The sequence below is a fragment of the Papaver somniferum genome, chromosome 5, assembly GCF_003573695.1.
Source record: "Papaver somniferum cultivar HN1 chromosome 5, ASM357369v1, whole genome shotgun sequence".
In the NCBI taxonomy this organism is placed as follows: Eukaryota; Viridiplantae; Streptophyta; class Magnoliopsida; order Ranunculales; family Papaveraceae; genus Papaver; species Papaver somniferum.
Window position 1 is genome coordinate 106,012,351 of NC_039362.1, and position 72,089 is coordinate 106,084,439.

The 72,089-nt window shown below is 38.2% G+C and overlaps 1 protein-coding gene across 1 annotated transcript; it reads left to right on the forward strand.

Moving 5' to 3' along the window:
- Positions 1-19,127: 19,127 nt before the first annotated feature.
- Positions 19,128-34,168, forward strand: LOC113279421. Its single transcript, XM_026528116.1, has 5 exons — positions 19,128-19,292; positions 19,391-20,487; positions 20,653-20,851; positions 21,124-21,228; positions 33,845-34,168. The coding sequence occupies exons 1-5, from the start codon at positions 19,128-19,130 to the stop codon at positions 34,166-34,168; spliced, it is 1,890 nt and encodes a 629-aa protein (XP_026383901.1).
- The last annotated feature ends 37,921 nt before the right edge of the window (positions 34,169-72,089 follow it).

Below are 72,089 nucleotides of genomic sequence, written 5' to 3' on the forward strand. Positions count from 1 at the left end.
ACAGCATTTCGTCATGCTGTTTGCCGGAGATCTAGATGGGTTAATAAAGATCAACAGTTCCGTTCAGAACCAGCCAAGAGAAGAAATGAGAATCGAAACAGGAATCCAGAGCAGTTCAGGCAAGCTAGGAATGGGAGGATTCGAAGTAGTTTCTGCTGACAAGAACAAAGAAGGGTGTAGCTCAAATTGCAGGCTGAATTGATGGAAGTTCTGAGCTCAATTTCAGCTGAAATATGATGCTGCTTTGATTGAATATGTGTGGTTGTTTACAGGGTTCAAGAGGAGTTGAAACTGGAGTTCTTGTAAATCTGTGATGAAATAGGAGATGGGTACAATTCAGTGGTCGAATCTGGAGTTCAAAGAGAAATCTACAGACGTGTATTTTGCCGTCTGATTTTGGTGGATTGTTTGGAAGGGTAGATGGCTGGAGTTTACAGGGGGTTTAGGCACACATTGGTGGTGGTATTGAACAGATTTGAGATGCCGAAAAAGAGGAAGAAAACCAAATCTTTATAGCCTGAATTCATGAGCAGGAGCAATGAGTTTTTGAGAGCACTTCGACTGCAATAAGAACAAGGGGATGTGGCTGTGTTTCGCTGGTTTTGCAGCTCGAGTTTGGGGATGAATTGTGGTTCGAATTAGCTGCAATTTGCAATGGAAGTGTGTCTGAATGCTTGAACATTTTAATGGGTCTGTTCTAGAATTGCAATTGCTGCAGGGAAGAAGTATATGGAGGTTTACAAATTCAGTTGCAAGTGTACCCTGTCATCACCAGCAAAACACATACCAGGTGCTTGTATAAAGGCCTGAGTTAGTTCTACTGCCATGTTCTGCCGTGGCTAATCCATGGGTCTGTGAGGTCAAGTTCAGTTGAGAAGAAACAAGGATTAAGAAGCAGCTGGAACCATTAATTTGCATCACATATCAGGATTCGAACTACAGGGGTTATGGGTTCTGTTATGTGCTGATAAGTCAGTGAAGGAAAGTATGTTGCTGCTTACATGGGAATTGTGGTCTGTCTTACAGGGCTTGGAGCTGGTTTTGAAGACAAGGAAGAGCTAGGTACAGAGATGGCTTGATGTTGGTGGTTTTGGCTTGAACCTGGAGGTGATATGGCGAGTTGTTGAGCTGAATTACAGCCGAAATATGATGCTGCTACAACCAGATTGGTGGTTTGTTCTACAGGGGTTCGTATGGACAGCAGGAGTATGCAAGAATATGGAACTGAACTGAATTTGTATGAAGCTAGCGGTACAGAGGTTATGAATGGGGTTTTGGGTTAGAAATCAGTTGCAAGAATGAGTTGCAGCTGGTTATGAACTGGCCTGAAGTTGAGAGTGCAGAATGGATGCTGTGTTGCAGGCAGGGATGGAGATGTGCAAGTTATGCAGAGACGACACTTAGCCTGAGAAGAAATGTTGCAGTTGGCTTAGCTGTTGATGGTACTGAATTGTGCATGGGAGGTCTGAATGAATGAATGTATAAATGATTGTGAACTGTGCAGCATGATGGTGTAGATGAATGTTAGGCTTACAGGTGATTGCAGTTCAGATGGAACTGAGAAAGATGGAGCTGGTGGTTGCAATTGGAGACAGCTAGGTCAAGGAGTTATGTGATGTTGATATGGACTGAAAAAGGTGGCAAGCTGCAATGGAACTGATGATGTGTGCGGTGTTGAATGTATGAGCAGTTGGTGTCGATATTAAGCTTGGTGTTGAACTGTTGCTGTTGTGAATGGATTGAGCTGAGTTGGTGGTTCAGCTGACTGCCGCAGGAATTTGCTGTGTGTGAATGAATTGCAGGTGCGGAATGAGAAGAGAAATAGAAAGCTGGTGATGAATGCTTATGAAGGCTACATGCAGAATAGCTTTGGGGTGATGCTGTTGAGTGTTGCAGAAGCTGAGAAAGATATTGAAGTGCAGTGGAGTGTGGCCTGAGTCTGAGAAGTGGAATGGTTGCAACTGATGTTTGCAGTTTGAAGATTCTGCAGCTGCAATTGCAGATGGTGATGAGCTTCAGGTTACAGGGAGGAATACAGAGGCATCATGGCGTGGCATTAAGATTGGCCTGTGCAACTATGGCCTAGGCCAAGGCGATTCAGCTGAGTCAGAGCAACTGACTCAGTAACTTACTCAATCCACTGACTGTTAACTTGACCGTTAGATTTAGCCGGCCAGTTTTTCCGATCAATTCTTGGGACTTTGAGCTGCACTTTTGGGCAGAGCTTCTACATGGGTATTTCTCTTATTTGGGCTTGGTGGACATATTGGGGATGGGATATTGAAGACTTAATCTAAGAAGAGACATAAAAGGGAAGATTTCTACTTCTTTGTTTATCACGTATTCTACTTGGAGCTTTTTGGAGATAGCCGCAACTAGGGTTTGCTTTCATATTTATTTTCCATCTTCTTTTCATTATTATTATTGTGATTATGATGAACTCCATAGTTATGAGTAACTAAAACTATTTTTGATTGAGGGTGATTTCAAAGCCCAAAATATGAACTCATGATTGATATGCAATAGCTCATTTTCTCGCAAGTTTAGTTATGTTTGATTTCTACCATACTAATAATGCTTATGGATTGTTCCTTAATTGTTTAAGTTCGAAATTAAATAGTTATGTCACAATCTTATTGCTAGTTTAGATTTTCTTCGACCCGTAATTGTCTAGAGAATTAAACACAAGTAGCAATATGTGGGTATTGATGATGAGACTTTGTTAAGTACCCATATGTAGAAATTGACACTAGTAGGTGATTCATGCTTTTGAGTTCATCACTAGGAACAATCTTATCTCATAAAACTTAGGGCATTTGTTTAAGTCACACCTAGTAAGCGTACCTCTAGGAAACTTGGCAAGTAGAATCCGGTAGTCGAGCGCTTCCGTATCCGGTGAGCTTAGGAGATAATAACGGGATAGTTGAACGTACTAATTATCCTAGGGTTGTTAGTAACAAGATAATGCGAAGAACGTGCTATATATCAATTTGGTTTTTATGTTTCGTGGTCGAGAATGATTCCTTAATCAATTCCATCTTATATTTGAATACAACTTTGTGATTTTCAGACTTTCTACAACAAAAATAATCTTGCTAAGAGTAATTCTATAACAACCTTTTGCTCAAAGACCTCCCTTGGGACGGATCTGCTTTCGTTATATTACTTGCTAGTGTAAAGAAAAGTAGAAAATATTATTTGCGAGTCTGACACCTCGTCAAAATTGGCGCCGCTGCCGGGGAGGCAGTGGCAAGTTTAGTTGTTATTTTCTTCTTAGTTTTTATTTTTGTTTTCGTTACAATTTCAGTTTACTAAATCAATCTCTTAGAATCTGATTTTCAGGTACTGTTTCTTTGGTGAATGCGTGGAGAGGGAAGACCAAGTCCTATTGGTATACGTCTTCGTTCAGGCACTTTACTAAGAGACTTCATTCGAGCAGTGAATACTCCACTTCCTCCTAGTTCTTCATCTAGTGAATTCTCAGATTCGGACAAAGAGGAAGACAACACAATGGGAGGTCGACCACCTGCTCCAAGAACACTCAAGGAGCTCACTTCTCCAAACATTGACCAGCATCCTTTATGTATTCAGCTGAATGGAACCATTGAGTTGAAGCCGCAATTGATTCACTTGCTGCCCAAATTCAGAGGTTTAGCGGGAGAAGATCCTAGTCGTCACTTACAACAATTCCATCATGTTGTGACTAGTTTGAAGCAAGCAACTGCAGATGCCGATATGGCTATGATGACAGCTTTTCCTTTCTCCCTTATAGATGCTGCGGGAGAGTGGTTCTTTTGCTTACCCTCTGGAAGTATAACCACATGGAATGGAATGAAGAAGTTGTTCCTTGAGAAGTATTTTCCGGCATCAAAAGCAGTTGTGATTCGCAAGGAGATTTGTGGTATTAGACAAGTATCGGGAGAGACTCTCTATGAGTATTGGGAGCGCTACAAGAAGCTTTTAGCTAGTTGTCCACACCACCAAATCAGCGATCAACTTGTGATTCAATATTTTTATGAGGGGTTGCTTTCTAATGATAGAGATTTGATCGATGCCGCAAGTGGTGGTGCCTCACCAACAAAACCATTGCTGAAGCTACAAGCTTGTTAGAAAACATGGCTGCAAACACTCAACAATTCTACACTCGAGGTGAATCAGTGGTAAGGAAAGTGAATGAAGTTGGTGATTCTTCACATATGGAACAACTGATGGGTAACATGGAGAGGATGATGCAACACATAGCAGCTGCCGTCATACCATCATCATACATCGAAGATGTTGAGCAAGCAAGTGCAATGTATCAAAATCAGCAAAGGCAAAGATATGATCCATACTCTAGCACATACAATCCGGGTTGGCGAGATCATCCCAATTTCAGCTACACCAACAAGCAAACGGCAGTTTCAAATCCTACTTTTAATCAACAAGGTGGGTACCAATTCTTTCAAAAGCCACGTCAAGAAACTCAAGGTTCGAGTATAGATGACAAGTTGAATTTCATTCTCAACACAATGACGCAAGATAAGCAAAAGTCAGAGATGGATATGAAGGACATCCGAACACAAATGGGTCAACTAGCTACTACCGTGAGCAAATTGGAAGCACAAGCAGCTGGAAAACTTCCTTCGCAACCATTAAATCATAAGAAGAATGCCAATGCTATTGACCTGCGAAGTGGGAAGCAAGTAGAGAAACCGACATCATCACCGGTGTCCCATGAACCTGATTTGGAGAAAGAAGAGGGTGAAACAGCCCCTAAAAAGGCTGGCCCGGTAACAAATTCTAACTCTAAAACTCGTGTTTCTACTTATGTTACTCCTCCTCCTTTTCCTAGCAGGTTTGCAAAGTCGAACAAGGAGATATTGTACCAAGAGATTTGGGAGATCTTTAAGAAGATTGAAGTGAACATTCCACTCATTGAGGCGATAAGGCAAGTTCCTCTCTATGCAAAGTTATTGAAGGAATTGTGCACTAACAAGCACAAATTAACCGGTAATGAGGTAATGAGTGTGGGGGAGAATGCTTCGGCATATCTTCAAAAGAAGCTCCCACTTAATTTGAAAGATCCCGGTAGTTTCATCATACCATGTACTATTGGTAAAATCAGGTTTGAACGTGCTTTGCTAGATTTAGGAGCATCCATTAATGTCATGCCCGCTTCAGTTTATGAATCCTTGAAACTTGGTCCTCTTAAAAATACCGGTATTGTTATACAACTTGCTGATAGGTCTAATACCTACCCGAAATGGGTGATTGAAGATGTTTTGGTGCAGGTTAATCAACTCATTTTTCCGGCGGATTTCTATGTTCTTGACATGATAGATGAAGATTCACCATCGTCTACTCCCTTGCTGTTGGGTAGACCTTTCATGCGAACCGCAAGAACAAAGATAGATGTTTTCAAAAGGCGCCTTAACTATGGAATTTGATGATGAGATCATAAGTTTCAATATCTTTGAGGCTATGAGATATCCTAGTGATGTGCATTCATGTTTTTCTATTGATATTATTGATTCTCTAGCTCAACAGATTTTTGAATTGAATGGTGATGATGCTTTAGAAAACACCATAGTGGAAGGTTTAGGTTATGGAAAATACAAAGACCTTGAAAGTTGTAGATGGGGAAAAACGATTTGCTGTTTTTTAAGGAATTGAGGAGACGACCGTACGGAGGAGACTCCTCGAACCGAGTGAAATGTTAAAAACCTCACACAGATGCACTGCTGCAAAGGGGGTGCTTTAGATTCGAGAGATCAATCTGTAGTACTCCGGCCTAAATCAAGACAATGACCGTTCCAGAGTAAATTTGGTCACAAGAGAGGATGGGTTGATCTGTAGGAGGGAAGCTGAGAAATGTGTGAGATCAATGGTGATCGAGATTGTGGGTGTGCGAATTCTGAATATGATAAGCTCTGAATGATTGAAATTGCTCAATTGAGAGTAGTTGCTCAATTGATGAGTTGATGATCTCGTGTTGTCGATGAGACGTGAGATTGATGATACTGTTGATGCTGATATCATGATTCAGAAACTTATTTATATTGCTGGAATTTTAGACACCATGATTCCATGAAGTGTGACAGTTGATGGAATCAAGGAGTGGGGAAGTGGAGATCGTGTTTGAAACCAGTTGCTCAACGTGTGGAGACTTGGTCGATTTTCCACCCACTACCTCGTGAATTCCTTCAACTGATTGCACGACTTGCTCACATTCCATCGTGTGTTTGAACACACGTGCCGTAGACCGCCAGACCAAAACCCTAAGTGACATCCCCCAAGTGACACGATTAACGTCTCGTGGTTTGTTAGTCAATTGATGACTTCGTGGTTTGATGGGACGATGAGTCCATGTAGTTGCTGAATTGAACATGATGTTCTGAAACTCATGAATTAAACATGTCATGACACAGAGGTATAGTTCTTACGATGAAGTGAGCAAGTATTGCTCATTCTATGGATCGTTGAATATTGATTGTTGAACCAATATTCCTTGGTTTGAGCAAATATTTATCATCCGAGCAAGTGTTGCCCATGTGATGAATTATTGAATATTTGATCGTCTGAGCATGTGTTGCTCATCTGATGGATTATTGGCAGCGTACCAAAAATTTTAACTAGAATACTGGTCTTTGAACCGAGCATAATTAATAAAATTAATGACCATGAGGCCGTCGTAAAATTATTAAGGTTGGAATCTGGAATGATGATCCTTCGATTCAGAAAACCTAATTTGATCAATTGATGATAAATTCATGGTTCGTCAGAAGTTTAACCATGGGACGAAGGAGGGAGCGACTACATGAGACCGTGGATCAACCATGTAGTGTCCATATGCTCACGTGAGCAAATACGAAGAACTCCTTGTAGAGTTGACGATTTGTTGGTGAAAGAATGATTAAATGCTGGTTTAATCATTTATTCGAAAATGCTCGTCTGAGCCTTAGGTGAGAAAACCTAACTAATTATGACGAGGCGAGGGACCGACCATGGAGTCATGAAACCGGCCCTGGGTTTTCACCTGACCGCCTGACGATCACTTCATGAAAATCCAAAGTGTTTGGAAGAGTTTTGGACCTAATACGAGCAATTGTGCAAATTAGGTCAAAACTGTGAAAATTGATGGGACCGGCTTCCGTGAGCCAAAGAGCCAATCTTGGTCGGTCAAGATAGCGTGCTCGTGTCCCCAAGGTGTCCGCATCTCAGTCCTGAGAATTTTGATATTTTCTGGCGTGCAACTGAGCATCATTCGAGAAAATATGCCAAAATTAGGGTTTCGACGAAACTGAGGAAAACACCATGAGATGATGAAAAATTAATTATAAAATAAGGAATGAGGAGGCGTGGGACGCCGTGGTCAAGGCATGGTCGGCCGGTCGTGACCACGGTCTCGTGGTGCCTTTTCCTTAATTTTATAATATTTTGATGATTTTATGAAAAATTCATGAATTTTGAGAAATTTGATGAATTTAGGGAGTTTCCATGAATTGAAGGAGTTTTCATGAGTTCATGGAAGCAAAATATTAAAATAATAAAAACACGGGCGTGTCGGACCATGGAGGCATGGCCGACCGGCTATGGATTGGTCCCACGAGTTATTCATAATTTTTTAATATTTTTAGGTATTTTTGATGATTTGAGGGAATTTTTCCTAATTTGAGAGAAATACCATAAAATCAAGGAATTTGATGAATTCAAGGAAAATAGGATAAATAATAATAAAATAATAAAGCAAAGGGCGTGCGGGACCGGCTAGGGCATGGCCGGCCGGCTAGTGGCCCGGTCCCACAAGTTTTCATAATTTTATTTTATTATTATATGATGATTTGTGCAAAAAATACCATGAAATCAAGGAGTTTTTTCATGAAATTAGAGAAATAATAATAATAATAAAATAATGAGGAACCGTCAGGTGTGGGGCCGGCTGGGACCAAGGCATGGCCGGTTGGCCAACGGTCACGCCCCACACTTCTTTCCTTAATTTTATATTATTTTTTACGAATTTATGAAAATACCATGAAACCGAGGAGTTTCCTCAAGACGAAGGAGATTTGATAAAATGAGAGAATTTTCATCAAATCATGGAAAATAATAAAAATGCATTAAAAATATAAAAATGGCGTGGGATTGACCACGACACGGTCGGTCGGTCATGTGTCCGTGCTCCCAGCACCCTGGTCAATATTTTTAATTATTTATTATTTTCTTCTCTATTTTGCATAGGTCCATCGTTTCGTTGTATTTTTGAAATACTCGTTCGTGCGGTGACTGTTAGTGTATCGTCGTTAAATACACCTTCACCATTTGAATCGGGGCTTACTTAGAGGTAGCTCAGACGCCCGGTTGTTGATTATTTATTACTAATTGTGGAATTCGGTGGAGAATAATTCACAAAACTGAGCAATAAGATGTTTATTATTAATTCATAAGATCAGCTGAGGATTCGACTACGAATTCAGAATAATAAAGTGAGCATTACCATTCCACGGGATCATAGATTCGACCATAGAATCGGAGTAATTAAGATTTATCTATTACCATTTATGAGACCAGTTGTGGATTCGATCATGAAATCGGAGTAATGAGATAATATAGTTATTGCTATTCTATGAGATCAAGTTGTGGATTCGATCATAGAATCAGAACAATTGTTTATTGCCATTCCATGGGACCAGTCGTGGATTCGACCATGGAATAGGAGCAATTGTTATTGCCATTACATGGGACCAGTAGTGGATTCGACCATGGAATAGGAGCAATTGTTATTGCCATTCCATGGGACCAGTCGTGGATTCGACCATGGAATAGGAGCAATTGTTATTGCCATTCCATGGGACCAGTCGTGGATTCCACCATTGAATAGGAGCAATTGTTATTGCCATTCCATGGGACCAGTCGTGGATTCGACCATGGAGTAAGAGCAATTGTAATTAGGAATAATTAACTTTGTGGCTCTATACTAGCGGAGCAAGCTGTCTAGGAGCATTAATTATCCCGATATGAGCTTGTCGGTAAGTCATATCCTTTATATAGTCAGGGTAAACTCGTTGTTTGTTCCTGAAGACGTTATCGCTCTATACTAGCAGAGCAAACTGTCTAGGAGCCGTCCATCTCATGATACTATATAGAAATAATCACTGAAAGTATTCAGTATTCATGAGATATGCCGTTGTCCAGTCGTGAGACTACATATCTACATGTACTCTGAGAGAAAGTACTCTCCGTTGAGAATTCGATGAGAGACCCATGTCTCAATACTCACGTCTGATTGCTGGATCAGAGCTTCGTATAATTATGAGTTTACGATTTTAGCCCTTGTCGAAGATCCACCATCTACATTAAGTCCCCTGCTTACTGAGGAAAGTTGTGTTCCTCAGTCAGCATTAAATGGTGATTTTCCGGCCATAAATAATAATACCAGCAATTGAACTTAGTCGTAAGTTGAGACGTTACCGGATTTAGAGAGCGTGAGCAAACCACGACTTGATAAAGGCTTCAATGTCATGATTGGAGGGTCGTTTGATGAGCATAAATTGGTGTTGAACCGCTGGTTTGGACGATGAGACCTTAGTCGTTTAGGATTCGCGGGCCGGGCCCAAGAAATGAATCCGTTTTAGCGCAGACGCTCGTTCATTTTTGCAGACGCTGATGTGAGCATCTTTATTCCATGATTCGTTGTTTTGTTGAATCCTGCGCTTTGTATAAATGATGCGTTGAATGTTATGCATCTGTCACAACCACTTTGCAAGAATGACTGACTCCCATGATGACACTTTCAAAGACAATGTTTCCAGGGATGACGTCTCCGCGAGTGTAACTTCAAGAAATGGTTCTTCTGGGACCTCTGAGTGATGGTGAGAAATCCTTCATACTGAGTTGTACTCCTGGTTATTTCATCAAATATACCACATGATGATCATGTAGTGAGGTTTCAGATCAATGTAGACTCCTCGAAAATGGAAGAAAGTCTTCGGGGTGGAGCACCCAGAAGTAAGGACTACAAGATGTTAGCAAATGACGTGCAGTCCCCAGCTGTTTCTTTGGTGAGTTGTTAGCGATCCTTGTGTCATGACTTTTTCCTTCCCGTGTAATTAGGATCACGAGACCAAGGTTTTGTTATTTCCTTTCAGACCTTTTCTCCATCGATCGACGGTCTTCAACTTGTTCCCAGGCGAACAATTCAGGAATCCAGTACTGATGAAGAAGTCGATGTAAATATCTCTTTCGTGCAGGTGATCGCGGCATCTCCTTTAATGAAATAATAATAATTTTTGTTGATGAATCCAGGAAGAAATCATTGTAGATAAGAATCATGTTGATGAAGCGCACTCTTCTTTGGGAGATGGGAATATGGAGAATTCCCGAACCTAATGGAGATAGCGGTGTTGTCAACGGAGATTCTGGCATCGTGGAGCCTTCAAATGATTTAGAGACTCCCTTAGTAAGTATATATCCTGTAATTTCTTCAAAGAAGTATGATATCGCTGATTCGTTAATGAATGAATGAAAATCCATGTGAATTTATGGATAACTTTGCCGAAATACGTCACGGGAAAATTTCAGACTTCAGATTTTACTAGAAACGCTGTAGAATCTTCGTCCGAAGTCGTATTTTCGCGGTTTGCATATGTATCTTCAATCCCAGGAAATTTCCAAGCTTTAGATAAGAAGATATTGAAGTTTGAGCATGTTTAGGGCCTGAAAAAGGCGAAATAGTGAACTTCCAGGAGACCTTCGGAACTTTTTCAGATGGCATGTTGCTCCATGTTTTAGCCACATATCTTCGCTCGTTCATCGGATTGTCATGAAATTTTGAGACGTTGTAGAGGACATACATACGAAGAGAATGGTATATAACCAATCTTCATATTCCTCGTATATTGCTCCCAGTTCTTCTTTTAGTACAGGGAAGAGTACAGTTTCTTCAGACGAGGTTACCATAAAACGTATTTTCATGACTTTCATGCTATTTGCTCGTGCCTTGAGTGTATAATGATTAATCCTGATAATGTTGGATTGCTTTTATGATGTATTTTATGATCTCATTTGGTTTCAAGCTTAAATGACTCTAACCTCATGTAATCTTCGTATTAGGTGCCAAATACCGAAGTTGAGGATATTGAAACCAATGAGGATAACTCAAACTGCCCTGGAGTTATTGATGAAGAGACAAACATCTCTAAACTTCAAGGCCATGAGAAGGTTGTCATGGAAGTCTTGGAAACTCAGATTGTTGATGCTTCAATGATAGAAGAAACCGAAACACCAGTAGAGAATACTGAAGAAACTGTTGCCATGGAGGCTGCTCTAGTAATTGAGAACCATATAGTGGTGCATGAATATCCAAGTGAATGAGTGGCTTTTGATCCTCCGTTCGATGCTTCACTCCCGTATCATGAACTAGTTGGCGGATTCAGCGTTCCCATTGGATATGCAGGCTTGTACGAGAAACCGTGGAAGATGTATGGGCACATCGTCGTTACCAAGGATCCGGAGCATAGTTATTTCTTGACGAGGCAAGTAGAAGCCATATTGCGTGTTATAAATGATATCCGCATCACAACTGGAAATACTGTCACTCGGGATGTACTCTTTGATTGGGAGTACAACTTGAAGAAAGCTTAAGAACTTGGCTTCAATTTGAAGTGGCTTCGTCAAAAGATTGATGCTATAAGGAAAGCGGTGGAAGGTGACACTTCTTTCACCACCAGTGATGCCGTGTTGAAGAAGATGGATGAAGAAAAGCAGAATTCTTATTTTGCTGTATTTCTTTAGTTTTCTTTCCATGATATCTTGAACCTTGGACTTCTGAGAGATGTGAGGTTTTATTCTTGTCTTGATTTCTTGATCGGTTTTGGATTGTGAAATCGATCGTCTTGACAAGTGGACTGTCAGTCCCCAGTATTTTGTTAAGTCTCTCCCTTTCGTTTTCCCTTCTTCTATGAGACCTAGATAGAGGACCCAGGTAGAAAAATTGATGTAAAGACCTAGGTGGTCGAAGTTGGAGGTACCTTGATGAAGGACTTAGCGAAGAGACCTGGTGGACACCGATCTGTGGAAGTCATGAATCCCGTCTAAGAATTGTTGCTTGCATGTTGTACGCTCTAGAAGCTGTAGGGACCTCATACAAGGTCGGAATTCGATGCTTGACCCAAACTTTCGAAGCTAAGAGGCTGAGTTATCACATGAAAAAAGAATCACTCAATTTGGAGTTGTAGAGGTCATCCAACTAAGCGTGCGCATTTGCAATTTGTAATCCCGTACAAATTTTTCAGATTCCGTAGACCTGACGGTAAAGGCCATATCTTTCAGCTCGTATGTACGATTGATGCGCCCTTTTGGTATGTTGTAGAAGAAACATAGAAGAACATCTTTTGTTGAGGAAGTATTGTCCCATTCCTCACCCATTGGTACGTTTCTGTAAACCCATGGCCCGTAGCATGTCGTATCTCATTTGTAGAGGCGATGAGAACATCTTGGAGGAAACTTTGGATTATGCCCACCAATCGTGCCAGCTTTGGGAAGACTTTCATGTGAGCATGTTATCAGGTCTACACATCTTGATATGAATCATTAGTTCTTGGAGAAGTCTGCTTCATGTGTAACACTTAAGAGAATGATTAGTTGATGAAGCCCTGAGGATGTTGCTCCTGAGACCGTTGTTGGTGCTGAGACCATGAATGATTACGCTCCAGAGATCCTTGTCGATGCTGAGATCATGGATAGTATTCCTTTAGAGATTATTTGATGCTGATGCCATGGTTGGAATTGCTCCAAAGACCGAAAAAGGCTAGAACCATGATTATATATATAATCTTTGCTCCTCCATCCAGTGAGCCTTTTACATTCACGAACTAGTTGATGAGTTGAGCGTCCGTAAGATGAAGGTGTACTGAGAGTTCAACCTGAATGCTCTTGAAAGCATAACTTTACCACGAACTGGCTTTGTCAGTGAGTCGACATTGTTGCGGTAAATGGCATCAAAAGTTTTCATACTGGATGTGATTGGTGAAGAGAGAAAGTTCCTCAATCATGCAGGGGCTTGTGATGTAGCGAAAACCCGTTGATGAAGTTTCACGAAATCACCTCAGGTTTCCCAGTGTATATTGAAGGAGTTAGTGTCATCCATGTATGAATGATATTGCATATGCTTCAGAAGTCTTATCATGGGATAATGAAGACTTATCGTTTAGTTACACTTTGATGTGCTGGTGTTGAATCAATGTGTCATCGTCGAGATATTTGTGCTAAAGCTGTACTCTTTGATTGGGAGTACAATTTTTTGGCTTCTTAGATGCTTGAGCGTTGAAGCGTATATTCTTTAAGCATCGAATGTTTGATCATCTCGGCCCTGGAGTATCTTCCATTGATTCATCATCCCTTTTGTTGCGGTAGTGGTATTCGACACTTGTGTAGACATCAGAGCTTTCTGATTTTGTGGAACACACGGACTTGCAGGAGAAACACCCAAAGTGTTATTTGCCATGTTTAGACATCATCTCGGTAATGAATTTTTTAGTGCTTGATTCGGAGGAGCGTCAGATTCAACCACTTGGTAAAATACTAATGTGGTGAAGCTACCATTCATAAATTCTTGCAGAGTTGCTAGCAGAATTGAGTCCCCATGCTAGGATAGCATGTGAGGAAATAAATGACATAGACATGGGATGAGACTTGCCTGAGTGCGAAACCTCTTGATGGATGTATATGCATCTTTTGCAGGTTCTTTCTTCAACCTCGTCAAAGTTTGAAATTCCTCCAAGTACTCTGATGATGGAATGTCCGTCAAATCTTCTGGATCAGAACTTTCTTCGTTGGAGAGACGTGTAACCAAAGGCGCTCTGTGAGTACCCATATTTTCAGCGTGGATCCACGCTCGTCTGAAGGACATGTCATATCCTGGATCTTCCTGATTATGTGAAACTTGGTTTCTGTCCAGTGTTGAACTTATGTTCACTTTGAGAGTGATGTAGCCATAAGTATTCTGAGCGCTCCTTCAAGGTCTCTGATTGAGATGGGAACATGAGTAGCTTCTTGTCGACTGATGCCTGCGGCTCTGAGGTTTTCAGTGGAATGATGTTGATGGCGGTGCCGGCATCGATCAACGTTCTTCCAAATTCGTTTCTTCGACTGTGCTAAGCAGTCCCCAGTCGTACATCTCTTGGTTTGTGGATGGAGGTTCAAGAAGTATTTCCGGAATGGACTTCTTGACACGATATGGTTCAGTGCTGTGAACATGTCTATCTTTTGTGCCTTCGACAGATAGAGCAATTCACGTTCGACCAAGGATTGAACTGCCTCTTTGATAGGTTGTTCAGAGAGTGTAAAGGTTATGATTGGGAGAGAATTCTTGTGTACTCCTCCAGTGCCCATTTGAAGCTATTGTGGATCAACCTTCTCTTTGGTGACGTGCTTCAAAATATTGCAGTTACTTGTCGAATGATTGATAAATCTATGAAGGTGACAGTACCTTGGATTCTTCATGTTGGATCTCTATGATGAGCAACAGTTTGATTGCACCGTCTTGAACCCAGACTTCCAGTAACTCGATCACTCCTTCATGAGAAGTTTGAGTCTGTCCGATCATTTTCCCGTTCGTTGATGCCAGGTCGAGGTTTGTGCAAGATTGGTTATCCTTCCGTGATGCTTTTGTAGGAAGAGGTGTTGGATGTCACATGTTTGAGAAGAAGCTTTCTTTTTTCTTCCTTGAGCAACAACGTTCATGGAAGGTTGGACATCGTACTGTTTTTTGATCAGGCGTCGGCTGCTCCGAGGTTCCTCGACCTTGTAGACTTTGCTCAGCAAAGCAGGTGTAATAGTTGTTGATCGTTTGGCTGCTTCATGAAGTTCTGAGAGAGTCTGGAGTCGCAGAGAAAGGATCTGTAGATTGGGATCATTTCGTTTTGTTCATGCTATCCTAGTGCCTTCAGGGATCGAGAGACGTGTTCTCAAGCACTCCATGTTCCGTTATATAGTGCAAATGTTGGGGAGGTATAACCTTTTGGAAGAGGAATCTTTGCGTAGCAGCAGGGTACGGAGGATGGTGACGATGGACATGTGGGGTTTTGTCTTTTCCACGGTTCTCCAGAAGGCGTTCCAAATCCTCCCGAGTGATGAAGTTTGATGACTCCTTCGCCGATGGATCGTCTGCAGCTTTGCATACTTCATCATCATCTACTGTATGAATCGGAATTACCTCAGGATCAGCGTCTGAGGATTTTTCCTTCTCTTTTCCTTTTCCTTTGGTCTTCCTTGTATCAGTAAGAGATTTCTATTGATTAAATAACTCCTTCTGTGTTGTAGCCATATCGGTTTGATTCTTTGCAAGAGTCTCTTGCATTTTGATGAGATCAGCAATGGTAGGTGGTGGATTTCCCCTCACTTCCTCAGGGTGTCGGCCGAACAAAGGATGACCCTCCGCGTTGACGTGAGGAGGAGTAACGTCACCACCGTTAGTGTTAGAGGCAAGAATCGTTTCCGGGATATCCTCGCTGTCGTTGTTGTTGTTGTTAGTCCTAGCGCCGTTTGCGTTGGAACCTGTGACTAACCCAGACCTAAGACCATCCATCTTGTGGAGTTGTGAGATTGCAACCGAGAGAAATTGAGGAGACGACCTAAGACCATCCATCTTGTGAACCTGTGACTTTGGTCGCCAATATGTAGATGGGGAAAAACGATTTGCTGGTTTTTAAGGAATTGAGGAGACGACCGTACGGAGGAGACTCCTCGAACCGAGCGAAATGTTAAACCTCACACAGATGCACCGCTGCAAAGGGGGTGCTTTAGATTCGAGAGATCAATCTGTAGTACTCCTGCCTAAATCAAGACAATGACCGTTCCAGAGTAAATTTGGTCACAAGAGAGGATGGGTTGATCTGTAGGAGGGAAGCTGAGAAATGTGTGAGACCATGAGGCCGTCGTAAAATTATTAAGGTTGGAATCTGGAATGATGATCCTTGGATTCAGAAAACCTAATTTGATCAATTGATGATCAATTCATGGTTCGTCAGAAGTTTAACCATGGGACGAAGGAGGGAGCGACTACATGGGACCGTGGATCAACCATGTAGTGTCCATATGCTCAGTGAGCAAATATGAAGAACTCCTTGTACAATTGACGATTTGTTGGTGAAAGAATGATTAAATGCTGGTTTAATCATTTATTCAAAAATGCTCTTCTGAGCCTTAGGTGAGAAAAGCTAATTAATTATGACGAGGCGAGGGACCGACCATGGAGTCATGAAACCGGCCCTGGGTTGTCACGTGACCTCCTGACGATCACTTCATGAAAATCCAAAGTGTTTGGAAGAGTTTTGGACCTAATACGAGCAATTGTGCAAATTAGGTCAAAACTGTGAAAATTGATGGGACCGGATTCCGTGAGCCAAAGAGCCAATCTTGGTCGGTAAAGACAGCGTGCTCGTGTCCCCAAGGCGTCCGTGTCTCAGTCCTGAGAATTTTGATATTTTCTGGCGTGCAACTGAGCATCATTCGAGAAAATATGCCAAAATTAGGGTTTCGACGAAACTGAGGAAAACACCATGAGATGATGAAAAATAATTATAAAATAAGGAATGAGGAGACATGGGACCTCCGTGGTCAAGGTATGGTCGGCCGGTCATGACCACGGTCTCGTGGTGCCTTTTCCTAAATTTTATAATATTTTGATGATTTTATGAAAAATTCATGAATTTTGAGAAATTTGATGAATTTAGGGAGTTTCCATGAATTGAAGGAGTTTTCATGAGTTCATGGAAGCAAAATATTAAAATAATAAAAACACGGGCGTGTGGGACCATGGAGGCATGCCGGCCGGCTATGGACCGGTCCCACGAGTTTTTTCATAATTTTTTAATATTTTTAGGTATTTTTGATGATTTGAGGGAATTTTTCCTAATTTGAGAGAAATACCATAAAATCAAGGAATTTGATGAATTCAAGGAAAATAGGATAAATAATAATAAAATAATAAAACAAAGGGCATGTGGGACCGGCTAGGGCATGGCCGGCCGGCTAGTGGCCCGATCCCACAAGTTTTCATAATTTTATTTTATTTTATTATTATATGATGATTTGTGCAAAAAATACCATGAAATCAAGGAGTTTTTTCATGAAATTAGAGAAATAATAATAATAATAAAATAATGAGAAACCGTGAGGTGTGGGGCCGGCTGGGACAAAGGCATGGCCGGTTGGCCAACGGTCACGCCTCACACTTCTTTTCTTAATTTTATATTATTTTTTACGAATTTATGAAAATACCATGAAACCGAGGAGTTTCCTCGAGATGAAGGAGATTTGATAAAATGAGAGAATTTTCATCAAATCATGGAAAATAATAAAAATGCATTAAAAATATAAAACTGGCGTGGGATTGACCATGACACGGTTGGTCGATCGTGTGTCCGTGCTCCCAGCACCCTGGTCAATATTTTTAATTATTTATTATTTTCTTCTCTATTTTGCATAGGTCCATCGTTTCGTTGTATTTTTGAAATACTCGTTCGTGCAGTGACAGTTAGTGTATCGTCGTTGAATACACCTTCACCATTTGAATCGGGGCTTACTGAGAGGTAGCTCAGACGCCCGGTTGTTGATTATTTATTACTAATTGTGGAATTCGGTGGAGAATAATTCACAAAACTGAGAAATAAGATGTTTATTATTAATTCATAAGATCAGCTGAGGATTCGACTACGAATTCAGAATAATAAAATGAGCATTACCATTCCATGGGATCGTAGGTTCGACCATAGAATCGGAGTAATTAAGATTTATCTATTACCATTTATGAGACCAGTTGTGGATTCGATCATGAAATCGGAGTAATGAGATAATATAGTTATTGCTATTCTATGAGATCAAGCTGTGGATTCGATCATAGAATCAGAAAAATTGTTTATTGCCATTCCATGGGACCAGTCGTGGATTCGACCATGGAATAGGAGCAATTGTTATTGCCATTCCATGGGACCAGTCGTGGATTCGACCATGGAATAGGAGCAATTGTTATTGCCATTCCATGGGACCGGTCGTGGATTCGACCATGGAATAGGAGCAATTGTTATTTCCATTCCATGGGACCGGTCGTGGATTCGACCATGGAATAGGAGCAATTGTTATTGCCATTCCATGGGACCAGTCGTGGATTCGACCATGGAATAAGAGCAATTGTAATTAGGAATAATTAACTTTGTGGCTCTATACTAGCAGAGCAAGCTGTCTAGGAGCATTAATTATCCCGATATGAGCTTTTCGGTAAGTCATATCCTTTATATAGTCAGGGTAAACTCGTTGTTTGTTCCTGAAGACGTTATCGCTCTATACTAGCAGAGCAAACTGTCTAGGAGCCGTCCATCTCGTGATACTATATAGAAATAATCACTGAAAGTATTCAGTATTTATGAGATATGCCGTTGTCCAGTCGTGAGACTACATATCTACATGTACTCTGAGAGAAAGTACTCTCCGTTGAGAATTCGATGAGAGACCCATGTCTCAATACTCACGTCTGATTGCTGGATCGGAGCTTCGTATAATTATGAGTTTACGATTTTAGCCCTTGTCGAAAATCCACCTTCTACAAAAGTGAATTGTCTATTTGTGATGAGCTTAAATAGGATGTTTTAGCTCTTAACTCATTACAAGAAGTTCCACAAAAGTATGATGCGTCTTATGTTTCCTTGCCGATTACTAATGAGAAACTTTTACCGTCGATTGTGCAGGCACCTATCCTTGAGTTGAAACCTCTTCCGGATCACCTCAAATACATACATTTAGGTGATAAGGAAGAGTTGCCGGTGATCATTGCCAATCACCTTACCAAGGTGCAAGAGGAGAAACTTGTTCGAATGCTAAGAGAGTACAAGTCTGCCATTGGGTGGACCATTGCCGATATCAAAGGAATCAGCCTTCCACATGTATGCACCGAATACTTCTTGAGGAGGGGGAAAAACCAACAAGAGAAGCTCAACGTCGCTTGAACCCTCCGATGATGGAAGTAGTCAAGAAAGAAATCCTGAAGTTGTTGTATGTCGGGGTTATCTATCCCATATCCGATAGCAAATGGGTGAGCCCGGTTCAAGTCGTTCCAAAGAAGTCCGGTATCACCGTGGTGAAAAACGAAGATAATGACTTGGTTCCAACAAGAATTCAGACCGGTTGGAGAGTTTGCATTGATTACCGGAAGCTTAACTCTACCACCCGAAAGGACCATTTCCCCTTACCTTTCATTGCTCAAATGCTTGAAAGATTGGATGGACACTCTCACTATTGCTTTCTTGACGGTTTTTCAGGTTATAACCAGATTGTAATAGTTCCGGAAGATCAATAAAAGACTACGTTTACTTGTCCCTTTGGCACTTTTGCGTATAGACGTATGCTATTTGGCTAGTGCAATGCTCCAGCCACTTTTCAACGTTGTATGGTAAGTATATTCTCAGAATATGTGGAAAGCATCATAGAAGTGTTTATGGATGATTTTAGCGTGTATGGTGATTCTTTTGACAAGTGCTTAGATAACCTTACACTTATTCTTAAACGATGCGTAGAAACTAATCTTGTGCTTAATTGGGAAAAGTGTCACTTTATGGTAAATCATGGGATTGTACTAGGCCATGTTATATCCTCTAGGGGGTTAGATGTGGACAAGGATAAGATAGATTTGATCCGGAACTTACAATACCCCACAACTGTGAGGGAGGTTCGCTCTTTTCTTGGTCATGCAGGTTTTTATAGGAGATTCATCAAGGATTTATCCAAGATTGCAATGCCCATGTGTATACTTTTGCAGAAAGATGTGGCCTTTGATTGTGACAAAGAATGCAAGGAAGCTTTTGACACCTTGAAAGAGTTGTTAACTACCACACCAATTATCAAACCACCGGACTGGAGAAAGCCATTTGAGTTGATGTGTGATGCAAGTGATTATGCCGTTGGAGCCGTGTTGGGACAACGAGATGGTAAAGTTCCATATGCCATTTATTATGCTTCTAGAACTCTCAACGGCGCACAAATCAATTACTCCACTACTGAAAAGGAGCTCTTGGTCATAGTATTTGCACTAGAGAAGTTTAGATCTTACTTGGTGGGTACAAAGGTGGTGGTTTTCTCCGACCATGCTGCACTTCGATACTTGCTCACAAAGAAGGATGCCAAGCCAAGGCTCATAAGGTGGATTCTTCTCCTTCAAGAGTTCAACTTGCAAATCAAGGACAAGAAGGGCAGTGAGAATACCGTAGCGGATCATATAAGCAGATTGGTTGTGTCCGAAGAAGCGATTCATTTACATGATAGTTTCCCGGATGAGCAACTATTTGCGGTTGTTGGCACAACTCCATGGTACGCTGATATTGTTAACTTCTTGGTGACGGGACAAGTACCTAGTTCCATGTCTACATTTCAGAAACACAAGCTCAATAAGATTGCCAAGAAATATATATGGGATGAACCTTATTTGTGGAAGCATTGCTCTGATCAAATGATCCGCAGGTGCGTACTCGAATCCGAGTTCCAATTAATTCTGAATTTTTGTCACTCATATGCTTGTGGTGTCCATTTCGGAGCCAAGAGGACAGCCCTCAAGGTTCTCTAAAGTGGTTTTTATTGGCCTACATTGTTCAAGGATGCATATTTATTTTGCAAGGCTTGTGATAGGTGTCAAAGGACAGGCAATCTAGGTACTAGAAACCAAATGCCGCAAACACCAATTCTCGCTGTTGAGATTTTTGATGTTTGGGGTATCAATTTTATGGGGACTTTTGTGAATTCCAATGGGAAATTTTATATACTTCTTGATGTAGATTATGTTTCTAAGTGGGTGGAGGCTAAAGCCACCCCGACTAATGATTCTCAAGTTGTTTGTGAGTTTGTGAAGGAACATATCTTTTTTAGATTTGGTACACCTCGAGTGGTGATTAGTGATGGAGGTTCGCACTTCAAGAGATCCTTTCACGCTCTTCTAAAGAAGTATAATATTTCTCATAAAGTTGGCACACCGTATCATCCACAAACGAGCTGTCAAGATGAAATTTTCAACCGGGAGATTAAGTCCATCCTTGAGAAGACGGTGAATGTTACAAGGAAGGATTGGATTTATAGACTCAATGAAGCTTTGTGGGCGTATAGGACAGCTTACTAGACACCATCAATATGTCTCCTTTTAGGCTTGTCTATGGTAAACCTTGCCATCTTCCGGTTGAACTTGAACACAAAGCTTATTGGGCTATCAAGGTATGTAATATGGAATTAGATGCAGCTGGTGAACATAGGAAACTTCAACTCAATGAGTTAGAAGAGATACGTAATGATGCATATGAAAGTTTACGCATTTACAAAGAAAATACCAAAGCTTTCCATGATAAAATGATTTCCCGAAAGAGTTTTGAAGTAGGGAAGAAAGTTCTTTTATTCCATTCTCGTCTTAAATTGTTTCCCGGTAAACTTAGGTCCAGATGGGTTGGACCATTTGTTGTTACTAATGTGTTTGCGCATGGTGCAGTTGAAATTATTAGTCCCAAAACATGGCTGGTTTCCAAGGTCAACGACCAACGTTTGAAACCATACTATGATCAATTTGTGAAGGAGAATCTGGATATGGTCACATTGAGTGATCCACTCCCTCTGGAGGAGTAATTGGAGCTGAAAGTCGGGCTGGCGACTTTAAACCAAGCGCTAAGTGGGAGGCAACCCACCGGTTTTGTATCTTTATCTTTATCTTTTTATTTGTAAGCATTTTATCTTTGTTTTCTTGTTTTGCATATCATTTGAGAAATTTCCCACCTTGAACTTTACTTTGAATGACTAAATTTTACATTGAGGACAATGTAAAGTTTAAGTGTGGGGGAGCATTTATATGTTTTTAAAGTTTGTTGCCTTTAGTTAAAAAAAAAAGAAAAAAAAGAAAAATATATAAAAAAAATTGCTTTATAAACTCCTAAATCTAGAAACTTGTGCCTTTAGGATGACACTACCAATATAAGTGGATGGAACCATCTTGATTGCAGGAGTTGAGGAACCCATTAACTAAAAGGACGGACAAAGCTCATGTGCTAGAAATAATATGATAGTTGTTACCATATCTCGAAATGTCACCATATCACCTTCTGTTTTTATTTTTGAAATATTTTCTTGTTTCTCTAAGTGATTTGGTGGGTCACTAGCATCGAATTTTTATTACTGATAGGATGAAATAGAGTGACTGAGTTACAAAAAAAAAAGACCAGACCAATTAGACCAATCGGAGCGTATATACAAAAAAAAATAAAAAAATCAGATTGACACTTTGATGCAATATGTGTGTGTTCTCCCTGTCTCCGTCGCCTAAGCAAGAGTGGAATGCAGGATCCATGAGAATTACCATGTAATCTGCTGACAAGAAGCATGCGCTTGGATCCAAAAGATCTAATCATGTTGTCAATTAAAAGGAAAAAAAAGAAAAAAGAAAAAAATTTGTTATTATTGTTCAATAAAATCGACTCATGGTTCCCTTGTATATGCCAGTTGAGTTGATTTAGAATTAAGATTGTCGACCGCTGGTTCCCTTGTATATGCCAGCTGTGTTGACACTAGAATTCAGACCAGTATCTCAATCCAATAGGATTCATAGGTTCATCTTGGCGGTGAACTTCAGACAGATTTGGGAAACATCGATCACTTGTTAACATTCGCAAACATCTACCTCTATATCCATCTTCTTAATCTATTCATTTGTGATTGTGGTTAGTTAGATTCCGAGTATTGTGGTTTGTTCAACTTTCTGAGTAGAGCTTTGTTTATATATGAATTGAATTTCCATTAAGGTACCTCCTCCTGTAGTCATTTTGGATTCGTTCATAGACTCTTCACAGGTAGTTGGAATTTGGAGTAAAAAGTTTTGTAGGTACACCTCTTGTAAAACTTCACGAGACTAAAACTCGTTTACCAGGGACACCTAGGGTTCAAAGGTTTGTTATACGTGCTAAGTGTGACCGTAGCCTCGACGACACGGAGTTGTATGTATGTTTTAGAATTATTTTGTTTGGTTTGCTCGAGGACTAGCAAAGTCTAAGTGTGGGGGAATTTGATAGGTGTCTAAAACACCTTAATATTCATCTATTGTTTATGCTTTCTTTGCTAAATTTTCTTGTAAATTATGTATCTTATGTTTGCTTTTGAGTTTTAGGTACTTTGGAGTCATTTGGAACAAAAGAAGAAGAAACGTCGCATAAAAGGGAAAGGCGGATTATTTCTCATTATTTACTTTTATTTCTTCATCTCTGTCTGAAAAGCATGCCGACTTTAGTGATGCAAATTCTTATGTCTGAAGAGCATGGAAACTTTAGTGATTAAGAGACATTGAAGAGAAGAAGTGAATTTGAGAAATAAGAGAATTCAAAGAAGAGCAAAAGCGCCATGCTAATAATCTGGAGTCTTGGCGGCAGGGAACTAGGAGATGAACTCTGAACTCATGGAAATTGAGTCACGAGCTAGTTGGACTGCACATGCTTATTTGAAAGCAGTCATGGGTGTAGGATCAGAATCTCGCAGCAATAATGCCTCAGCGAAATTATCAGCAACACAACACAACAACATCGCAGAACAATATCATAAATGACATAATAAACGACGCCAACTAAATCATGAGAAAAATATGACGGCCCTGCGAAAATTAGAGAGTTTGCGAGATTAACATTTGTAAGGTCGCGAGAATGTCGCAAGCCATATCCGAAAATAAAGGACATATTAGTTGTCATCCACTATGTAATTCCCTATAAATAGCCGCTCAGTTGTAAAGGAAAGGGAGAGATATTTTCTGATTGAGAAGCAAGTAAATAGGAGAGAGAAAATCTAGAGCAGTGGTTATTCTTAATTCCTTTATCTTTTCTTGTAAGATTGTTCAAAGATTCATCAATAAAATTAAGATTGTTAATCTAAAATGAGTTGAATGTTAATGAAATCTTATGAGGGGTGTAGTGTAGGATTTCCTGCAACTACATAATGGCGCTAGAAACAGGGAGGCTGAAGATTGTTGTTGAGATTGTTCAAATCAAGAAAGTGATTAAACAAATCAGTGAACCAGTTAAAAGAAAAATGATTAGAGTCAATAAAGATGACAAAAGATTGGTGTATAATATGATAAAAAAAACAATGGTTAATGAATTCCATGAAAACATCAAAGGAAGGATACATAAACGAGATTTTGAAGGAAGGAAGGTTATGGCGGTAGAAAAGACATCACCGTTGAAAGATTGAGAAAAGCAAAAAATCACATTCATGGCGGCAGAAATACCAAAAGAAAATTTGAACCACACATCTCCATTGGTTATTACAGTGCCTATTACGCGAAAAGAGAAGGGGACAACAACAAAATCCACGGAAGAATGAACATTGAACAAAACTTTAGTCGATACAGGAAGTTCAGTGGATATAATATTTTATCATGCGTTCAGGGGAATGGGATTTAAAGATGAAGAAATGTCCAGTTCAACATATCTTGTTCATGGCTTTGGAAAATCCACAACAAAACCTAAAGGAGAAATAGTGGTACGAATTCCACTAGGAGAGATCGAAACACAAGTGACACTATGCGTGGTGGATATGGAATCGCCATATAATATGTTGCTAGGAAGACCATGGATACATGCGATAAAAGCTGTAGTATCAACGTTGCATCAATGTATTAAATTCCCCACACCAAATGGAATAGGTGAAATCAGATGAGATGTTGACAATGCGAAATTATGTCATCAAATTGAAGTAAAGCATTATGAAGGACGAGCAAAAAAGTAACAATTTCGCAGAAAGTTGGCAAAGGAGGCAAAGAAAGAAGAAGAATTTAGAGTGTACACGATAAGGGAAAAAGAAGGCAGGGGAATACCCAGTGAAATTTCGGAAGAAGGAGAAGGACCTCTGAAAACAATAAAAGAACCAACACCAATGGGAGAACCCAAGTCCAGTTACACTGCCGCAGAACCAACAAAAGAAGTAAACGTTGGGACTATAGAAGAACCGCTAATATTGAGAATTGGAACCAAGATGGATGTAGAAGAAAAAGAAAGAACTGTTAACCTTTTGCGAGAATATAAAGACATTTTCGCAGGGAGCATGAATGATATACCGGGAATAGATACATCAATTACATGTCACAAGCTGGAGATTAACAAGAATGTGAGACCATTTAAACAAAGAATAAGAAAAATCACAACAACCCACCATTCCCAAATAGAAGAAGAACTACAGAAAATGCTTGATGCAGGAATTATAAGAGAAGCTAAATACCCAGAGTGGATAGCGAACATGGTCATTGTTCCAAAGAAAAACAAAGGAATAAGGATTTGCATAGATTTCACTGATTTAAACAAAGCCTGCCCTAAAGATAGCTTTTCGTTACCAGATATTCCTCAAATGGTGGAATCAGCAGCGGGAAATGATAGGGTATCGTCTTTAGATGGGTACAAAGGATATAACCAGATCCCTCTCGCTGAAGAAGATCAAGAGCATACTGCTTTTTTCGCCCCTAGAGGTTTATATTGTTACACGAAAATGCCATTTGGTTTGCGAAATGCGGGAGCAACATACCAAAGAATGGTAGAGAAGGTGTTCGCGAAATGGATACACAAAACATTAGAAGTATACGTGGACGACATGTTAAAGAGTAAAGAAGCCAAAGACCATGTATAGGACCTGAGGGAGATTTTTGAACAAATGCGGCAGTATGACATTAAACTGAATCCTGAGAAGTGTACCATTGGAGTTGCATCAGGAAATTTTTTAGGCTACATTGTATCAAAGGAAGGAATACAGGTTGATCCAGAAAAGTGCAAGCAGTTCGTGACATGCCAACACCAGCAACAATAAAAGATGTACAAAGTTGAATGGACTTTTAGCTTCGCTAGGGAGATTCATTTCGCGATCATCAGACAAATGCAAGTATTTTTTCGATATACTCAAGAAGGGTGCGAAATTCAAATGGACTGATGAATGCGAAAAAGCTTTTCAAGGGATCAAAGAACATCTTATGAATACATCTATTTTACAAAAAGCAGAATCAGGAGAAGAGTTATTAATCTATCTTGCGACGACGTCGCATGCATTAAGTGTCGTGTTATTGCGAATAGACGCAGGAGTGGAGAAACCCATCTATTACATTAGCAAAACTTTTAATACTGCCGAGAAGAATTACTCAAAGATTGAGAAGCTAATCTTAGCATTAGTTTATGCATCATTTAAGCTCCGCATATATTTTCAAGCGCACAAAATAAAGGTATTAACAAAAGTACCAATTGAATCAGTGATGAAGAATTCAAAAAGATCAGGAAGAGTGGAGAGATGGAATGCACAAGTAGGCCACTTTGATATTAAATATGAAATTTTGTCTTCACCAAAATCACAAGTTGTTGCAGATTTCTTGGCAGAATTTCCTTTAGAAGAAGATGAAGCGGTAGAAGAAATGATGGATATAGAAGAAGAACACGGAGATCCAAAAGACTTATTAACAGAACCAAATAGATGGGAGATATTGGTAGATGGATCATCAAATGGAGAAGGCAATGGAGTTGGAATTGTTTTAATTTCGCCAGAAGGAGCGAAGATGGCTTTTTCATTCAGATTGGAATTCGCATCCACTAATAACGAAACGGAATATGAAGCTGTGATACATGCCTTAAAGTTCGCAATAGAAATGAAACTAGAAAATGCCAGGATCACTAGTGATTCGCAGCTAGTTATTCGCCAAATAAAGGGAGAGTACACTACAAATGAACCATCCTTGAAGAAATACAAGAAGCTCGTTGAAGAATTGTCAGCGAAAATCCCAAAAATAAAATGGAGGCACATTTCAAGGAAGGATAACAGACTCGCAGACGCTTTTGCTTTCATCTCAAGCATGATGACAGATCCAACTGCGAGATGCATAAAAATACAGACACTTCTGTCACCATCAATCAATAAAGAAGAAGAAGAAGTGAACGTGATGATAATAGACGGTGGAGAAGAAGAACAAACGAACAATATCGCAGATTGGAGAACAGAACTTCATGCATATTTGGCGAAAGGAGAAACACCAAGAAATAGATTGGAAGCACACAAGTTAAAAATCCGCGCAACAAATTATGAATTAAGAGATGGGTTGCTATACCGAAAATCCTTTAATGGACCATCACTCAGATGTTTGACACGAGAAGAAGGAGAAAAGGTGCTAAAAATGTTACATAGTGGGGATGCTGGCAATCATAGCGGGGGAAGATCTTTGGCACATAGAGCAAAAATGCAAGGCTATTACTGGCCATACATGCACGAAGATGCAAAAAAAATATCAAGACGTTGCGAAGATTGTCAGCGGCATGGAAAGAAAATACATGCACCTGGAGCACCATTGTCATCTTCAACCAGTGTGTGGCCTTTTGGAAAGTGGGGCTTAGATATTGTGGGGCCATTTTTACCAGGATCTGGACAAAGAAGATACTTAATAGTCGCAACAGATTATTTCACAAAATGGACAGAAGTGAAGGCAGTACAACATATTCGCGACAAAGATATCTTTACATTCATATTCGAAAATATCATTTGCAGATTCGGAATTCCTGCGCAGTTGGTATCTGATAATGGGAAACAGTTTGAAGGACAGAACATAGAAATGTTACTTAATGCATTTAAGATAAAATGTGGAAAGTCTACTCCTTTGTATCCACAAGCTAATGGGCAGGCAGAGGCAACAAACAAAACAATTGCAGATATATTAAAGAAGAAATTAGAAGGACATCATAGAGCATGGTGCGAACAAGTACATAATGCAGTATGGGCTTATAATACAACTAGAAGAGAAGCTACTGGAATGTCACCTTTTTGTTTAACATACGGAGTTGAAGCGGTGTTACCAACAGAAGTTGTTATTCCGACAACAAAGAGAGAAGCTTGGGAGAAAAATCTTAGTGCGGGTTTGATCTTAAGCAAACTTGATGAATTAGAAGAAAAAGAGAAAGAGCTTTACAACATATGGAGAATTATCAGCGAAGATTAGCCCGAGAATATAATAAACGTGTCAAAGTACGCGAATTCCAACCAGGAGATTTAGTTCTGCGAGAGACACCAATATATCAGCGAGAAAATGGTGGAAAGTTAGCGAAAAAATGGGATGGACCTTACATCATTAAGGAGATAGTTGGAACAGAGCTTATAAATTAATGGATCCAGAAGGTAGAGATGTTGGTCATAGACTTGACAGACCATGGAACAGATTGTACTTAAAAAGATATTATCCGTAAGAAGCTTTGAGAAGTTATGGATTCTGAAAGAATAGTTGCGAGATTATTCATATCAAAACAAGATCATGATGTGCGAAACTTTCGCAGAGATAATCATAGAACAATGACATAAAAGAAAGGGGCGAACCTTTATGGCGTACACCCTAGTTCGCGAATAAAATTTCGCAAGAGGCAAATGTAAGACCTAAAGTACGTCATATAAGGGGGTACCTGTTGCATGGCTCAGGGAAAGGCTACACCGCCACCGGAACCTGAGTCATGGAGATTTGGGGTCAATAAAGCCCATCCGGGAGAGGCACCTTGGATTCTCAGCTTAAGCATATGACTTAGGTTGGGCGACTAAGGTAATAAGGACTCTCCCAAGGAGTGCAGAATCTGATCAAGGCGCCGAGGTACACGGTTGAGTCAAGAGTGCCAGGGGCGTCTGGAGCGTACCTTGCCATTCTTGACAAGTCTTGGCTTATACTGCACTCGGCCCGAAGAAAACCCCACTTAGGGTGCAGTCTCGTAACCATAAACCCTATAGGTAAAAGGGATAAGAGGCTGCGAAAACAACTGGTTGTTGTTAAGACTGGATGGGAGGAGCTAACCTTGTATGGTAGAAGTACGCCTCCTTGAAGGGGAACCAGGGGGAGATAAGGGCGGCACCCTCCATTAGGGAGTGATAAGTGTCTTAAGACGCAAATGTCATGAGGCTTTTTACTCGCAAGGGTATTAAGGCTTGTCATATTTGTGCAACAATCCTGAAGAGGCAATAATACAAGAAAAAGATAAGACGAGATCAATGGGTTTTCGCATGAAAGTGCGAAGACGTCCTGCGATTTCGTCGCAAGACGACAATGTAATGGGGCTTTATTTTCGCAAGAATATTTAGGCCTATCATATTGTCGCAACATTCCTGAAGAGGCAATAATACAAAAGAAAAAGTTAAGGCAAGATCAATGGGTTTTTGCATGAAAGTGCAAGGACGTCCTGCGATTTTGTCGCAATGACAAGAGGTGGCATAATAAGACCTTTAATTAGGAAGGAAAAATAAGACCACATGACAAAACAAAATATTTATAAGTATTCATAACAGATCATTTCTCGCAAGAAAGATAATGAGAGGCAAGTATGGGAATCAGTAAACAAGAGGCATTATCTTTCTCGCCAGCAAAATACTAAAAGAGAAAATTAATTCCAAAGTTGGTTGAAGAATATTATTCGCAAGAAATAATAAAGATGAAACAATTCAAGAAGATAGAACTAGATAAGAAGCTCATGCTTCAGTATTAATTCCAGTAGAAGGAGATAATGGACGCTCTTCGCCAATGTTCTCATTATCGCCAACCTCTCTTCATTTCGATTCTGATCTTCACCAAATAATTCCTTTGAGAGGGACTTCTTTTTCGCGCCACCTTGATTATCGCCAGCAATTACTTCTTTAGAAGAGATTTCTTTTGTTTTCATCTTGATTAGCACCAGCAGTTGCTTCCTTAGAAGGGATCTCTTCTCCATCTTCCAAAAGACTATTCTCTCCACCACTTTCATAATCATAATCACTGTCAGCAGGACGAGGAATTTCATCATCATCTACTTCCAAAGGTTCGATTGATGTAGGAGGAAGAGATTTGGACAATAAAATATCATTTACAAGGACTTCAGCCCGGAGATGAACTTGACGAAGAAGTGCTCTCTGATGATTCCTATCTTGAATATCCTTAAAGTAAGCAAGATAATCAAGTCTTCTTTCTGCTCGGTCGCGAGAACCAGTAAGGACAGAGACGAGTAGTGCATTTTCTTTGCGAATTTTGGCATATTTAGCCTCCAAAACAGAAATGGAGGAATGAAGATTTTTCTCAGACTCTGCGAAAAGTAGAATACAAAATTTCAGTAAGATGAAGAACTCAAAAAGATATGACAAAGAAAAGATAGTTAAGGCAGTCAAACTATTATGACTACCTTCCTTTTGCGAAATAAGGTGTTGAATCAAGGTCAGACAACTATTCTCCCAACGGTCCATCGCATCATCAAATTTATCTCCAACTAAACCTTTAAGTCGAGACTGAAGATTTTTCTCTTTAGAAATAAGAAAGGCATTTTTCTTCGCAAGAGAAGAATAAGATTCTTCTAATTTGGAATATTGTTCTTTAAGTTGATTCGCCTTTACACTTAAAGCTATTCTACCTTGAATGAGTGTATCTCTTTCAGCGATAGATGACTCTGTTACTTCTTTAAGTTCATTTCTCAAAGAGCGAAGAGATTGTTCTTGGTCATCACATACTTTCTGAAGGATGCTAAGTTGTTGCGAAGATATCGCCATCTTATTTAAACAAATTCGCTTCTCTTGAGATAGAGTTTTATTCTCATCTGATAAAGATTCCATCCCTAGATTAGCTTTAGTTAAAGAATAAGAGAGGCGAGATATTTCATTACTTAATAAATCTTGCCTCCGAACTAATTGGGTATTTTCATTGGTAAGATTATTTATATGATCAACAGAGTATGAATAGAGGTTATCTAATTGGTTATATTGATCCATCAAAATCTCTTTATCAACACGGGCTTCTTCAACAGATTCAAATTGATATCTCTCCATTATTCGTTTCTGGTTTAAGGCTTAACATGCGAAAGAGGGATTTCAAGGATAATTAAATATGGAAAGGATAAAATCATTAGAAAGGCAAATTGAAGACACAGATAAGGAAATCATACCTCTCAGTTCATCATTCTTCTTGCGAAGATTGTCGCGATCCAGCGAAACATTCTGGAGCTTTTGATTTTCGAGACGAAGAGCATACACTCTTTTTCCAAAGCTGTTTGCGAAGCAGCTCTGTCAGAGCCAAAATACTTACTCAGAATTTCGCAAATACCAGACTTGACAGGATCAATGGGAGACTTCTTGCCATCATCCAGGACCTCAGACAAAACTTTGAAAGCAATATCTATTCCTTCCACGGTTTCTTTCGAAAAAGGAAGAGGCTCAGGTAGAGAACTGGCAATGATAGAAGGTTGAGAAACATTATCAATAGGAGGAGAAGAAGTTTCATTCACAGAAGGATTAATAAGGGGGTTTCAATCATTGAAAGGTCAGTTGAAGAAATGAAATCTGAGGCAGCCTTTTCGCGAATTGGAGATAATGGTTTAACTTGCGAAGATGTCGCAGGAGATTTAGAAGAGATAAGTAAGTGGAATGGAACAGAGGTTTCAACGGTTTTAAGGTGGCGAGATTTCTTGAGAGGTTTGTTGGCATCCTTATCACCCTGCGAATCACAATCCAGATAAGAAACAGAGGCAACAATATTGTTATTAGAAAAGAATAATGTTTCTTACTACCTTCTGATTCGCAGACTTTCTTTTGTTTACAACAATCTTATGCTGCGATTTGGGAATATTAGGGTTCTGAACCGTAAATTTGGTGTTAGAGGCGTTTTTGCTGAAATAAAAACAGTATGGGAATCACATAAGCAACATCATCAAATAAAGCAGTAAGCAAGATCAATTTCAGCAAAACCCATAAGAAAGAAAAAAGAAAACTAACCTCGATGAATCCATGGAAAACACCAGCAGGAAGATTAATTCGTAAAAATTAAAAAGGAAGAAAGTTACGAACAGTGAAGATCTACAGAGGGAACAATATGGAGATGAAGAAGAAATTTAAAAGAATAAAAGAAGAAGAAAAAAGAAAAAGTTGCAATGGCAGAATTTATGGAAGAACAATAGAGTTGCAGAGATGAGAGAATAAAAAGAGAAGAGAAAGTAAAAAGAAAATGGAAAGAAGAGTAAGAAGAATATATAGAGAAGATTTTTTTACTTGAAGAAATAAACACCATTAATACGAAAAAGACGTGAGAGGTTGAAAAACAACGGTTACAGAAGACGTGTCAAGAAATAGATGGAAGAAAGGATAGTGTGATAAATGCAGAATATGAAGAGATGGACAGGTGCGGCATTTCTCACATCGTTCTCTACTTCGCAGAGAAGATATGAGAAGAGGCAAGATGTAGGATCGGAATCTCGCAGCAATAATGCCTCAGCGAAATTATCAGCAACACAACACAACAGCGTCGCAGAACAATATCAGAAATGACATAATAAACGACGTCAACTAAATCATGAGAAAAATGTGACGGTCCTGCGAAAATTAGAGAGTTTGCGAGATTAACATTTTTAAGGTCGGGAGAATGTCGCAAGCCATATCCGAAAATAAAGGACATATTAGCTGTCATCCACTATGTAATTCCCTATAAATAGCCGCTCAGTTGTAAAGGAAAGGGAGAGATCTTTTCTGATTGAGAAGCAAGTAAATATGAGAGAGAAAATCTAGAGCAGTGGTTATTCTTGATTCCTTTATCTTTTCTTGTAAGATTGTTCAAAGATTCATCAATAAAATTAAGATTGTTAATCTAAAATGAGTTGAATGTTAATGAAATCTTATGAGAGGTGTAGTGTAGGATTTCCTGCAACTACAATGGGCTTAACACTGGAGGGGCTCATTTGTACCAGCTAAAGAATTGGATTTCACCACCAAGGCACCGCACATGTGCAGATGTAGAAGAGAAAAATTAGGCCTTATTACAAGCAAAGAAGGGGATCGAATCCTTCATCACTTCAAGCTAGGAGACACAGCATTTCGTCATGTTGTTTGCCGGAGATCGAGATGGGTTAATAAAGATCAGCAGTTCCGTCAGAACCAGCCAAGAGAAGAAATGAGAATCAATACAGGAATCCAGAGCAGTTCAGGCAAGCTAGGAATGGGAGGATTCGAAGTAGTTTCTGCTTACAAGAACAAAGAAGGGTGTAGATCGAATTGCAGGCTGAATTAATGGAAGTTCTGAGCTCAATTTCAGCTGAAATATGATGCTGCTTTGATTGAATATGTGTGGTTGTTTACAGGGTTCAAGAGGAGTTGAAACTGGAGTTCTTGTGAATCTGTGATGAAATAGGAGATGGGTACACTTCAGTGGTCTAATCTGGAGTTCAAAGAGAAATCTACAGACGTGTGTTTTGCTGTCTGATTTTGGTGGATTGTTTGGAAGGGTAGATGGCTGGAGTTTACAGGGGGTTCAGGCACACAATGGTGGTGGTATTGAACAAATTTTGTTTAGAAATCAGTTGCAAGAATGAGTTGCAGCTGGTTATGAACTGGCCTGAAGTTGAGATTGCATAATGGATGTTGTGTTGCAGCCAGGGATGGAGATGTGCAAGTTATGCAGAGACGATACTTAGCCTGAGAAGAAATGTTGCAGTTGGCTTAGCTGTTGATGGTACTGAATTGTGCATGGGAGGTCTGAATGAATGAATGTATAAATGATTGTGAACTGTGCAACATGATGGTGTAGATGAATGTTAGGTTTACAGGTGATTGCAGTTCAGATGGAACTGAGAAATATTGAGCTGGTGGTTGCAATTGGAGACAGCTAGGTCAAGGAGTTATGTGATGTTGATATGTACTGAAAAAGGTAGCAAGTTGCAATGGAACTGATGTTGTGTACGGTGTTGAATATATGAGTAGTTGGTGTCGATATTAAGCTTGGTGTTGAACTGTTGCTGTTGCGAATGGACTGAGCTGAGTTGGTGGTTCAGCTGACTACCGAAGGAATTTGCTGTGTGTGAATGAATTGCAGGTGCGGAATGAGAAGAGAAATAGAAAGCTGGTGATGAATGTTTATGAAGGCTACATGCAGAATAACTTTAGGGTGATGCTGTTGAGTGTTGCAGAAGCTGAGAAAGATATTGAAGTGCAGTGGAGTGGAGTATGGCCTGAGTCTGAGAAGTGGAATGGTTGCAACTGTTGTTTGCATTTTGAAGATTCTGTAATTGCAGATGGTGATGAGCTTCAGGTTACAAGGAGGAATACAGAGGCATCATGGCGTGGCATTAAGATTGGCATGTGCAACTATGGCCTAGGCCAAGTCGATTCAGCTGAGTCAGGGAAACTGACTCAGTAACTTACTCAATCCACTGACTGTTAACTTGACTGTTAGATTTAGCCGGCCAGTTTTTCCGATCAATTCTTGGGACTTTGAGCTGCACTTTTGGGCAGAGCTTCTACATGGGTATTTCTCTTATTTGGGCTTGGTGGACACATTGGAGATGGGCTATTGAAGACTTAACCTAAGAAGAGACATAAAAGGGAAGATTTCTACTTCTTTGTTTATCACGTATTCTACTTGGAGCTTTTTGGAGATAGCCGCAACTAGGGTTTGCTTTCATATTTATTTTCCATCTTCTTTTCATTATCATTATTGTGATTACGATGAACTCCATAGTTATGAGTAACTAAAACTATTTTTGATTGAGGGTGATTTCAAATCCCGAAATATGAACTCATGATTGATATGCAATAGCTCATTTTCTCGCAAGTTTAGTTATTGTTTGATTTCTACCATGCTAATAATGCTTATGGATTGTTCCTTAATTGTTTAAGTTCGAAATTAAATAGTTATGTCACAATCTTATTGCTAGTTTAGATTTTATTCGACCCGTAATTGTCTAGAGAATTAAACACAAGTAGCAATATGTGGGTATTGATGATGGGACTTTGTTAAGTACCCATATGTAGAAATTGACACTAGTAGGTGATTCATGCTTTTGAGTTCATCACTATGAACAATCTTTTATCTCATAAAACTTAGGGCATTTGTTTAAGTCACACCTAGTAAGCGTACCTCTAGGAAACTTGGCAAGTAGAATCCGGTAGCCGAGCGCTTCCGTATCCGGTGAGCTTAGGAGATAATAACGGGATAGTTGAGCGTACTAATTTTCCTAGGGTTGTTAGTAACAAGATAATGCGAAGAACATGCTATATATCAATTTGGTTTACGTTTCGTGGTCGAGAATGATTCCTCAATCAATTCCATCTTATATTTAAATACAACTTTGTGATTTTCAGAATTTCTACAAAAAAAAATAATCTTGTTAAGAGTAATTCTATAACAACTTTTTGCTCAAAGACCTCCCTTGGGATGAATCCGTTTTCATTCTATTACTTGCTAGTGTAAAGAAAAGTAGAAAATATTATTTGCTAGTCTGACACCTCGTCAATTGGAAATTGATTGATCCTTGGATATTGGACTTTGGTACCATCCAAGTTTATATCTCTTGTATTTGATAAAGACTCACAGATTTCTATTTGTTTGAGTATAGATCAAATCGAAAGATAGAGCTATTAACTCCTTGATATAATTTTTATTAAGATTGAGTCTGACTATCTAGTTGATTCTCTTAAAAGTATATTCGAGTTAGTCCATACAGATTGCTAATTGAAATATTGGGTGAGGTTGTTAGACCCCCGCATTTTCAAGGATGTGATTCGTGATAGAGTTGTCGCAGTTGGACTAAAGACATACAAAGATGTTCTTAATTCTGCATTAGCAGTTGAGGCTAGCTTGATGCAAAGTCAGAAAGAGAGAGAAGAGCGAGACCAAGAGAAGAAGACTAAGGGGCGAGATAGAAATTCATCACTACAACGGAAGCGCCCACGAACTGACAATGCAACCAGGAGAGGCAAGGGGACTGAATGTTACCGTTGCGCAGAAGATGGCCACTGTGCTAGAGATTGCCATGTATCGCCAGATCAGAAGAAATTCTTTCCAGCCAAGACAACGCCAACCCAGTGCACAAGGAATTGTTCAATGGAAGTTGAACCACTTCGTCGAGACTAAAGAGGAAGCGGAGGACCCTGTGATCAAAGGTAATCCTCATTGCCCTTAGTTTGGTTTTGAATTTCAGGAGAAATTCTTTTTTTAGGGGTTGATGGTGTAACACCACTAAAAATCTCTATTCGGATCCAAACCGGAATTGAACCCATTTTAGTGGAAAGCTAGAACTGTATAGAGTGCGCGTGCTATCCTAATATAGGGTGCGTATAGACGTGGCGAGTGCCCTAAACTAAATGTGGGTGTTCTTAGCTAGATTATCTATCTCTTAGTAGTATTAGGGTGCGCGTACATGGTTAGCAGGAGTCGGGGTAAACTCTAGAAACACCGAGCATGAATAACACGTGTTTAAGAGAGATTAAAGAATTTCATTGTATTTTTCTTAAAACCCCGGATGCTAGGTTTACTTTCTTATTCACTTTCTCGTTCATTCCGTTTGCTTTACTGAGACCAAACCAAGGAAAATTCCATTCTTGCATTGAGATTTTGCTAATCCATTCTTGGACCACTTGTTACAATTGAGGAAGGAGTTTCTTTCTCTTCAATTTCTATTTCAAAATTCTACAAATGGGATTTAAACTCTTGTTTATATTTTGTGTTTAAATCCCTGCAACTTTTAATGATTATACTGCATGTTGTTCTTGGGTAAGAATTTGAAAACATTGAAGAATTTGATAAGTTTTTATTTTGTATAAGTTAAGCGGAATATGGTTTGTATACGTCTTGAATTTTTATAAGTACGACCTTTAACTTGTTCGATAAAATGTTTAAATGGAGTTTCTCTCTTAGTTTATGAGAACCAACTTGCATGGATAGTGGTTTGATTTATTCCTGGGATAATCCCTGAACTTTTCAGTTTCACCAAACGGGTATTTACGAGGATTATAATCTAACCAATTTTACTAATGATTTTTAGTTTAAACTATCCATGCATACCCTTTTGGTGATTTTTGGCATTTGGCCTGAAACTATACCTTTTTACACTTATTCCATGTGTATTGAAACATAAACGATTTCAAATGTTTATGAAGATTAAAAATGCTTTCGAGCATTTCCATCAAAAAAATCAAGTTTTATATTGAGACTTTAAACAGTTGAAATTCGTTTTGGAGCATTTCCTTTTTACTGTTCATTAAAATGACAATGGCAAAATGAACTTCGTATTTGAAAAACTCAATTTTTGGCAAACAGTTGAAACCATTTTCTAGATTTATTTCTTGTTTCGCTCTTCTGTACCCTAAACAAGATAAATTACTTTAATTCATTTTGATCTCATTTTTCATCTCATGTAAATTCCATGAAGTTTAATTGGTTAACCACTTTTGTATACTTAAGTTTTCTTTTGTTATTACTGTTGGTCATTATCACTACTATCTTTAAGTCATTAACCATCTTTGATACCTTACTGTTGCTTTATATGGATTTTTTAGTTTAACATGTATTTCAGAAACTAATACACAGTAGTGCCATTCTCTTTTCCATTTTGGCGGCTTGTCAGCAAACCTTGATCTCAGAATTATAATTTCACATTGGGGTTCTTTTGGGTTTGTCGTAATCGGCTTTTGAGCACGGTCTCACCTTGGAGTTTACTGCGTTTGCCGTAACTGTTTATTGAGCATGTTTGGGAGAAATTTTGAAAGGCTACATGTGAGTTTGTTAGGACCATAGGGGCATCCCACTAATGTGGCTACCTGCGGAAGATCGTCCGAGACGGTGGCTGATATCCTGACTATCCTAACATTAGAGACTGGTCCTCACTAGTACCATACGTTAATTTCTTCACCGGTTGACAAATAATTCATTTCTACTGTTTCGAATGAATGCGGATTTGTTGAGATTTATCTATTTCTGAATGTGGACATGCTCATTCTTTTACTTTGATTTATATTAAGTTGGTTTTATCTTTCGGTACGTTATTTCCGTAACCTCTGGATTGTGGATCATCTCGTTTTGGTTTTGTTTCCCATAGAGTACGAGGCAAGGTTGAGGCAGTAAGCTTGGAAGAGCTTGCGTCTGGGAGTCTGAGCAAAAGTTGGTATTTTTGCTTGTCTATAATGTGTATATCATGAGGTACTTGCTACTCGGATAACCGTAGCTCATTAAATCATTAAATCAGTTATAGTTTGTTTGATGGTACTTGCTACTCGGATAACCGTAGTAATTCTAGAGCTAATACGTGCAACAAACCCCGACTTCTGGAAGGGATGCATTTATTAGATAAAAGGTCGACGCGGGCTTTGCCCGTTGCTCAGATGATTCATGATAACTTGACGGATCGCACGGCCTTTGTGCTGGCGACGCATCATTCAAATTTCTGCCCTATCAACTTTCGATGGTAGGATAGTGGCCTACTATGGTGGTGACGGGTGACGGAGAATTAGGGTTCGATTCCGGAGAGGGAGCCTGAGAAACGGCTACCACATCCAAGGAAGGCAGCAGGCGCGCAAATTACCCAATCCTAACACGGTTGAGGTTCTCTGTGTGGTTTTAAATTTCTTGCTTGGCCCATGCATCTGGATAATTTATTTGGTTGTTGTCCCATGTTTGTTTTGATGTATTTTGCTATTTTATATGCGATGGGATCTATTTGGAAGTCCTAGCATGGTTTGTAAGTGGAAACTTTGTTATGCTGGAAACACAGGGCCTGAATCTCATTTTGGATGTTTATTTAACCTGCATTTAGAACTTTCTTTGTCCTCAACATGCTCGCAGGTCTTGATATATATATTGCACTTTTTTTTGGAGATTCTTGTTGTCTAGTATTACTATACTAGCAGGTTCTTTCATGTCATTACAATATGTTTGGATTTCCATCTGTGCATTTTTATGCTTTTATCCCTTGAAAGAGTAGCACTAACGCTATTAGTGCTCGATTTACGTTTTGAACTAATAAGCTCATATGGACCAGTTGTGTTGTACATTCTTTGGATCATTTTGAATTGTACACTTAACAATTTTGTACATTTGAACCACTATCGAACTTCTCTGAACTTGTCTCTATTGATATAATAACAAAGCAATATTAAGTTAGGAGTCCTTTTGTTTTTTCTTAAGCTTTGATATGATTTCAAATAGTGTTTAAATAATTGGTCTACTGGGTTCACGACCTCCCTTAATTTTCAAAAAAATGTTACATGTCTACTATCAAACTAAATGGTCCCTTGGAATTTTAGTGTGCAATTTTAGACCCTTTTGTTTAATCACTTCTCTGCTAAATGTTGCCTTGTGAAATTAAAATTCGATTTATTTAATTCTGTTGTTCTTAACTACTGTGTTTAACTGAATTTTTCTCGGAGATCCTATTTGGTGTGAGCTTCAAACTGTACTGAAAAAGCGGGGGTCTAACAACACCACATAATATTTCTCTTAGCAATCTGTATGGACTAACTCCGAAATACTTTGCTAGAGAATCAACTAGACAGTCAGACTCAATATAGATAAAAGTATCTCAAGGAGTTAATATCTCTCTCTTGATTTGATTTTTACTCAAGCTAAAAACAATAGTGAGTCTTTATCAAAAACAAGGAATAACTTGGACGGTACCAAAGACCAATGTCCAAGTGTTAATCAATGAAATCAACAACCACAAGGTCGGATCTCTAATCGATTAAACTTTAACGCACAACCTGTATTATTTCAATTATAAAGATAAACAATATAATGCGGAAAATGAAATAACACAGACACCAGAAATTTTGTTAACGAGGAAACCGCAAATGCAGAAAAACCCCAGGACCTAGTCCAGATTGAATACACATTGTATTAAGCCGCTACAGAAACTAGCCTACTCCAAGCTAACTTCGGACTGGACTATAGTTGAACCCCAATCAGTCTCCCACTAATTCAAGGTACATTTGAACTCCTACGCCTCTGATCCCTGCAGGATATTGCGCACTTGATTCCCTTAGCTGATCTCACCCACAACCAAGAATTGCTGCAACCCAAAATCGTAGACTTGATAATAAACAAATCTATCTCACACAGAAAAGTCTATCAAAGGATAAATCTGTCTCCCACAGAAAAACCCTAGGTTTTTGTTCCGTCTTAAGATATGAAATCAAGGTGAACAGGAACCAATTGATAATCCGGTCTTATATTCCCGAAGAACAACCTAGATTAATCAATCACCTCTCAACAGTCTTACTTGAATATGAAAGAGGACGTTGAGGACTCACAAACAGTGAGACGAAGATGTTTTTGACTTCTTTATCTTTCCTATCAGAGAACTCTCACTATCTCAAGCCAATCAAAGATTGTACTCGTACGATAGAAGATGCAAGATCAGATCACAGAACTACGATAAAAGTAGTATCGGTCTGGCTTCACAATCCCAATGAAGTCTTTAAGTCGTTAACCTGGTTTTAGAGAAGAAAACCAAAGGTTAGAGGATAATCGACTCTAGCGAGCGCCCTAGTATCACACAGACGTGTGGGGATTGGTTTTTCCCAATGCTAGATGTCTCCTATATATAGTCTTCAAATCAGGGTTTTGCCTAGTTACAAAGCAATCAATATTCACCGTTAGATGAAAACCTGATTTAGATTCAAGCTAATATTTCTCAACCGTTAGATCGAAAACTTAGCTTGTCACACACATTTGAGATATACATTTACTGGGTTTGTGAAAACCGTGCCCAAACGTGTACGTGTATGTTGGTGCAACGTAGTAACCCAAAAGGTCAACCATATGAGCATTTCATATTAACCTTGTTCTTATTCACCATAACTAGTTCAATTGACTCAAATGAACTAGTTAGAGAGTTGTTCAATTACTATGAGATCTTATGTAACTACACAAGACACAATTGAAACAAAGATGATTCGATTCGATTGAATTGGCTCATGAACTTTATAGCCACGGTTTGCATACTGCATTCCTTAGTAATTTAAGTTTCATGTTCAGAGCACATCTTTAGATCATAACCCACTCAAGTACGCAAACAAGTTCGCGGATTTAAGACAACCGGCAGAGTTTTCCAAACTCAGCAGAAAATCTCGGCAAGGAGACTTCCGCCAGTTCGCGGACTAAACTCGCAACCGAGTTTTTGGAAAATCCCAGCAGAAATTCTCGGCAAGAGAACTTCCGTCAGTTCGCGGACTGAGTTCGCGGACTTGGCAAAGCCAATTCCTCCGGTTTCTCTCAATCAACAAAGTTCGCAAACTTCGTATTAAGGAATAAGACTTATGCACATATGTGTTTCCACACAATGCTTATATCCATCATTGGTTATATAGACCTAAACTCTCATTCCAACCATTGAAACATTCTTAGAGGACGTTATATAGTTGTTACACTATTTCTCATCAAAGCGATTTTCAAAGTGATTGAAACATTATGACTTTCGTCACTAGGTGAAGATAAACCCGATCAAAGCGAAACGCTTTACCAACACATGATTTCGAGATATAGATAGGCGAGATATACTCGACTCGAAATATCAAATGTGTATGATCCAGTCTATATAGCATACGACTTTTGTCTCATAAGAAGTAGGAGATAGAAGAGATAGACTTTTGAGTGATAGATAAGTTCAAGTCTCCACATACCTTTTTGTTGATGAAGTTCCACGGTTTCTTGAGTAGATCTTCGTCGTTGTATGATGAATCGCCATGAAGTCCTTGAGCTCAACTACACTTTTCTATCCTAGTCCGAGACTTAGCTATGTAGACTAGAAATCAAGACTCATAGTTTTGATCACTAACATTGGCAAACATGGTTAAGATATAAACGCATGCGAGGTCGACCGAGCTATGTGATAAGTGCATAATTGATATGATTTTAGTGTCCATTCCATACTTGTTTTAGCTATTATTCTTGCATATTTTCGTATTATTACTCTTGTTTTCTCTTGTTTGCCTCTAATAGGTGAATCATACACAAAGGAGCTATAAAGTGCTGAAAATATCTAGGAAGAGAATTATTCCAAGTATCCAAGCGCCAAAGTCCAAGAGAAGTGGAAGAAAAGCGACGAAAAGGAGCAAAACGCTCATAATCAAGACACAGGCCAAAGACCGATCTTAACTCATTAAAATTAAGGATTTATCATCACCATCTTGAAGATAATTGAAAGATAAAAATAATTCAAAAATAATGAGGTTATTTCGAGTTCGGATGAAGAAGTTGTGGCCAAAACAGTTTTGATTGAATACTGAAGATAGTGCAGTCCGCGAACTGGGTTTGCGGACGGGGTTCGCAGACTTAATTCCGAAATTTCTGCTGGATTTTGAAGTTTGCGGACTGGGTTCGCGCACCTAGCAAAGGGGAAACGTGTATTTACTCCTTAGAAGACCTAAGGGAACGTTTGGGAATGTTATTTCGTTATTTTGGGTCGGGTTCTTGAACCGAACCCAATACGTGAACGCCAAGCAATGTAAAACCTATAAAAAGGTATTAGGTTATGTGAAAGAGAGGATATCAATAGTTCACGAAATTGTTAGTGTTTGGAGAGAAGAAACATCACACAGAGCGATTATCAATCGTAACATTATCTCTTACTTTTCTCATATGTTTATCATGGGTGTTTCTACATCCATGAGTATCTAAACACCTATTGATTGAGGATGAATTCTAAGTTTAAGTTGTAAACAAGATTTGAGTTATTATATTAATCTACTTTGAAGTTCTTCATATGATTATCGTTTGTTTATACTATTTGAATATTTATGATTGATTGATAGATTGTCTAGGTGGCCATCTGGATTGATTTGTTGATTCAATCTATTTCTAGTATTGAGTTAGGAGATAAGTAATCGTCGAATAACCTTTACACAAGTAGAGAACACGAAACCTTGCAGAGGGATTCTGTGGAGCGATTGTGTGTATAAACAACACTAAAAAGTGGACCTTGATCTAAGAGTCTAACTATTAGGATCAACCTATAAATTCACAAAAGATAAAGCATTCGACCTAATTACACCTTGAGTGAGATACTACTAGGTGGTTAGGCGAGTAAAATCTGGTATTAGAGAGCTTTCGTATTCAGTGATAAAAGGAATTTAGGGAACAACACTGAGCTAGCTGTTATTCCACGGTTGGTGATAATATATGATTAACGACGAGTAGGAAATTATAATAACTCATTGACGGTTTATATACGAAGAAGGATTCCTCGATAATATCTCTCTATTGATTACAATGCAATTTTATTTGCTTTGATTATTTATTTTGTTCACAATCTAAAACAAAACCCCCCTTGTGACACTTTGAAACCTAAAACTCGCTGCTCTTCGTGGGAACGATCCTTACTTCCATTATATTACCAGTTAATTGTATGGAAGTAAGAATATTAATTTGATTGCACTTACGACATGCATCAAACTTTGAGCAGTCGGTAGCTTTAGTTGTTATTTTTATTAGTTTTAATCTTGTTTTTTTAGAATTTCTTTTTAGTTTTTAATTTAGTTTTCTAGATTTTTTGTTTTCAGGTACTTAATCTTGGCACCTAAAGACTGGGAATACCAGAGGTGTGGAATCCAAACTCGTAGGGGAACGATGTTACAAGCACATCCATAGTTGCAAGAAGAAACTTCTACATCAACAATGGTAGGCGGTACAAATACTCCACCACCTCCACCTGCGGAGAAGAAGTTAGGAGAGTTGAAATCTCCATGCTTAGATTCGCAACCACTGTGTATTACAATCACTAACCCAGTGGAGCTGAAATTGAGCTTACTTCATCATCTGCTAAAGTTCAAGGGACTTCCAGGTGAAGATCCGAATTGTCATCTTCGAAAATTTCAACAGAAGATGACAAGTCTCAGGCAAATTACCGAAGATATTGATACAATATTGCTGCAAGCCTTCCAATTCTCTTTAATAGATTCAACAGAAGAATGGTTGTATTACCTTCCTCCAGGGAGTATTACAACATGGGCGGAGATAAGAAAGCTATTTTTAGAGAAGTATTTTCCTTCTTCTAAGGAAACATCCATTCGTAAAGAGATTAGTGGTGTTCTCCAGATTACTGGGGAGTCTCTCTATGAATACTGGGATAGGTACAAAAAGTTAGTGGCAAGTTGCCCCATCACAACATATCTCCAACACTCATCATTCAATATTCTATGAAGGATTACTTCCAGAGCAACGAAATTTGATTGATGCCGTGGTGGTTCACTTACTGAGAAGACAATCTTGCAGGCGACTAGTTTGATCGAGAGTATGGCTTCAATGCTCAACAATTTTACACCAGACATGACTCAAATGTCAGGAGAGTGAGCGAGATTGGAGATTCAAATACAGAGCATCGATTGAGTACTATTGAAAAGGCAATTCATCGTATAGCCTCTGTAGTTGCTCCACCATACGAAGACGAGGCCGAGGTAAATGCTATATTTCCTAATCAGAGGCAAAGGTATGATCCCTATTCGAATACTTATAACCCTGGTTGGAAAGACATCCCAATTTTAGTTATGCTAACAAGCAAGCTGCAGCTCCCAATCCATATGTGAGGCAAGGTGGTTTTCAACAACAACAACCTCAGAATGAGGACGCAAGTTTGATGCATCTTCATATCAACAAAGTCAGCAGAAAACTGATCAGTTCATACAAGCCAACAGAATCAGTAAAAACTGATAATGCTATTAAGATTTCAGACAAATGGGGCATTTGGCTACAACAGTGGGTAAGTTGGAAGCACAAGCATCAACAAAATTACCATCTCAACCGTTCGTGAACCAAGAGAGCACGTTAATGCGTACGTTAAGGAGTGGAGACAAACTGAAGAGCCACATCAAAAAAAGAGGTTAGTAACGACATCGAAAAGGAAGTAGAAGAGGAAACCGTCCCAAAGGAAAAGCCAACCTCAAACGGCCAACCTAAGGACACGGTTCCCACTTTTACCATACCACCTCCTTTCCTAGTCGTTTTCCAAATCCGAAGAAGCTCAAGACAAGGAGATCATGGATATTTTCAGCAAGATACATCAACATTCCATTTATTGAGGCCATCAAAACCGTACCCAGGTATGCCAAGGTTTTGAAGGATTTTGTACAAGGAAGGATAGGTTGATTGATAATGAGATTACTCAAGTGGAAAGTGCTACAGCTATGTTACTAAATAAGATGCCTACAAAGTGTGAAGATCCTGGGGTTCACAGTTCCAGTTACCATTGGTAACCGACGATTTGAGCGTGCTTTGCTTGATTTGGGAGCTCCATAAGTGTTATGTCAGCCGATGTTTATGATTCTTTGAATCTCGGACCTTTAAAAGAGGCAAAGATCACTATTCAATTGGCTAACAAGTCCAATATATATCCTAAGGGAGTCGTGGAGGACGTGTTAGTTCAAGTGAATCAGTTAATCTTTCCGGTTGATTTCTACATTGTGGATATGCACAATGGAGATAATTGTTCATCTACTTCGTTACTTCTTGGAGACCGTTCATGAAATGCAAAGACGAAGATTGATGTTGATAGTGGTGCACTCACTATGGAATTTGATAAGGAGATATACGTTCAATATTTTTGAAACCATGCGTATCCTAGTGATGTTCACTCAGCTTCTATTGATGTTATTGGTTCGTTAGCACAAAAATGTTTGATTGAATGCTGAAGATGAACTTGGAGTTGTGTACGGAACATATTGATTTGGACGTTCATGGACAACCGAACCTGGACGTTAGTTAGCCAAAGAACTGGTGGAGATGTGTGGTGCTTAACAGCACTACAAAGCAAAAAGGGTAATATTTCTTATATTTCTTACCCTAACTAATGAGGTTCCTTTACCTTCTATTGTGCAGGCACCGAAACTAGAATTGAAGCCGCTTCCAGACCACCTAAAGTACGCATACTTGGGTGATAAAGAAGAACTTCCGGTGATTATTGCAAAGAACCTCACCCAATACAAGAAGAACGTCTACTTAGGGTTCTGAAAGAGCACAAAACGGCTATTGGTTGGACAATTGCTGATATCAAAGGCATTAGTCCATCCATGTGCATGCATAGAATCCTAATGGAAGATGATTTTAAGCCAGTACGTGATGCTCACGTAGGCTTAACCCCCCAATGATGGAGGTCGTGAAGAAAGAGATCCTCAAATTACTAAGTGTGGGGGTGATTTACCCAATTTCTGACAGCAAATGGGTTAGCCCGTAAGTGGTGCCTAAGAAATCAGGTGTCACTGTTGTTAGAAATCAAGATGATGAACTTGTTCCTACAAGAGTTCAAACAGGATGGAGAGTGTGCATAGACTACAGAAAGCTTAATGCCGCAACCCGAAAGGATCACTTTCCTTTGCCTTTCATTGATCAGATGTTAGAGAGGTTAGCTGGACATCACATTATTGCTTTTTGGACGGTTTTCGGGCTACAATCAGATTGTTATTGCCGGAGATCAAGAAGACTACTTTCACTTGTCCTTTTGGTACGTTTGCCTATAGACGAATGTCGTTTGGTCTTTGCAATGCACCTGCCACTTTTCAGAGGTGTATGGTCAGTATATTTTCTGACTAGTGGAGCGCATATTGAGGTATTTATGGATGATTTTAGTGTTTATGGTGATTCATTTGATTTTTGTTTACAAAATCTTGAACTTGTGCTTAAAAGATGCATAGACACTAATCTTGTTCTTAATTGGGAGAAATGTCACTTTATGGTAAACCATGGCATAGTGCTTGGTCACATTGTGTCCTCTCGAGGGCTTGAAGTTGACAAAGCAAAGATAGATTAATAAGAAACTTACAATATCCCACTTCGGTGAGGGAAATTCGTTCTTTTCTTGGTCATGCAGGTTTTTACAGGCGGTTTATCAAGGATTTCTCCAAAATCTCAATGCCGATGTGCAATTATTGCAAAAAGAGGTTATTTTTGACTTCAACAGTGCAAGGATGCCTTTGATAAATTGAAAGAGTTGTTGACAACTGCACCAATTATCAAGTCACCGGATTGGAGTTTGCCATTTAAATTTATGTGTGATGCAAGTGACTATGCAGTTGGAGCCGTTTTGGGTCAAAGAGTAGACAAGCTATCTCATGTGATTTATTATGCATCTAGGACCCTTAACGATGCACAAATCAACTATTCCACCACCAAGAAAGAATTTTTGGCTACAATGTTTGCACTAGAAAAATTTAGATCCTATTTAGTGGGTTCAAAAGTGGTTGTATATTCTGATCATGCAACACTTAGGTACATACTAAAGAAGAAAGAAGCTAAGCCAAGACTTATACGGTGGATTCTACTATTGCAAGAATTTAATTATGAAATTAAGGATAAAAGAGGTGTTGAAAATACTGTTGCTGATCACCTTAGTAGACTTGTTGTTTCCGAAGAAAAACTTCCTTTACAAGATCGTTTTCTAGACGAACAACTTCTCTCAATTGAAGATTCAACACCTTGGTACGCGGATATAGTGAACTACTTGGTTACAAGACAAGTACCTAGTACAATGTCTAATTTTCAAAAGCTTAAGCTTAAGAAAATAGCCAAGCAGTATGTGTGGGATGAGCCCTACTTGTGGAAATACGGTTCTGATCAAATCATCCGCAGGTGCATACCTAATTCTGAATTTCAATCTATTCTTACTTTTTGTCATACTCATGCATGTGGTGGTCACTTTGGTACGTACCGATTCAAAGTTCTTGAAAGTGGATTTTACTGGCCTACCCTATTTGAGGATGCATATATTTTTTGCAAATCTTGTGATAGATGTCAGCGAACTGGCAATCTAGGTGCTCGAAATCAAATTCCACTCAATCCTATTCTTACCGTAGATATTTTTGATGTGCGGGGCATAGATTTTATGGGTCCTTTTGTCAATTCTTATGGAAAATATTATATATTTCTTGTTGTGGATTATGTTTTGAAATGGCTGGAAGCTAAAGCCACCGCTACTAATGATTCTCAAGTTGTTTGTGAGTTTGTGAAGGAATATATTTTCTCTAGATATGGTACACCAAGAGTGGTTATCAGTGATGGAGGTTCGCATTTTCAGAATTCCTTCCATGCTCTACTCAATAAGTACAACATGACACACAAGGTTGGTACGCCGTATCACCCACAAACTAGTGGGCAATCCGAAATCTCAAACCGTGAGATTAAGTCCATTCTTGAGAAAACCGTGAACACTACACGGAAAGATTGGAGTTATAGGCTTAATGATGCATTATGGGCATATAGAACAGCGTAAAAGACGTCAATTGGTATGTCTCCATATCGGTTGGTTTATGGCAAAGCTTGTCATCTTCCGGTTGAACTTGAACACAAGGCTTATTGGGCGATAAAGATGTGCAACATGGATTATGACAATGCGGGGAAACAAAGGAAGCTACAACTCAATGAGCTAGAGGAGATAGTAATGATGCATATGAGAGTTCTCGTATCTACAAAGAAAATACGAAGATTTTCCATGACAAAATGATTTCTCGAAAGAATTTTTTTGCGGGACAAAAAGTTCTTTTATTTAATTCTCGTCTTAGACTATTTCCTGGGAAGCTAAGGTCCAGATGGATTGGACCGTTTGTTGTTACTAATGTTTTCTCTTATGGTGCAGTTGAAATTTCTAGTATTAGAGATGGAACAAATTTAAAGGTGAACGGCCGTATATTGAAGCCATATTATGAAAGCATTGCTTATGTGAACATGGAAGAAATTGAGCTTCACGATTTACTTCCTCTGGAGAAGTAGTTTGGAGAAAGGATGCCAAGTCGGGCTGAGGACATTAAACTAAGCGCTAAATGGGAGGCAACCCATCGGTTTTGTATCTCTATCCTTTTGTTTTTAGTTTTCTTAGTTTTGCATATCATATCTTGCATTCCCATATTAGATTTTACAAGTCCTATATCTATAATGAAAGTTTTGACGAATTCTCGTCAGAAAATTCTGACTGCGCAGTTGTCACGAAAATAGCTCTCGAGACTTCATACGGAGTCCGATTTGAGTGGTTGACCCCAAATTTTAAAGTGGACAGACATACCTTTATTTTAAAGAAAGAAAATTTGAATTCGGAGTCTGTTAAGTTGGAGAGATAGGCCTGGACATTTGAGTTTCGGAATTTTTCCAGAACTTTTTCAGATTGCATGTCAGTCAGTCCGGAAGCCATCAAAGTCAGACCGTTTTTCGAAACACTGTTCCCTTTTTACACCTTGTATAAAAGACGTAGGCGAACAAATTTTGTTTAGGATGTTTTTCCTAGTTCCCTACCCATTGGTACAGTTTTTGAGTTTTTCGGGGCTATTATGTCAGAATTCAGAATTTTCGGTTCTAAACATTGAGGACAATGTTGAGTTTAAGTGTGGGGGAGCATTTAGTATCATACTTTATGCATATACACAAAATAATAATACTCTTTGATTTCTTGCATTCTTGAGACTTCATCTTTTGGAGTTAATTATGAGCTATTTAGGATGACACTCTAAACTTTTTTAAGGTTGAAACAGTTCTTACGACTATAGATTGAGTTCCATTTTGTCATTCCACAATCCTTTAATATATACGTTCATAATTGAATGCAAAACTAAGCTATCGTAGTTGTTTGAAAGAGTCATCCTCGCAATTAATCATTACTGAATCACTTTCTTTTTATTTTTGCAGTTTTATGTTTCTCTAAAGTGATTTGGTGAGATCCTGATACTGCCATGGATGTTGTAGCAAGGTAATCATTGGTTGAGATATTTGGAAGCCTCATAAGACAATTGTCTTACACTCTTAAAGAGTAAAGAGTGAGCCGAAAAAAAAATAGAAAAAGAAAAGAAAAAATATATATTTATATATAAATAAGGCTCCTCTTCATTTCTCGATGTAGTTGCAAGAAATCCTACAACACACCCCTTGTATTATCATGACTATAATTTCTAGATCTAAACTTATTTGATATGAAAATAAAGATAAAGATAATGAAAATAGAAAATAAGATACAAGATTTACATGGTTCGATCAATTTGATCTACATCCACGGGGTTAGGTTTCACTATGATCATTGAATTACATATGAATTACATTGAGACTCCATTAATGAGTATATGGAGCTCTCTCCCTCTCTCTGGTTTTTGGGTAAGAATAAGAAGATAATAATAATACAAGTTATTTTCTCTCTCCTACCTTTCTCTTTATATAGGATGCTACCTAGTGGATGATAGCTCATATACATCTAAGATTTCCCCTAATTTCGGATCTGGCTTGCGATGATATCGCAAGCTTACAAATGTTAAATTGGCAGATCTTCTAATCTTCGCAAAGTTATTATATATTTCTTATGTTTAAGCTAATATCACCTATTGTGTCATTTCTCAAAGTGCTCTGCGACATTTTTGTAATGCGTTGTTAAGAATTTCGCGAGCGTATCGTTGTCGGAAATTTTGATCCTACATCTTGCCTGTTTTTTCTTGAATAGTGCTTGAAGAGCGATCTTCAGGAAAAAATCCGTTGTTGTGGTTGTTGGAGCGAGATACGTGTTGTTGGAGTAGTTTTTGATCTTTGTTGATGAAGGAACGAGCGAAAGAATACTGGACTTGAAAAGTACGTACTTTCCTCTATTCTTTTGTAAAGTTCCGGAGCGTTGCGAAGTAAATAAGAAGTATTATCTCTTGAAGTATGCGAAGTATGAAGTATCCTTGAAGAAGTATAAGAAGTACTCAATCCTCGAAATATATAAGAAGTATGAAGTATGAAGTATCCTTTGAGAAGTATAAGAAGTATTCAATCCTCGAAATATAAGAAGTATCTGTCCTTGAATGAGAATAATAAGTATTGCCTATATTCATGCGAAATTATTACTCCATTTTTGGCGATTCTTGCCGAGGATATAAAGAACATAAAATGTTTTCTTGGTAATCCATAGTTTCCCCTGTTCTTTATCTATGAGGGTAGAATCCTTGAGAAAATGTTGAATGTACGAATTGTTTCCTTATTCTTATCTTTGCCTCCGTCTCATGTTTTGCGCTCATGCGATAGTATAATCTCTTCAAGTTGCTTATAATTGTGCGAAATAATTGAGCGAGATAATCACGTCATTCGAAATAATCACATTCTGCGAAATTCTGACACATTCTATGAAATTTCGAATCATTCTACGAAGTTCTGAATAATCTTGCGAAATTCTGAATAATCCTGTGAAATTATGAGTAATCCTGAATAATTCTGCTAAATTCTGCGATATTATTGCGAAGTTCTGTAATATTATTCCGTACAGTTTTGTAAAGTACTTGTGCGAATATAATGCTTATGTGATGATTATGTTATGAAATGTGTATGCGATGTTTATGTTATGAAATGCTTATGCAATGCTTTTATGATGCGAGTATGATGCTTGTATGATGAGAATGCTTATCTATTGCAATGTATAGCTAATGTTTGTGTTACTTAGCTCATTTTGCACGCTAAAATTGATGTAGCTTTAAATTGCCTCCATTCTGCCTTTCTCTGTTTTTTATTTAGTGTATGCATTCCTCTTCGTGTAGTTATTGTTCCTCACAAGTTCTTACTTGTGTTTCATCTTTCCTCTTTCATGCACTATTAGTATCTCATAACAGTATGATCATAGTATCAAGTCTGCGGCATTTTCACTGCCTCAGTTTCATTTCCATATACATATTCGCAATCTTGTTTGCTTACATATAATCATTCTCGCAAGCTTAGTTGCTTACTCATTTTCTTATATGGTCTTATTTTGCCTTCCTAGTTAAAGGTCTTATTTTGCCACCTCTTGTCATTGCGACAAAATCGCAGGACGTCTTTGCACTTTCATGCAAAAACCCATTGATCTTGCCTTAACTTTTTCTTTTGTATTATTGCCTCTTCAGAATTGTTGCGACAATATGACAGGCCTAAATATTCTTGCGAAAATAAAGCCCCATGACATTGTCGTCTTGCGACGAAATCGCAGGACGTCTTCACACTTTCATGTAATGACCCATTGATCTCGTCTTATCTTTTTCTCTAGTATTATTGCCTCTTCAGGATTGTCGCACAAATATGACAAGTCTTAATACCCTTGCGAGTAAAAAGCCTCATGACATTTGCGTCTTAAGACACTTATCATCTCCATAATGGAGGGTTCCGCCCTTATCTCCCCCCTGGTTGCCCCTTTAAGGAGGCGTACTTCTACCATACAAGATTAGCTCCTCCCATCCGGTCTTAACAACAACCAGTTGTTTTCGCAGCCTCTTGTCCCTTTTACCTACAGGGCTTATGGTTACGAGACTGCACCCTAAGTGGGGTTTTATTCGGGCCGAGTGCAGTATAAGCCAAGACTTGTCAAGAATGTCAAGGTACGCTCCAGACGCCCATGGCACTCTTGACTCAACCGTGTACCTCGGCGCCTTGATCAGATTCTGCACTCCTTGTAAGAGTCCTTATTACCTTAGTCGCCCAACCTAAGTCATAAGCTTAAGCTGAGAATCCAAGGTGCCTCTCCCGGATGGGCTTTATTGACCCCAAATCTCCATGACTCAGGTTCCGGGGGCGGTGTAACCTTTCCCTGAGCCATGCAACAGGTACCCCATTATATGACGTACTTTAGGTCTTACATATTCCTCTTGCGAAATTGTATTCGCGAACTAGGGTGTACGCCATAAAGGTTCGTCCCTTTCTCTTTTTGTTTCTGCGAAATTTTCGCGTTTCTTTATTCTCCCATTCATCTTTTCATTTCTGTCATATCTTCCATTCATTCTTTCATTTATGTCATCTCTTTCATTCATTTTTTCATTCTCATAATATCATATCATGTGAATCAAAATAAATATTCAAGAGAAATTATAATACATGGTAACCATGAAATCTTTGTAGTCGTACAACACACCCGTTGTATTATCATGACTACGATTTTTAGATATAAACTTATTTGATATGAAAATAAAGATAAAGATAATGAAAATAGAAAATAAGACACAAGATTTACGTGGTTCGATCAATTTGATCTACATCCACGGGGTTAGGTTTCACTATGATCATTGAATTACATATGAATTACATTGAGACTCCATTAATGAGTATATGGAGCTCTCTCCCTCTCTCTGGTTTTTGGGTAAGAATAAGAAGATAATAATAATACAAGTTATTTTTATCTCTCCTACCTTTCTCTTTATATAGGATGGTACCTAGTGGATGACAGCTCATATACAACTAAGATTTCCCCTAATTTTGGATCTGGCATGCGATGATATCGCAAGCTTACAAATGTTAATTTCGCAGATCTTCTAATCTTCGCAAAGTTATTACATTTTTCTTATGTTTAAGCTAATATCACCTATTGTGTCGTTTCTCAAAGTGCTCTGCGACATTTTTGTAATGCGTTGTTAAGAATATCGCGAGCGTATCGTTGTCGCGAAATTCTGATCCTACACTCGACACTAATAAATGATAGGTCCGGAATTTCGGACTAATCATAGTTCATGAAAACAAAAACCATTTCATCATTATATAGCAAGTCAAAAGACTATTGATGAGGTTCTTGACACTTGGATAGCAGTATTTGTGAAACGTTGTCCCTGTCTCCGTCGCCTAAGCAAGCATGGAGTGCAGGATCCAAGGCAACTATCATGTACTTGCTGAAAAGGAACATGCGCTTAGAGTATATAATCATGTGGTAGAGTTAAATAGGTGCTTCTCTCAACTAGTGCGCTATAAATACATATCCTTTGACGACATTCATACAAGTATTGTGGGTAACATCTTTCACTTAAGTAAACACTTGCAAACTTCACTTTGCTATTTCCATTCACTTATCTATCCATGTGATTTCAGTATGCGAGTGTTGTAGCAAATGTTGCAACAAGTACAATGACTATCTTAGTAGAGTTTTGCAATCAGGTTGAATGTCACACGCAAGTAATTGCCTATGTGTGATGATTGGAATGTATGGAGCTAAAGAACTTATGCAAGCTAATTATTTGGCTCTTTTCTTTGTATCTATCCTTAGTGGTTCTTCCAAGGCGAGAAATTGGAGTAGGTTTTGTGGGTATACCTCTTGTAAGCCCTCACGAGACTATAACTCGTCCACTAGGGACACCTAGGGGTTTAAAGGCCTGTTATTCATGCTAAGAGTAACCGTATCCTCACGAGATGGAGTTGTTGTATTTAGGATTAGTTTTATTTAGTTTTCTCGAGGACTATCAAAAGCTAAGTGTGGGGGAATTTGATAAGTGCATAATTCAAATGATTTTAGTGTCCATTCCATACTTGTTTTAGCTATTATTCTTGCATATTTTCGTATTATAACTCTTGTTTTCTCTTGTTTGCCTATAATATGTGAATCATCCAAAAAGGATCTATAAAGTTCTGAAAATATCTAGGAAGAGAATTATTCCAAGCATCCAAGCGCCAAAGTCCAAGAGAAGTGGAAGAAAAGCGACGAAAAGGAGCAAAACGCTCATAATCAAGACGCAGGCCAAAGACCGATATTAACTCATTCAAATTAAGGATTTATCATCACCATATTGAAGATAATTGAAATATAAAAATAATTCAAAAAGAATGAGGTCATTCCGAGTTCGGATGAAGAAGTTGTGGCCAAAACAGTTTTGATTGAATACCGAAGATAGTGCAGCCCGCGAACTGGGTTTGCGGACGGGGTTCGCAGACTTTATTCCGAAAATTTCTGCTGGATTTTGAATTTTGCGGACAGGGTTCGCGCACCTAGCAAAGGGGAAACGTGTATTTACTCCTTGGAAGACCTAAGGGCACGTTTGGGAACGTTATTTCGTTATTTTGGGTCGGGTTCTTGAACCGAACCCAATACGTGAACGCCAAGCAATGTAAAACCTATAAAAAGGTATTAGGTTATGTGAAAGAGAGGATATCAATAGTTCACGAAATTGTTAGGGTTTGGAGAGAAGAAACATCACACGGAGCGATTATCAATCGTAACATTATCTCTTACTTTTCTCATATGTTTATCATGGGTGTTTCTACATCCATGAGTATCTAAACACCTATTGATTGAGGATGAATTCTAAGTTGTAAACAAGATTTGAGTTATTATATTAATCTACTTTGAAGTTCTTCATATGATTATCGTTTGTTTATACTACTTGAATATTTATGATTGATTGATAGATTGTCTAGGTGGCCAACTGGATTGATTTGTTGATTCAATCTATTGCTAGTATTGAGTTAGGAGATAAGTAATCGTCGAATAACCTTTACACAAGTATAGAACACGAAACCTTGCAGAGGGATTCTGTGGAGTGATTGTGTGTATAAACAACACTAAAAAGTGGACCTTGAGCTAAGAGTCTAACTATTAGGATCAACCTATAAATTCACAAAAGATAAAGCATTCGATCTAATTACACCTTGAGTGAGCTACTACTAGGTGGTTAGGCGATTAGAATCTGGTATTGGAGAGCTTCCGTATTCAGTGATAAAAGGAATTTAGGGAACAACACTGAGCTAGCTGTTATGCCACGGTTGGTGATAATCTATGATTAACGACGAATAGGCAATTATAATAACTCATTGACGGTTTATATACGAAGAAGGATTCCTCGATCATATCTCTCTCTATTGATTACAATACAATTTTATTTGCTTTGATTATTTATTTTGTTCACAACCTAAAACAAAACCCCCCTTGTGACACTTTGACAACTAAAACTCACTGCTCTTCGTGGGAACGATCCTTACTTCCATTATATTACCAGTTAATTGTGTGGAAATAAGATTATTAATTTGATTGCACTTACGACACGCATCATTATGTTCTAACAATCTCCCCCTTTGTCAATTTTAGGGACAAAACTATTAATACATATGGAATACAAAAAAGATAAACTTTAGTGGCTCCTATTCCATAGTCTAATCTTCAACGTTCCCTGAAATCTTCGCCCTTCCAAGTACTCCAATGATCCCAAAGGTTGTAAGTTTAGCATTACCGTTGTTGAAGATCCGTAGATATAACAATGATAGAAATCGAGATTCTCGATCAATATTATACAGTGACATAGTATTATTATGTAACATCAAAGTCCAATTGCATCACGAATTTAAAAATAATACTACGGTGATATGTATCACTCCCCCTTAGTCAATACTCCATCTCACATGGAAACCACTCCCCCTTACACAGTAATCCGAAAACCATATGTATATGTAGTAGAACTACACATCAATTCTCCCACTTTTTGTCAATATAATTGGCAAAGGTACAAGAACGGGTTCCTAATGAAATTTCCGAGAAGAGACGTTTCATAGACTAAAAGAAGAAATACATACCAACTTAATTTAGATGCAATCATAAATCCGAAGCTAAATGCATTCATCAAGGAGTTTTAAGATACAAGATAACCCCTATAAAATTCCACAGCCGCACACCCCGCAAGATATTACCATTAAGCACAAGTTCAAAAGAACTCTCCCCCATTTGATGTCATTCCCGAGAGAACAACAAGAGCGACCTTAATTTCGAAAGAAAAGAAGGATTTTTAATTGTACACCAAAAACCATAGGAAAATGATTTTCTATATCCAAAACTCAATCAAATTAATCACAAGTAAACCCATGATTAATTTAATTGGAATACGCAACTAAATCAAACCACAAAATTGATCAATTTAATTGATTGTGCTCAACATAAGTAAACTTACGGAGCTACGACTAAGGTAATCATGCGGAGATGACTAACTTAATCGTTCACATACTCAACATAAGGAAAACCTTACGGAATATACGACTACATCAACCAATAGAACATAGTTAGTATATCCGTTCATATACTCAACACAAGAACTTGTGGAATATATGAAAACTCAACTAGACTAATTACAAGAGAACCCATAATTAATCTAATTGGAATACAAAAAACCAAACTAATCACGAAAGTAATCAATTTAATTGTCAAAAGTTTTGCTCGACAAAAGAAGACTTTCGGAGCAAATAACTAAATAACCAACCAAGATGATTAATTTAGTTCATAATGCTTAACATATAACATCTTATGGAACAACCATCAAATCCAATAAGAATAATCGACTTAGTTGTATCGTGATCAACATAAGACACACAATGGAGCCTTCACGGTAATACAAAAAGAATGATCAAAGAAGATCAATACCGCGGAATACATACAAGGATCTATTCTATCTTTCCATCACTATATGCATAATGACATAATAGACTTTATCCTTGTCACACAAAATATTTTATCCTATTTTCCATCAAGTAAATGACTGCATAGGCATAAATTTTGTATTAATAAAAAGTCCATTCGTCCTTTCATTAATACGAATACCAATTCATGAACGACTTTACTTTTGACAACATATGGGACCTTCAAGTTCACGGACGCAAAAAATATATATCCCATAAAAATATTGCAATATCACAAAATCATAAAGATTAATACTGCAATAACATCATCCTCCAAATATTTTTAGAATTTAAAACCAATAAACCTAAAAAAATAAACATAAGAAGATGAAAACAAAATAGCTATGTGTAGTCACAATCTTCGCTATTCAAAATGCTAGTTATTCTTACAACTAATCCAAAAATAAGACATACTAGGCAACAAAAAGACAAGCTAGAGAGAATCAGACTCCATCGTTTCCCTGACAGCGAATAGGGATATGGGCAGTACAAGATCCTCACAAGACATGGAGTCTTCGGGCTTGTGAACGTCATCCTTCTCTGTTTCATTAGAGAGATGATTCTCTTTACTTAGGTCATTGATTTGAGATTTTATGAGACCAAGGTCAGACACAACCTTTTCCAACTCAGTTTTCACCTTATCAAGACCTTTTAAAGTATCAACAAGCTGTTGTTTTCTTCCCAAAAGTACTTAAGAAAGTCATGAACAACTTCAGCAGAGATCATATCATCCTTCTCAACATCTTCATGAGAATAAGCAAAGAAGCATGAAGCATTGGGATGATCTTCATCTACAAGTGTTATGTTCCTCCTGGAATCAACCTCAACACTTTTGTCAAGAAATCCTTTTCCGAAACCACCATAGCAAGAAGAGGAGGAAGACATTCTTTGAAAATCCAAAAACCACCAGAGGTACACTTACGTGACTTGTAGCCCTAAGAGGTTGGATATTTTATCCTTGGGGACAATAATTTAGGGTTTCAAATAAACTGTTGACTCGGGCCAGAACGAAATTCGTTCGCGTACAACAAATACCAAAGAAATAAAGTCCTTCAAACATTTGAAAACAGGTCCTAAAAACAAATTTTAAGACGGTATGCAACATTTTCTTTTGACTTAACCAATACTTGATCTTAGCAGATCTGTCAACACAAGTTTAGTTGTGGATGATAAGAAAATATCTTAACTTAACAGATGAAAGCAACAAGTATACCTGTTTTTAACACAACTTACTCAACAGGATTTTATATGAGTAAGTTCTCGAACCTTGTGATTAATTAGCACAAGTACGAGCCACAGGCTCATTACGAGGTTTATGTATTTGGTTAAGTTTGTTTTTCCTCTTAGTCTTAGAGAGGGATCCTGTTTGACATGAGAAATTATCATAAAATTTATTGTCGTCAAAGTAAGAGACATAGTTAGAGTTCTTACCAGAAGTGCCTTGACATGAGGAAGAAGATAATTTGTTGACAACCTCTTTGTATCTTACAATTATCTCTTTAATATCCTTTCTTATCTTATCAATTTTCCTTTCTTCTGGAATGATCTTCTCAACAGGAACAATGTTGCATTTAGAGACAAATCATTGAACTTCCTTAGGACGATGTTTATTAAGACGTCTATTCTGCCCTTGAACATTGGAGGAACTCACTGTACTGACTTTCCTGGTTGCATACACAGGATAGGTATGAAAACCAATTGGCTCAATCATACGGATGTCAGTCACACCTTTGAGAATCAAATCTAGGGTGTGTTGAAGTTGAACTAAGGAGTCTTTATTCAACTTGGAGTTCTCTTATGTCTAACAGAACACTTGGTCTCACAAACAAGACATACCTTTTGATCATAGGAATGATTGGAGGATGTAGTCTTAATATTACCGTTAGAAGAGTTGTCTCTTTTACAGAATGTCCCAAGTTCATGATTGGAGGAAACATTAGGAACATCTGTATTTACTTCTGAATGTAAAGCATCAGAAGTCTTGGTACATTAGATTGCTTTGAACATCCTTGAATGGAGAGTTTATTCAAGCGGCGTTCAATATCCAAGGCATCCTTTTCGAGGCTGTCCTCAAGAGTCAAGCATGAAGACTGATCTTCAGCGTTGCCATGGACTTTGCAATCTCTTACAATACCAAGAAGAGAATTGACATGGTGTTTTAACTGATTCATTCTAACATATTGAATTCTAACAAGATTTAGAATTAATTTACTCTCTTCAGCTGTATCCCATTCATTAGAAGAGAAGGTCTCTTTCGAAGGGTAATCATGAACACTCATGCCATTGTTTGTCTGTCTCGTCGAACCACAAGGTTTCTCTATATTCGAGATTGAACTTTTCTTTTTAATAGATTTATACGAGAGAGAATCTTTATTATTGGTGACGTGTTTATCAGAGATAGTACTCTTGTCCATAGAGTCAGATCGCTACAAACACAGACTGATGAGGTCTTAAACGTGTTTGCCTGTTCTGATACCAATTGAAAAGGCGGGGGTCTAACAACACCACCCAATATTTCGCTTAGCAATCTGTATGGACTAACTCTGAAATAATTTGCTAGAGAATCAACTAGACAGTCAGACTCAATCTAGTTAAAAGTATCTCAAGGAGCTAATATCTCTCTCTTGATTTGATTTTTACTCAAGCTAAAAATAATAGCGAGTCTTTATCAAATACAAGGAATAACTTGGACGGTACCAAAGACCAATGTCCAAGTGTTAATCAATGAAATCAACAACCACAACGTCGGATCTCTAATCGATTAAACTTTAACGCACAACCTGTATTATTTCAATTATAAAGATAAACAATATAATATGGAAAATGAAATAGCACAGACACCAGAAATTTTGTTAACGAGGAAACCGCAAATGCAGAAAAACCCCGGGACCTAGTCTAGATTGAATACACACTGTATTAATCCGCTACAGACACTAGCCTACTCCAAGCTAACTTCGGACTGGACTATAGTTGAACCCCAATCAGCCTCCCACTAATTCAAGGTACAGTTGTACTCCTACGCCTCTGATCCTAGCAGGATACTGCGCACTTGATTTCCTTAGCTGATCTCACCCACAACCAAGAGTTGCTGCAACCCAAAATCGCAGACTTGATAATAAACAAATCTGTCTCACACAGAAAATTCTATCAAAGGATAAATCTGTCTCCCACAGAAAAACCCTAGGTTTTTATTCAGTCTTAAGATATGAAATCAAGGTGAACGGGAACCAATTGATAATCCGGTCTTATATTCCCGAAGAACAACCTAGATTAATCAATCACCTCTCAACAGTCTTACTTGAATACACAAGAGGACGTCGAGGAATCACAAACAGCGAGACGAAGATGTTTGTGACTTCTTTATATTGCCTATCGGAGAACTCTCACGATCTCATGCCAATCAAAGATTGTACTCGTACGATAAAGGATGCAAGATCAGATCACACGGTCTGGCTTCACAATCCCAAATGAAGTCTTTAAGTCGTTAACCTGGTTTTAGAGAAGAAAACCAAAGGTTAGAGGAGAATCGACTCTAGTGAGCGCACTAGTATCACACAGACGTGTGGGGATTGGTTTTTCCCAATGCTAGATGTCTCCTATATATAGTCTTCAAATCAGGGTTTTGCCTTAGTTACAAAGCAATCAATATTCACCGTTAGATGAAAACCTGATTTAGATTCAAGCTAATATTTCTCAACCGTTAGATCGAAAAATAAGCTTGTCACATACACTTGAGATATACGTTTACTGGGTTTGTGAAAACCGTGCCCAAACGTGTACGTGTATGTTGGTTCAACATAGTAACCCAAAAGGTCAACCATATGAGCATTTCATATTAACCTTGTTCTTCTTCACCATAACTAGTTCAATTGACTCAAATGAACTAGTTAGAGAGTTGTTCAATTGCTATGAGATCTTATGTAACTACACAAGACACAATTGAAACAAAGATGATTTGATTAGATTGAATCGGCTCATGAACTTTATAGCCACGATTTGCATACTGCATTCCTTAGTAATTTAAGTTTCATGTTCAGAGCACATCTTTAGATCATAACCCACTCAAGTACGCAAACAAGTTCGTGGACTTAAGACAACCGGCAGAGTTTTCCAAACTCAGCAGAAAATCTCGGCAAGGAGACTTCCACCAGTTCGCGGACTAGGTTCGCGGACTAAACACGCAAACGAGTTTTTGGAAAATCCTAGCAGAAATTCTCGGCAAGAAAACTTCTGTCAGTTCGCGGACTGATAAGCACGAAAATGCGACGTATTTTCACCCATAAATACATTAGCTGGGACTCTTTTTATCACTAATAAACTTGTTTGTAGGTATTATTAAGAAATAAACGTTTTTGGAAGAATCGGCTCGAAAAACTGCTAAAGGCCCCCCGGAGGACATTTGCTAAGAGGAATCCAAGTTTGGATAAGGGGCACCCATGGCTATGTACAACCCAAATTCATTCTCGGCACCCATGGTTATCTACAGCCCAAATTCATTCTCAGCACCCACCAGCTAAGGGCACCCCTACTCTGGATAGGGGGCGCTCCCATCTTCTTCATAGTTTGAGAAGCTTTTTGGCGGGAAAATGTAACAGTTTGCTGCATAACTGCATGGACCAGATTTGGAGAATTATAGTCGGAATATTGTCTTGGATTGGTTGGAAATATTATGTCGTATCATAACAAGATTGGTAACTGCATTGATTGCGATCAATAAGGAAGATTTCACGAGACAGGGAAGAGAAAATAACTCGGGTATATTCTGTTTTGGATTACTATTTTGGGAGTTACGTGGGAAGAAAATGGAAGGGATATATTCTGTTTTGATTTATTATTATCATGAAGATAGTTCGACAGCTGCAGACACGCGCAAGAAGAGAAGAAAATAAAGGAATGAAATCTCAGGTGATTTTCTCGGTGATTTGGCAGAGGTAATAAAGGGAATATTATTGCATTTTCTTGAGATGTCCGGAGGTTTTTCTCAACTGAGACGAGCATGGAACGTTCCATTAACAGGAAAACACGAGAGAATCTGCTGGTTGACGCGTGAACAATTAAGGAGAAAATATTTATTCCCGTAATTGCAGAGAATAAAAGAAGAAGATTTGGAGAGTTATTACAGATTATTCTTGAGGCTGTCGAGTTTAAATAGGTTGTTGGGGTCGATAAGAAGGATATCGAGAGTTGGGAAGAAAAGTAGAGGTTGCAGAGCAGATTTCTCTGCTGCTGCAGAGAAGAAGAAGAAAATATTTACGTCCATTGACTGTCGCAGAGAACTTTTGTTTATAAACAGTACTCGTAACTGTCAGTTTGGCACGCTTAATTTAAATTTGCAACAACTCTTGTAACGGTGATTTTTGTAACGCCAATACAGCGTTGCATATTCATTGTAATTTTTAGTTTTCTTCAATAAAAACACCAATTGAGCTATGAATTATATTTTTGAGTGTGTATTCATCATGAGAAGCTAAACCCCAACACTGGGTCGACGGAGGAAGCCGAATTTCATACATTGGTGAATTTATTTTATTATTTTTATGAATTTTGCACTTATTTTAAATTGATTTATGGTTTGAATTAATTAGTTATTATTTTATTAGATGGGTCATGCTTGCTTAAATGTTTGATGTCCCATGCTTACGATTTATAACTAATGTTTTGAGGATCTACGTTGGCAAAACAAGAGTCGATGTTTTATTTATTTATTGAGCGATAATTGTTGAGAATAAATAATTGAGCCCTATGATATGAATGCGGTGGAATCCTAGACCCAGTAACTCTCTCTTTTATTATTTTCATTAGACCTTTAAATTTAGTCTTTACAAGTCTTAGAGTTCGAATCTTATTACTACAATAACAATAAAAAATCTTATCATTTTTGGCGCCGCTGACGCGGATTTGTTTTTAGATTAATTTTTAGGTTTATTTTTTTTATTTTTTAATTTTGTACAGTATTTTAATTTTTTTTAGATTTTATTTTTTCCTTTTTATGCGTTTCTTTTTGTATTTCTTTTCAGGGACATTTTGAAGATGATGACTTCTTATGAGGAGACGTCACCTACGATGACGCTGGCGGAATATAAGCGTAGAAAGTCAAATTATCAGGAAACCTCATCTGAGATGACGCTTGCTGAATATAAGCGTAGGCAATGGTATGGAGTTTCTGCTCCACATGAGGTAAGTGAAGAATCTCCTCTAGAGATATATGAGAAGTATTATAAACACACACCACCTAGTTTGGAACAAAGACTGAGAATATTGGAATGCCAAAAATTATTTAATGATGATGATGATCAGTCTTGTAGTGACTCTCCGTTCCAGACAGAATTTGTAGATGACCCTGTGGATGATTGTGTAGATGATTTGCCTAATTCCATAGCTGAATAAATCTCACATGATAATTCACCGAACTTAGAGGTTGTTTCTAGACCCGTAGACTTCCAAAAGTTACCTAATTTAGGGTTAGAATTGTGTGCTTCTAAAATTTTATTGGAGTACTTTGCATCTAAATACCCATAGGACTTGCCTATTCCTGATACAGTGCATGAGCCGATTGATAATTCCCCAGTCTCAATAGAATCCCCATATTTTGTTCTTTACGCACTTCCTTGTGCAGTAAAAACTTGGTCTAGGGGTACATCTTGGTTTTTGATAGTTTCAGCGTCTCTGCGTTTTCATGACATAAGTGTGAAGCTGTCGTTTGTAAATATTGTATTTTGGGTCGATCCCCAAGTTTTCAGGTTAATAGTTTATGGGGATCCTTTTTGTACATTCCAGTAGGTGTATTTTTATTTTTTATTTTTGTATTTTCGTTTACTTTTTTTTTGCATCTTATGGATTTCCCATCTTAAGTTTTGCATTGGATGACTCAATTACATTGAGGAAAATGTAATGTTTAAGTGTGGGGGAGTGGTTAACGTTTTATTTTTCTTTTTCAGGAATTTTGTTGCATATTATGACCAACTGTGTAGCGGGTCTTTTCTATTTTCTTGCATATTATGACCAGCTGTGTAGTGGGTCTTTTCTTTTTCTTTCTTGCATGTTATGACCATCTATGTAGCGGGTCTAAAAAAAAAAAACTGTGTAGCGGGTCTCTCTCTCTTATTATATGACCAGCTGTGTAGCGGGTCAATTTTCTGTTTTGCTCGAGGACTAGCAAAATGTAAGAGTGGGAGAATTTGATAAGCACGAAAGTGCGACGTATTTTCACCCATAAATACATTAGTTGGGACTCTTTTTATCACTAATAAACTTGTTTGTAGGTATTATTAAGAAATAAACGTTTTTGGAAGAATCGGCTCGAAAAACTGCTAAAGGCCCCCCGGAGGACATTTGCTAAGAGGAATCCAAGTTTGGATAAGGGGCACCCATGGCTATGTACAACCCAAATTCATTCTCGGCACCCATGGTTATGTACATCCCAAATTCATTCTCAGCACCCACCTGCTAAGGGAACCCCTACTCTGGATAGGGGGCGCTCCCATCTTCTTCACAGTTTGAGAAACTTTTTGGCGGGAAAATGTGACAGTTTGTTGCGTAACTGCATGGACCAGATTTGGAGAATTATAGTCGGAAATATTGTCTTGGATTGGTTGGAAATATTGTGTCGTATCATAACAGGATTGGTAACTGCATTGATTGCGATCAATAAGGAAGATTTCACGAGACAGGGAAGAGAAAATAACTCGGGTATATTCTGTTTTGGATTACTATTTTGGGAGTTATGTGGGAAGAAAATGGAAGGGATATATTCTGTTTTGATTTATTATTATCCTGAAGATAGTTCGACAGCTGCAGACACGCGCAAGAAGAGAAGAAAATAAAGGAATGAAATCTCAGGTGATTTTCTCGGTGATTTGGCAGAGGTAATAAAGGGAATATTATTGCATTTTCTTGAGATATCCGGAGGTTTTTCTCAACTGAGACGAGCATGGAACGTGCCATTAACAGGAAAACACGAGAGAATCTGTTGGTTGACGCGTGAACAATTAAGAAGAAAATATGTATTCCCGTAATTGCAGAGAATAAAAGAAGAAGATTTGGAGAGTTATTACAGATTATTCTTAAGGCTGTCGAGTTTAAATAGGTTGTTGGGGTCGAGAAGAAGGATATCGAGAGTTGGGGAGAAAAGTAGAGGGTTGCAGAGCAGATTTCTCTGCTGCTGCCGAGAAGAAGAAGAAGAATATTGACGTCCATTGACTGTCGTAGAGAACTGTTGTTTATAAACAGTACTCGTAACAGTCAGTTTGACATGCTTAATTTAAATTTGCAACAACTCTTGTAACGGTGATTTCTGTAACGCCAATACAGCGTTGCAGATTCATTGTACTTTTTAGTTTTCTTCAATAAAAACACCATTTGAGCTATGAATTATATTTTTGAGTGTGTTTTCATCATGAGAAGCTAAACCCCAACACTGGGTCGATGGAGGAAGCCGAACTTCATACATTGGTGAATTTATTTTATTCTTTTTATGACTTTTGCACTTATTTTAAATTGATTTATGATTTGAATTAATTAGTTATTATTTTATTAGATGGGTCATGCTTGCTTAAATGTTTGATGTCCCATGCTTACGATTTATAACCAATATTTTGAGGATCTACGTTGGCAAAACAAGAGTCAATGTTTTATTTATTTATTGAGCGATAATTGTTGAGAATAAATAATTGAGCCCTATGATATGAATGCGGTAGAATCCTAGACCCAGTAACTCTCCCTTTTATTATTTTTATTAAACATTTAAATTTAGTCTTCACAAGTCTTAGAGTTCGAATCTTATTACTACAATAACAATAAAAAATCTTATCACGGACTGAGTTCGCAAACTGAGTTCGCGGACTTGGCAAAGCCAATTCCTCCAGTTTCTCTCAATCAACAAAGTTCGCAAACTTCGGATTAAGGAATAGGACTTATGCACATATGTGTTTCCACACAATGCTTATATCCATCATTGGTTATATAGACCTAAACTCTCATTCCAACCATTGAAACATTCTTAGAGGACGTTATATAGTTGTTACACTATTTCTTGTCAAAGTGATTTTCAAAGTGATTGAAACATTATGACTTTCGTCACTAGGTGAAGATAAACCTGATCAAAGCGAAACGCTTTACCAACACATGATTTCGAGATATAGATAGGCGACATATACTCGGCTCGAAATATCAAATGTGTATCATCCAGTCTATATAGCATACGACTTTTGTCTCATAAGAAGTAGGAGATATAAGAGATATACTTTTGAGTGATAGATAAGTTCAAGTTCCACATACCTTTTTGTTGATGAAGTTTCACGGTTCCTTGAGTAGATCTTTGTCGTTGTATGATGAATCGCCATGAAGTCCTTGAGCTCAACTACACTTTTCTATCCTAGTCCGAGACTTAGCTATGTAGACTAGAAATCAAGACTCATAGTTTTGATCACTAACATTGACAAACATGCTTGAGATAGCAACGCATGCGAGGTCGACCGATCTATGCTCTAACATATACTCTTAAATTTTTGATGCATACTCCATTTGTATATGTGATCAGATAAATTTGTATCAATTTATTTATACTGTCAATGTTTATTTAAGAAATTTGCATTTTTTTTGTACCATTTTATATTTCGTGTGGCGGAACGGGAGGATAACCTTGCTAGACGGGTCTAAATCCAACCCGTTTGGAAGGAAATTTTCTCTGTCCGTTACAATCAAAGTTCAATTGTATCACAACTTCGACAACAATACTATGGTGATATGTATCACTCCCTCTTAGTCGATACTTCATCTCACATGAAAACAACTCCCCCTTACATAATGATCCGAAAACCATATGTATTTGTAGTGTGAACTACACATTAATTCTCCCCCTCTTTGTCAATAAAAGGTACGAAAATTAGTGGGATCCTAATGAAATTTCCATAGAGATACTTCATGACCAAAAGAAAAGCACATATCAACTTTTTAGATGCAATCATATAGCCGAAACTACATGCATTCATCAAGGAGTTTATAAAGATACAAGATAACCTCTATAATATTCCACTGAAGCACTCCCCACAAAGATTTGGCAATTAAGCACAAGTTCAATTAATAACTCTCCCCCATAAAATGTCATTCTCGAAAGAACAACAAGATAACCTCTAAAGTTATCATCAAAATGATAAACTGACAAGAGGCAGTTAGAGGAAGAACCTTCTCCATCATTTATAGACCTCTCTTTCAACTTCCTTGAGGAAGTGATTCCTTTACACAGATACACATTAACTGCTTCAATTGCATCCCTTTTTGTGGTACCTCTAGTTACAGGAGCCATGGAACTGTGTCTTTCAAGGAGAAAAGAGAAGAAGAACTTGATTACAAATGATTATAAATAGACTTATGGACACCCAAACCCTAAAAGAGCTTTGAACAAGTCTTTCATGGTTTATTATCCATTATCTAAAATATTAGGAGAATAATTTCTTAACAAAAATAAGAAAAAAAATACACAAATACAAGGATTTGAGCCACCTTGATGCATACCTCATTTTCTCAAGTTAAAGATGAGGATGCGGACGTCTCTGGTATTAGACAGTGACAGAGTGAGTCGAATGCTCACATCTTTTACCACTAATATGTTTTTCAATTAAGTTGTAGTAAGATGATTCGTTCACTCAGACTTGTTGAATTTTTTTTAGGATTAATAAAGGAAAAACACTAAAAATATACAAATTATGTCACAAGATGAAGAGACGCTGAGACGCGGGATTCCACTACTTTTCATATTGTTATGGTTCAGTCATTAACTCTAGACAATATAGCTCAAACAAAAGAAGTTGTGACTCTAGTTCTTTTCCAAAAATAGATTTCGTAAAATATTATTTGTAAGTTAAAAGCATGACGCATCTAAAGTATTTAGAACTAAGCATGCGACATCTAACAAAATATTAAATAATTAATAGAAATCATAAAGCAATTAAATCTATGCAAAAAGTCAATAAAAGAATTAATTCATTTACCACAATCATGAAAAGTTGCTTCCTCCGTTGTCCCAGTGATGGGGTCTAGCTCTGCATGTTGAAAACACACTCAAAGGAATTTTTCATTGCTCAAAAAGGTGCTTACAAGGAGAAAATGGAGAAATAATTCAAAACCGGGTTTGTAACAATTATATTTGTTACAAACCAGAGAACTACGACCCACAATATGTGTCATTGATACTGTTGCTCTAAGACCCACGTTAAGCGTCGTTGTCACTGTTGGAAAACGACTGTCTTTGACAGTCTGTTCTTCGTGTTCTTCGTGTTCTACAGCAGCAAAAAATATATTCTCTGCAACTCGTCCAATCTATTCTCTGTAGCTCTCTATTCTCTTCCCCCAAATCTCCATCCTCTCTCTAATACATACCAGCAGGCTATATATACTCGACAGCACCAAGAACAACTCGTAATAACAACACATAATCCTCCATTACTTGATATTATTCTCGCCTGCCCTGTTAAGGAAATAATCTCTTATTCTTCTCTCTCATGCGTCTGTGGCAGCTGAAACTTTCCAAACATGTTACTATCACGCCAAAGATTGAGTGAAACTCTCTCCGATCATACGCCATTATTCAGTTATACACGGGGAAGGAGAGAGACAACACGAGATATTCTCGTGCTCTGATTCACCCAAATCCACGTAACCAACTCATTTTGTCGAATCAAATCTCATTACCATCCCTGTTTGGATAAAACAGGCCCAAATCAAACAAAATCCGAGAGAAAGTCCAACACAAACTCTCTCGAAATCATGTCAGAAATCATCGCTGGTGAAAGCTAGTTTCCGTGTCTTCCCTGTTTTACTTCGAACTGATCATCCAGCCAAATCTAATTGATTCGAAATCCCATACCATCTCTGTTATGCTCAAACATAACTTCCCAAAGAATTTCAGCCATTGAGTCGCACTGGAACACCTTCAAAATCCGAACCCTAATTCTAGTCGTATGCTCCAAAAGTTCCCGCCAAAAATTAAAATTTGAATGAAGAAGATGGTGTCCCCCTATCCTGTTCTGGGGTGCGAATAGCAGGTGCCCAACTGAGGTGCCTATTAGTATTTGAGGTGCCCCTTAACCAAAATGAGAGTTCGTATAGCACGTGTCCTCCGGGTGCCAAAATTAACTTTTCGAGCCGAATTTTCCAAAAATACCTACAAACACGAAAAATACCATAATAAGTACAAAATCGAGTGCCAACAATATATAGTATTGAGATCAAATTAGACACAAAAATGTGTCTATCAAATACCCCCAAACTTATTATTTGCTAGTCCTCGAGCAAATTTATTCTAGAAAAGAAAAAGACCGAGTTGTAAACTCGGGAGGGTTTACCAGAGGTGTAACCACAAAACCATGACTTCTAATTGGTCACAAGTATCCAAAGAGCTATGAGGACATACAAATTCTCAACCTATCTCCAAGCAACTAGAATGCCAGATAAATTACAGGTGCCAGCTCTAAAGCTGACTAAAGCAAAGGGGAGACACATCTGCAACACTGCTAGATAAAGAGATATCCGCTACACATCTAGATAAACATTGTAAGATGCGTCCACTGATTTACAGCTGGATAAGATTAGGAGAGAGATAAAGATGAGAGGGACATCTGCTATACAGCTGGACTAATTACGTGTGATGAGTTGAACCAGTGCTAGAAAGATCTTGTGCCAGATGGAAAGCGGACTAACAAAGCAACCAAATGTATCTTTCTTCGAATCTCTCATAGTGCTCAGTAGAAACAACGTCTTCTTCGGTCTTCAACTGTTGATGATAAACTATCGAACCTCATAGAACCTTGACAATTAACTCTTCTCTTCGATTTCTTGCTTGACTTATAAATTTCTACTTCCCTTTGGCCTTATTGAACAAAACGTAACGATGATTTTTTTCATTTTTCATTTTTCATTTTTTTTTCATTTTTCATTTCATTTCATTTTTTTTTTTAACACAAAAATAACAAGACAAAAATTTAAATGGCCATGATAGAAGGACTTTAGAACTTGGATCTTCGCAACTTGTGATGTCTTGGTATCATGAACTTCAACAACTTATATCATTTGCTCTTATAACTTTTTGCAACTAAGTCTTCAACTTTGATTTTTATTTTTTATTTATTTTTTATTTTTTTGAATTATTCTTTTCTATTGTTGCTTCTAAACCTTAAACGTCTTCAACTTTCTTCATAAATTTTGATGTCGCTCTGCTTGTTGATGATGAAAAGTTTCTACTGAGAGAGAGTCGTAATCCAGTAACTAAGACTACATTGTGAGGTTGCTTTGTCTTTCTGGCATTTCCTGACCTACTTGCCTTTCCATCATGTATGGTTAGGTCCATCACGGTTACCCTCTAAAAGGAACAAGTTCTCTCCTGAATTTCAAGGATCTCAGTGTCTTTTTCTCTAATGTCTCAATAGATTGTTATCTCTAGCATTCCAATTTCTATCTTTTCGGTGAGAAACAGTATGTAAACTTAGCTAACCGGATACCATGTGACGCTAGAAGTTTCAAAAATGCGACTAAAATACCCCCAAACTTAAATCTAACATTGTCCTCAATGTTCTAAAGATAAAATTAAAAGCATGAACAAGGAGAAATTGTTACTACTTGAAGCAAAAGAGATAAGGAAACATATTATCGTGTCGCAAGAATATTGGGTTACCTCCCAAGAAGTGCTAAGTTTAAAGTCTTCAGCCAGACATTGGAAGAATTAGTCACCTCATAGAATCATATAGAAGTATCCGGAATAACTGTGGGTCATCTGGATCAAAAAGTGTTACCCACAAGAAGAGGAAAGTGCAACAGACCAAGAAAATACCGAACATACCCTTGCTTAAGACAACTACATCTAGTTGGGGTTCAGGTTCAGGCTCTATAAAAGGGTCTAAATAAGAAGTTTTCCTGGAATGGATTTCCTCAAAGGCATTCTGAAGATCAGGATGAAGAGTCTGGAAGTACTCAAGTAAGAACTTAGAAGCGCATAACAAAAGCCTAAATAACTGGGGATCCTCTAAGTCAATCATATTTGACCCACACAGCTGACCACAATGAAAGAGGTAGTCTTCCTTAAGAAAATGTGTCGACCCTAATATCCTAAAGTAATTAGGCTTAGTCTCAAAACTTAATAACCGACACATCTGAAAATCATATGTTCTCACAATTGGTTGAAAAGTTTTTGGTGGGAAAACAAAGTCAATCTTGGTATCATAGCCTGGGTTAACCACATCAACCAGAGGATGGGTTTCTAACAATTGAACTTCTTTCTGGACATCATTAGGTTCGGGAAAACGTATATGAAGATAATCTTTTAAGATGGTTGAGGCACAAATGTCAAGTCCTACAGGAGGGTACTTTATAAGAGTTAAAGCACACGGAGAATGATAATCACCCCCAAACTTAGAGTTTTCTGTGTTTCTAGAAAGACTAGTCACAACTTCCCTAATTTCTAGGTCATCAGATTCCTGGAAATGGTCAATAGATTCTTCTAAGTTGGGTTCATCCTCACTCATTTATACGAGTTTATCATCTTCTAAGACTAGTGTTTCTAAATCTCTAGATTCTAAAACAATATTCTCAGGGTAAACTCTTTCCTCTAAACCATCATCACAATCATATAAAGGATTATCAGAGAAAGTTTCATATAAAGGCTCATCAACTAAGGTTTTATTCATAGTTACCTCCTTTGATTCACTGATAGGCACATCAAATAATGGATTATCCAACATACTGCAGGCTAAAGGATCATGAACTACATCGTCTAAAACGGTGGTATCTCTAGTCAAATCCTCATCCTTTTGAATAGGTGAATAATTATTAAAATTATTTGGATTTGTACTAGAAACAACACTATCGTTATAAAGCTCAATCGGAGCAACAAATTCCTGATCACTATGCCTACATATTTCATGTTCTTCATCAATACTATCCTCATCATAATCATCATTATAATAACATGAAAATGATCGAACCTTATCAAAACAAGTAGTGTTACCAATTCTAACCTCGTCATCTTGATTATGTGAATAAAAACTATCCTTATTTTCGAGGGTGGTATTGGGAAAACTACACTGGAAATTAAGACTATCCTGAGCAAGTTTTTCCACGATCTTATTTGTATTCTCAGTAAATTGCTTGAGGGTCTCTTCTAGAGATAACTTAGTTGACCGCTCTACGGACTCTTCTGGGAGAAGAA

What these genes read in the sequence shown, in the direction of transcription:
- LOC113279421 (XM_026528116.1), top strand. Translation starts at nt 19,128, where the DNA reads ATGACTTGGTTCCAACAAGAATTCAGACCGGTTGGAGAGTTTGCATTG. An exon ending in TCTGATCAAATGATCCGCAG is followed by an intron (nt 20,488 to 20,652) that starts GTGCGTACTCGA and finishes GGCTTGTGATAG; the next exon opens with GTGTCAAAGGACAGGCAATC. An exon ending in CCCCGACTAATGATTCTCAA is followed by an intron (nt 20,852 to 21,123) that starts GTTGTTTGTGAG and finishes GTGGGCGTATAG; the next exon opens with GACAGCTTACTAGACACCAT.